At 42.9% G+C, this 72089-nt stretch overlaps 1 gene segment (V, D, J or C); it reads right to left on the reverse strand.

Moving 5' to 3' along the window:
- Window positions 1-9407: 9407 nt before the first annotated feature.
- On the reverse strand, window positions 9408-30800 carry LOC132806411 (Ig heavy chain C region, membrane-bound form-like). The segment is given in 9 exon segments: window positions 9408-9779; window positions 9919-10046; window positions 12875-13204; window positions 13652-13960; window positions 15922-16233; window positions 19339-19647; window positions 29817-29857; window positions 30221-30539; window positions 30670-30800. Coding segments are annotated over 9 exon segments (1806 nt in total).
- Between the last annotated feature and the right edge of the window lie 41289 nt (window positions 30801-72089).

A 72089-nucleotide genomic window follows, 5' to 3' on the forward strand; every position in this document is an offset into this window, starting at 1 on the left:
CCCTATTGAATCATAAATCTTATCATCAAAAGAAGTGGGCAACAGCGACCTCCTATCCCTTCCCTTTCTCCCGACTATCTGTTCTCACATTGGTGAGTTTCTGTATCCCATGAGGTAGATTCAATGCAGTCAGTAATGAGAAATAAAGCAGATCAAATATAATGTTGTTAATTATTATTAGGTCAATTAATAGGGATAACTATATGCTGTTCTATGAGCCTCAGGATTTAAAAGCCTTTTCAGTGGAGCCACTGCTGATTTACCCAACGGGCTATCCTGGTGAACTCACTGATACGGAAACCTCTATAATCTGGGACAATGATGAAATACAAACTGACTGGAACCGCAACTTAGCAGAAAAACTAGGGAACAGAGAGAGATTGGGGCCGAAGCTCAGAACACAGAGGCACTGCAAACCCACACACCCACTGACACAGCTTCTCGAGATGGGTTATGATGTGGTTCTGCACTATTCAGTTCTGATCTATGATCGGAACCAATGCTTCTCTGTCAAGCCGATGTGGTTTATGGATAAAAATAATGTCTGCTAAAAGGCAACTACAAAGCTCTCTTGCGATAATGTGACACAGAATCAAGTGAAATGTGGAGTATCTCCTTTTGGGGCTTCTTGCATCCTTTCAAGTGGCAGCTGAATTTGGTGATCAGGTATCAGTTACTATTGAATTGGATGAAATCTTGTTAGTGGTTCATTTATTTACATTTCCCTATCTCTGAGGTTTGCCCCATTTCTTTATTAAAGAGCCAATGTGTGTGAGATCTCTTTAGGGCTGTCCATAGGATAGCCGTACTCCTGCCACTGTGCAAATGCATATTGATATCTGCCTTTAAAAACAATCTGAATCTATGGTCACATACTGGTGTAGGAACTGAGTGGGGCCCAGAACAGAATGAGCAACTCTTCATCTGCTGCAAACCAATGTGGGCAGCTTTTCAAACTGTCATTATCACAAGGGTGTTTTTGGTGCCATATTCACTATTCAGAATAACAATTAATTTTCCTGTTCGTGCAGCATTTCTCTCTATTACTTTACATAACAGTGTGCTGTGTGTATGTGCATGTAGTTCGTTTCTATTTATTCCTGTTCCTCAATGGCTTTGAAATTGTTGCTGTATAGGATCAAAGGTAAAGTAATGTCTCCACAAGGATATTGTTGCTGGTTTCCCTCTGAGACCAGTGCAGAACTTTACCAGTTCATTGTCGGCCTGATACATTATAGTGAAGTTTCACCTCTGTCAGCTGGTACAACATGGACATTTGAGTATTGATGAAAATAAAGTGTTTTTTTATTGAAGTCTTTAGTATTGTACTTATCAGGACACTCTCAAGAATACCAATGGTAAGGGAGAAAGCATTTAATCTGTCTGGGTAATGAGTGCTGATTGGTAAAGGCATGGAGAATGGACCAGGTGATGATTGGCAGTTAACTGCCAATGCTTGTTGTGATTTGACTAAATTGGTGATGGCCATTCTCGGACTCATTTGGCAGGGCAATGCCTTGACCACTCAGGCAACCTGCCAATTGCAAACTTAACAAAGTTTAGCTGTTAACTGTCCGTCACCATCTGACCAGTCCATTTCCACTGGGGACATCTCGATCAATCATTGTGCACTTTCCAAAGCATCAGAACTTGTTCAGTGTAAAATGTTGTTTCCCTTAATATCAAAATCCTTGCAGCTATCCTGATGTATGCAAGACAAAAAAAAAGAGCATGTCCTATTTTATATCAATATCCAATTTCTATATTTGCAAACAACCGTTTGAATATGGGAACCTTTTGTTAATGGAGTATCCAACATCCAGTTGATATAATTAAAATGGAATCTAGTTTTCGAATTTGAAAAGATTTAACCCCCTGACAAGCCCACTTTGTACATGCAGATCCTTTTTGAATATTGTATCAGTCTGGCTGTTGAAAGACAGCTTTGGAAAGTTGTTTATTTCTGTCAACTTCTATTAAAGGAATTGCTGAAACGGTGGATAATGCATTCTATTGCATTTACAAAACTGAGATATCTTGTGAAATCAGGAGATGTGCACAGTGCCAATAAAAATCCCATTTAATGCTGGCCTGGACAAGACTGGTAAACTTAAACTTGTGCTTATAGAGAAAGGACTGAGATCTTAACTGGCTCATTATCATCGAATGTATTGAGTTTAAACTTATGTCTATCTCTAAATTCTTCAAGGCCTTGATCCACGCTGTCTCTTGTACCCCTTATATACACACTCTGTTCTTTGGTTCTCTGATTGCTTTATATCTTTTTGTCCATGAGTATGGTCAAGCCCCCTTAATTAGCTGTACTTTACTGATAAACTTCCTTACATGCCCTCTGGTACTCATTCTCACTCGAATGCTGAATATAGGGTTAAAGGCAGGATTCTTGGCGGTGTGGAGGAACAGAGGGATCTGGGTGTGCAAGTACATAGATCCCTCAAAGTTGCCACCCAAGTGGATAGGGTTGTGATGAAAGCATATGGTGTTTAGGCTTTCATTTACAGTGGAATCGAGTTTGAGAGCAGCGAGGTTTTGCTACAGCTCTACAAGTCCCTGGTGAGACCACACCTGGAATATTGTGTCCAGTTCTGGTCACCCTGCTATAAGAAATAGATAGAGGCTTTGGAGAGGGTGCAAAGAAGGTTTGCCAGGATGCTGCCTGAACTGGAGGGCTTGCCTTATGAAGAAAGGTTGAATAAGCTCAGACTTTTCTCTCTGGAGAAGAAAGAAGAGAGGAGACCTGATTGAGGTATACAAAATAATGAGAGGAATAGATAAAGTCAATAGCTAGAGACTTTTCCCCAGGGCAGGATTGACTGGTACGAGGGGGGGTCATAGTTTTAAGATATTAGGAGAAAGGTATAGAGGAGATATTAGAGTAGGTTCTTTACACAGAGAGTTGTGAATGCATGGAATACATTGCCAGCGGTGGTGGTGGAAGCAGAGTCATTAGGGACATTTAAGTGACTGCTGGACATGCACATGTTTAGCAGTGAGTTGAGGGGTGTGGAGGTTGTTATATTTTACATTAGGATTAGACCTCGGCACACTGTTGTGGGCCAAAGGGCCTGTTCTGTGTTGTATCTTTCTATGTTCTATGTTAAAGCATCTCATAAATGTGAGTATTAATATCCACTTTGGCAGATTTAATTGATTTTCATTGGAATGTATCTGCCAAACCTTTAGCAAAACTGAATCAGCAAACAGCTTCAAACTGTGCACACGTCCAACTCAAAACATTGCTGCTCCTCATTAACTTTTACAAATGCACTGCTCCATTCCAAATAGCGGACCACCCGTTCCCATTCATAGAAATGTGTTTCTGACGGATGGAAGTGGTTGTTTCTGTACTTCTGCCATTTTTATTGAACTCATCTCAAGTTACACTTTAGAATTTGATGGTCAGGCCAAGACTGTTTGTGTTAAGCTTTAACAATTTTGACCAGGTTGCCAGCTCTTCATGTTCTTGAATATTGGAATGGGACTGGTTCTATCAGCCCTCTAGGGACAGGCTGCAAGGTCATTAGGTGGATAATAGGGTGGAAGATGATAAGGGAAGGAAGGAGTTTCCACCTCCGTAGTATGTTATTGATCCCAAATTCGGGAAAGGATGACCACTCAGGTGGTCAATGTAGAGTGTGTTCCAGCCAATGCTGGCAGTTTATTAGCAGTAAGGTCCTCCATTGTGTGGGAGACCTCCCCTGCATCCTAGTGACACACCTGGAGGATGTCCCTCCTAATGAAGTACCTTGTGGCTCACAACAGGTATCCCATCTGCACACTGGAACAGTCTCCTGTCCATGGTGGCGATCACTACGGGAACTGGAAATCAGAGTAAGTGAGTGAAAGAAGCCGTGAGGGCTAGAGTGTTCACAACATTCCCAGGACCAGGTTGGCAGCTCCTACTGAGGCCATTAATAAGTCATTAAGATCCCCCAATTGGTGCAAGGACGATGGGTTAGTCCTACTCCTAGTAAGAGGACTGTGATTCCTGCTGTTTCAGTGCTATCAAGCAAATCGTGAAGTGTGGCCATGTGATAAAATCATTTACATTCAGTGCTGGATACTTGAGACTTTTTTGTGAGAAACTTTATAACTCTTCTAAATGTTCTTAATGCACTTTTTGTTTCATGCAATGGTGATTTTCTACATAGGATTACAGAGGAAAAACAGACCATTTGGCACAATCAGTTTATGCCAGTGCTTATGTTCTACTCAAGGTGTTTCACATCTTTCCTCAACTAAATCGCCTGTTGCAATTCTCTATTCCCATCCCTTCCTAGTGCTCGCCTAGTTTCCTTGAAATACATCTAAACTATTGATTTCAACTATTCCGTCTGGTCACATATTCCCCATTCTCATCATTCTTTCAGTGAAGAGGTTTCTTCTGAATTCCCTTTTGGACTTCTTGAGGTACCATCTTATATTGACAGCCTCGAGTTATATTCTATCCCACAGTGAAATGTTTTCTTTGTACCTTCTCTTTTCAAAACCTTTCTTAATTTTCGAACTGTCAGCCTTCTTTTCAAGAGAGAAGTGAACAGCACAACAATTCTTCCTTGATATACACAGCCAGAAACTTGTGGAGCATTCTCATAAATCATCTCTTTACTCTCTCTCAGGCATTCTATAATATGTCAACTCGAACTGCAAACAATACTCTTAATTATAGTCAACCAAATTTTTATAGTGACCCTACTTTCAAATCTATCCCTTTAGAGATAAAACTTGGTACTTTGTTTGCATTTTTATGGCCTTTGGAACCTTTGGTGAAATTGTTAGTGACTGATGTAATTGTCTGAAATCCCTTTGTTTGTCTCCCTCACTTAGACGTGCATCTTTGAATAAGTGACCTGCACATTATTCCAAGGCCCCAAGGGATCCTTCCATATCCACCACAAATTCACCTGCACCTCCACACACATCATCTATTGCATCCGCTGCACCCGATGTGGCCTCCTCTATATTGGGGAGACGGGCCACCTACTTGCGGAACATTTCAGAGAACACCTCTGGGACATCCGGACCAACCAACCCAACCACCCCGTGGCTCAACACTTTAACTCCCCCTCCCACTCCACCAAGGACATGCAGGTCCTTGGACTCCTCCATCGCCAGACCATAACAACACGACGGTTGGAGGAAGAGCACCTCATTTCCGCCTGGGAACCCTCCAACCACAAGGGATGAACTCAGATTTCTCCAGTTTCCTCATTTCCCCTCCCCCACTTTGTCTCAGTCGAATCCCTCAAACTCAGCACCCCCTTCCTAACCTGCAATCTTCTTCCTAACCTCTCCGCCCCCACCCCACTCCGGCCTATCACCCTCACCTTGACATCCTTCCACCTATCATATCTCCATCACCGCTCCCCCAAGTCCCTCCTTCCTACCTTTTATCTTAGCCTGCTGGATACACTTTCCTCATTCCTGATGAAGGGCTTATGCCCGAAACGTCGAATTTCCTGTTCCTTGGTTGCTGCCTGACCTGCTGCGCTTTTCCAGCAACACATTTTTTTCTCTGATACTCCAGCATCTGCAGATCTCACTTTCGCCTTGCACATTATTCCTACCAAGATGTAATACCTTACCTTTATCTGTGTGGATCTTCATTTGCTAATTATTTGAACATACCGTAAATTAATTAATGATCTCTTGCAACTTCTTGTAGTCCTCAGAATTGGCTACATTTCAACATTCCTTTCCAATTTCATGTCATTGTATTGCTAATTTTTTTTTGTCGTAATTAGATGCAATATTTAATTTGCAGTTTTACTTTATTTTGTTTTGAATTTTTAGAGAGGTGCAGTAATCCACACATTAACTACAACAACTAAATGTAGAATGACAGATAGATGAAAATTATTACAAACACAGGACTAATTAATAGACTCTATTAACTTCACGGTCAAAACAGGGAATTATTTTTTACACGAATGATATGGTGCACTATCTGTGGTACAATAACTTTTTGTCCATTTTTTTGTTGTAGTTTATTTTCCAGGTCTTTCCATACACACCATAAATTGAAAAGGCACCCATCCTCCATTTTAAACTAAATGATAATAAAAAAAACAACATTATATTAAATGCAACATGATTTATGAAGCCAATCCTCTAGGCTTATACATATTCACAGCCATGTAGAGTTATATAGGGAGAGGCTGAATAGGCTGGGGTTGATTTCTCTGGAGCGTTGGAAGCTGAGGGGTGACTTTATAAAGGCTTATAAAATCATCAGAGGCATGGATACCGTGAATAGGCAAGGTTTTTTCCCTGAGATGGGTGGAGTCTCATCTAAACCTACACTCATGAGTCTAGGTTTAGAGTGAGAGGGGGAAAAGTTGAAAGTACCTAAGGAGTAACTTTTTCATGCAGAGGGTGGTGTGTATGGAATGAACTGCCAGAGGAAGTGGTGGAGGCTGGTGCAATTTCAACATTTAAAAGGCATCTGAGTGTGTATAAGAATAGGAAGGGTTTAGAGAGATATGGGCCAAGTACTGGCAAATGGGACTAGATTAGTTTAGGATATCTGGTCAGCATGGGCAAGTGAGACTGAAAGATCTGTTTCCAAGTTGTACATCTCTATGACTCTGTGATCTACCCCTTTGCTCTTAATGTACTAGTCGAATCTCTTTGGATTATCTTGAACATTATCTGCCAAGGCTATCTCATTTTCCTTTCTTGCCCTCCTCATTTCCCTCTTTAGAATGTCCCTGCCCCTCTTTTACTCTTCGAGATTCACTGAATCTCACTTATCTATATCTAATATATGATTCATTCTTAATCTGAACCAGAGCCTCAATATCTTTATTCCTCCAGTGTTCCCTCCTCTTACCAGCCTTATCTTCACACTAACAGGAACATCATACCTCCGAACTCTCGTTATCTCACTTCTGAAAGCTTCACTCTTGCCGGCCGTCCCTTGAGCTGCAAACAGTCTACTCCAATCAACTCTTGAAAGTTTTTGTCTCATACTATCAAAATTTGCCCTAGTTCAATTAAGAACTTTAACTTACATATAATGCCAATCCTTTCCATAGATATTTTAAACTAATCGAAACATGACCCGGGCCCCAAAAAGCTCCCCTACTAACCATTCAGTCACTTGTCCTGCCTTATATCACAAGAGTAGGTCAGGTTTGCTCCTTCTGTGAGAGTTACATCTGCATATTAATGAAGAAAATTGACTTTAGCACTTACCAAATTCCACACCATCCAAGCTCTTAAGATCATGACTGTTCCACTTTATGTTAGGAAGGTTAAAATTTGCGATTATTGCAATCCTATTATTCTTACATATAAATAAGATCTCTCCACATATTCATTACTCAATTTCACTCTGACTACTGGGGGGACTATTACAATTGCATCAAAGTAACCATACCCTTCTTATTTATGAGTTCCATCCACATAGCTTCAGTGGACCATCCCTCAGAAATACCTTGTGTTAGAACAGCAGTAATGTATCACCACAAGAAAAAATGGCTCCAATCTCCTTCTAGCTCTTCCTACTTCTGCCGTACCTTTGATGGTGGGAGGGGCTTTGAACATAAATTATTCAATTTACTGGTGATGGTTAGTAGCAGAAAATAAAGAGACTGTGGGGGACTTGGGTGATGGGAAATAAAAGGTTACATTGTGTGGAAGAAAATTCTGGATATAAACAAGAATTTTAAAAAATGAACTCCACTCTGTCTGCCCAGCTCTTGCCTACACCTCTGTACCCCCAGAGTACTTTCCTTTTATTTTGATGAGTTCAAGTTAATCTCACCCGCTGTTTTGTACTTGCCAACCATTTGTTAACGGGTGTTTGCTGTTACAGAATGTAGGCTGCCTTACTGTGTACGTTCTCAGAGTTCAGTGTTTGGAGTCCTTGTTGTTTCAACCTGTGCTTTGGTCCATCATGCAAAATTACAGAAAAATATTAACAGCAATTTAAGGTAAAATGTTAGGATATTGGAAGAACAGCTAAGAGCATCAAGTTTGACAGAGGGGTTGTGGGAAAGGACATGGAAAGCAGCAGGGTTTCCAGAACTTCTGATCTTTGTCTTCTCTGATCGAAATCAACCTGTGATTGATCATTTTTGAGGATTGTTATTCATTAATATCGGTGTGTCAGATAGATCTCCGTCTCAGGGAGGGGTGACGTGCTTCTTTGTTTTGTGATGAACTCAGGGGAACATACAATAGTAAGGGGGTAAACCCAAAGGGGGTGAAGGAGCAGAGGATCCTCCATGTGTATGTGCACAAATCAGGGAATGTACCATGATACGTGGACAGAAGAGCAACTAATCCCTACTTCATCAATAACACCGTAGAGAACAAACACAAAGCAATTATGTTAATCTGAAATCAAACAGTCTCTTGTCTCACCTGGAATGTTGCATCTAGTTTCAGGAGCCACGTTTTTGAAAAAAGGCAAATTATGAGATTGGGTGTGTGACTGATTCACAACACTATTCCTGGGATGATACACCTCACCAACTCTGAGAAATTGAGAATGTTCTCCTCTGCTGATAGTTTCCAGACTCTGTGAACAGTTGCTATGATTGGTTCCCAACTCCGTCTTGCATCATATAGATCCCAATGGCTGAATATTTCAGGGACTCATGAGCTCTGACTTGCCTGATCAACATCGACCTCTGATTTATTATTTTTGAGGGTTGCTGTTCAGTAATATCCCTGTATCAGATAGATCCCAGTCTCATTCCCTGGGATTTGACAGGTGTGGTGTGTCAAATAGATCCCAGGAATAGTGCTCCATGAGATTTATGTGTGAGGAAAAACTCCAGTTCTGAGAATCTGCCCTTGGATTGTGCACGTGTTGTGTCTGACTACCTGACTGAACGTTGACATTTTTGGCTGATGAATGTTTCGTTGGGCGCTTTAGGTGGTGAGTTATGCATTACTAACCCAGGCTGTCCGGACATTGGGAGTACATGTAGTTTAGACGGTGTAGAGTAAACTTTCAAACTCCTTTGCCTGCCTTTTATAGGCTTCTGGTGGAGCAAAGCTCCTCATTTGTATCATTACGTGACCCGAGGCCGTGACCTTTGGTGCATAAGAGGAAATGTTCTCTAATCATTCTGCCTCTGGAGTGTTCCATCAGGCATATCGTGTGAAAGATGCATTTACATTAGTGGGCGGCATGGCAGCGCAACATTAAACTAAATGACTGGATGAAACACAACCAAACAGAACAAGTGAAAGTATTTGGCTGGGAAAGGAGTAGGATGTGGGAAAATGTTTGATTACTGGCTGGCCTTGAAGAAAGAATTAAGCAAACTCAAGGTTAGTGCATATTCATTCGAGATTTATTAACCATTTCAGAAAGCATTTTTATCCAAAAAGTTGATGTAAAAGCTAACAGAAGTGAATATAATGGCTGGATGCCACATTGAGATGAGAACACATGCGCTGTGAGGTGGGAATTTTCTGTACATCAGTAACAGAACATCAGTACATCAGGGAATACAAAGGCTCATCAGAAAGGGTAGGCAACCATTCTGAGTAAGGAACAAATAAAAACAAAACAAATGGGCTTCAAACAACAGGGAAGCTACAAATTCTTCCAACCACAACCATTTCAAAGATATAAAGTAAAAACGAAAATCCATCAATTATTGTCTCAGTTACACACTGATAAACTGAAGTGATCTCACTGTGAGAGTCAGCAACAGGACAGATTGTAGATTGGGAATTCAGAGACCTTGATAAGCAGATCAGGAACATCAAAGGGGTCCACAACTCATTCACTTAACCTGGAAAAGAGAGATAAAGCAATGACACAGATATTTATGATCAGGGACTTTCAGATTTAATGTTTATTCAATGGCACACTTAGAGATTTCACAAAACATATTGGGCTGTTTGGCATGAGAAAGATGTGATTATTCTCACCTTCACCAGAGTGACGGCAGCGCTGTAGAAAATACTCAGGAAGAACAAGGTGATGAACGTGGAAGCAGTTGTCCAGATGTTGCTGTTATCATCCTCATAGTCTTCAATCCAAGTGCGATCTATTGAATCTATGAATATAAAGCCGAGAGAACGCATTTAGATCGTTTATTGATCCAGATCGATCTATGTGTATCCAAGTCATGTAATTAGAGACCATTACATCTTCATAAAGCAGTCAGGTATTTCTCAAGTGTGACTCTTATCTGTATCCATCAGTGCATTATTGACTCTCAGCAAGAAATTACAAATACTGACTGCACATGTTCTTTCTTCATTGTCCATGTCAGAATGTTTTAAATTAATTTTCTTTTAATCTATTATTTAAAGATATTATTATTTGAGGAATGCTTATTACGAATGATTATTTTAATTATATCATTATATTTTAAATATAGGCTGTGACAGCACTTTAGTTGAAAATTGTGGCCATCACTGAATAAAAGTTCAAATGTGATTCTCACCTTTATGTATTAGTGACCAATTGCTTGGCAAATCGTGAATATAAGTGACATCACAGTCAGGACATTGCTTCATATTTTTGTTTGTAGGATCTGTATATTTAGGAATAAGTTTTTGTACGTGTCCCTTAATTTATTTGACCTACTGCTTGGTGTGTTTGGTTTCCCTTTAATGGTTGTGTATGTGGTTGAGTGCCTCTTACTTCACTCTTGCCCATGTTGGAGTCTGTGCATGAATAAACATATTCCTGTTCCTTTACTGCTAGTGTTCTCATGTGTTTGTGCACCGAAATTTTGGTCTTTTCACATTGTGTAAGCATCATTATGCGAATATGCCACTTCATTGTTGCCTATGCTTATCTTGAAATGTCTTTGTGAGTGTTCACTTTTCATTAGTGCTATCTAAAATGTGTGCTTATGTGTCTGTTTCAGGTCCTACCTAAACTAGGTTATTTTCATGTTATGCTTAATAAATGTTAGCATGCAACGTCATGTTTTGATGGATGTTTATATTTATATGATGATGTCTGCTTGTGTGGCAATCTTTCCCAAACCATCTCCTGAGAAGCTTGTTTGTGTTAGTGTTTGTGGATGCTTGCTGATGCTTGTGCTCATTATCCTTATTTAATAAACGCCCCTCTATTTATTGATCTATGCACTTGTGTGTCTGCATGTGAGACTCGGAATTTGTGTGTACGTGTGACATTGTATACATGCTGATCAATGTGGTTTAAAAATAACTAATTAAGCTGCCTCTGTCATCGTATGTTTGTGATTCTGAAAATGGGAAAATAATTATATTAATGTTTATCTCTGTGCACTTACGTGCCTGTATGAGTTGACATGTGGGAGGACATTTTTTGGAATTTGTATCTGTGTGTTCATGCGTGTATGTCTGTACGCATTGTGCTGTATGAATGTATATGTATTCATGCCCATTTGTGTGTTACCGTGTGTCTATATTTCTCATGGTTATGTGTGAGTACCCTGATCATTTGTTCAAATAATTTTCTTTTGGTGTATGTGAGTTTTTGTATGAGCTTAGGTGAGTGTTAAAGTACCACTTGCATGTGTGGCTCTGTGCGAGTATGCATGTGTGACATCTTATCTGTATGCACATTTGAGTGTGCACATCAATATGTGTCTTTAGGTGAGAGCCCATATATGTGTCATTCCGTGTGTATTTGCGATCATCTCTCTGTATCTGTTCTTATACCAGACTGCAATTTTTATTATTCTAATTTATTGTTCTAATTTTAATGGATTGCCTATAATTAGATTTGACCTTGGTGTTGTAGGAAACATTTCCCATCGTCGTGAAGAGATAAGCGTTTTATGAGCAACTCTTCTGTTGCAGTGATAGAATTTCTGTCTCTGAGAGAAAAGGCGTGAGTTCAAATCCCCACTGCCCCAGAGATAACATTTCTGAATATGTTTATTAGAAAATGTCTACTTGTGTTCTGTATGTGAAACAAAATGATATCAGGTATTCGAATACCAGAATTGATCCCATGTGCTCCAGAAAACTGAGACAAAACTACAGAATTCAAACCGGGACAATGCAAACACCAGTTTTGGATTAGGGGAATCAATGTTAATCATTTGTTAACAGAGCCCAAGCATGTCCAACATGTTTCAAAGGTATTATTTTGCATGGAAATGTTAAATCTTTGGACAGTAAGCAAGAAGCTGACTGTTCCTGTTAGTAACGGGGTTACATTACAGAGGACATCTACCATGAAAACTCTGCACAGGGAGCAAGAGGACAGACCATTCATCGTTCCCCTCCCCTCTGCTCCACGACAACTTATCTGTCGATTCTCTTTGGTGTGAAAGTGAAGCTACATTCTGTCAACTCATGCACTGGTGCAAGATCCCTGGCAGTTCCCCAGAAACAACGGTTACATTCAAACTGTTCTGCACTCTTTACGATTGGTATGTTCCAATCAAATTTAATTTTAAAGTGTCTTAAATTTACATTTCCAATTGGTGCAATGTGGCAGTTTAAAACTGACATGAATTTTATAAGAATGTCCAATCAGGGGAATCAAGAACACCAAGTTCAAAACTCATGCTCTACCCTGGACATAAAATGGACATTGTCAGATTTTGTCACAGAGGGATTTAGGATGGATAAGGTACTTGGCGGAATCCTGCAATGAGTGAGCTTTACTCTGTCTCTGACCCAGGGTGTATCTGAGCAGAGAACATTAACTGCACAAGACACTTATCCTAGACCTGTTAATAACCCACTTTAACTACACAGATGGAATGTAAGTCAGAGTGAGAAACAACTCATTCAGTATTTAACTCACAACTGGAGGAAAAAGAAACTTTATTACTTCTGTTGAATTATTAAATGCAACTTTGAGATTTTTATTGACATGAATTAACAGTGTCCATCAGTGCAAGTGAAATGTTTACGAAACTCGGTTTACCGCTGGATTTATCGACTGTTCTGTTGATGATCTTCAATGGAATCGCTTCATGTCCCACCACACAGGAGTAAGAAGCACCGCTGGCCCACTCCTCCGCTGTAATGGATAACAGGCTGTAGATGAAGAAGGAAGTGTTGTCACTCTCTGCCATCACCTCGGTGTTCTTGTAGTTACTGGGATTCACCGGCTTGTCATTGTTTGTCCACTTGACGAAGATCTCTCGGGGGGAGAAACCTCTCACTAAACAGGTGAGGGAGAGAAACCTCTGAGCGGAGATTTCTTCTGTTGGTGGCAGGAGGACCGACACTGATGGCTCCAGCGGATTAATCACTGCAGAATATTTGAGACAAATATAAATCAATCAAAAACATCCTGAACCAATATCACAATTTGACTCAATATTAAAATACGCCATTTTTAATTTGGGATTTATTCACTTTTGTTTTCTAAAAGAGTACACATTCTGTTCAGTAAAAAAAGTAAAGTTTAATGTGAAAGTTGCCTCCATGTTTCCAACCCACAACAAGGGCATTCTGTCCAATTGTCATTGCTGATGGTGACATCACAACCCAGGCTTCTTCCCACCTTATCTGATTTAATCAGAATACAATATCCTTTGGTCCATCTTTTTCTTAATCAGCTACTTAGTTATCCTGCCTTCAGATGCATCATAAATGCTCCCAACGGTGTTTGTTCATTACCAATCAAAGCCTGCCATTGATGTAACTGGATCTGGATTACACATGGGATGCTTTGTGTTTTAATCTCACCGCTCACCTTTCTCCTTGTGGATGGAGTCTCTCAGCGGAGTCGGTAGATTTTGATGGTTCACCACACATTCAAAAGTAACACCACTCAGCCAGGCTTCAGTAGAAATGTCTAATTTGCTGATCACGCTGTCGGGATTCTGTCCAGGCTGGTCAGCAATCTCTGAGCTCAGAGGCTTCTTATCTTGTTTCCAGGTCACGCTGACTCCAGGAAGAAAATTGGACACAACGCAGGTTAACGTCACCGTCGCTTCCAGTAAGACTTGTTCGATTGGCGGTGGGAGGATTTTAACGGTGTGAGGGTGGCACTCGGTATCTTCTATGAAACAAAAATCAAAGTCAATGAAAAATGCCCCTTTATGATACAAACACCTAATCTTCAGATTACTTCTTCACAGGGTGAAGACACCACCTTCAAAATGGCAACTCCAACCATTGCTGAAACAATGCTTACTCTTGTTGATGTATTTTGATTTGTGAAAGCATTTGTGATTACCTGTGACATACCCTGTGTAATTATTCCAAAAGAACACTGGCTTTGTAACAAGTGAAAGCTGTGAAAAAAGTAAAATCATCGAAGATACCATTATGTAACCCATGGAATTACCTTTCTTTCAGAGTTTGTCTCTCACTTAAGACCATCTATAGATACTTGTGACAAGAGTAATCTGAATATAATGAGTTCATTTCCATGTTCATAACCCTTAGGTGCAAGTGCTGCTGGTCACGCTGACTGCCAAATCACATCCCAAATTTTGGACAAATTATAAGAAATAATAATTATTCTCTTTGCAGAGTTCTAAAGTGCTACAGGAGCAGTGAATATCCATGGAAATTCTGTTCATTGTATTTAACGTGATCAAAAATACTTTGCGTTATTGGTGTGATGTCATTCTCTAATTTATGTCATTGTTCCTCGTGGGCTGAGTTTGGAGTAGATCTGAAAACAAGGCACTGAGTACAGCATTGGATATCGAGAAGGACACCCATCTCCTTAAGTCTTTCCCTCCATTCAGTTAGTTCATGACTGGTCTGTACTTTCACTTTATTTACCAAGCTGCATTTTTTAATTTCTTCATAGAGCAGGGGAGAAAAAAAACCAAACAAAAGTCTTAAATTAATCTACAAACGTGTTGGAAATGTGCACTAATTTTATAGACATCCACTACCCACTGTGTAAACATCGCCACCCCAAACCAGGCTAAATCAGCCTGTCTCGAGTTCCTCGTTCATTCATCCCTATTGTAGCATTCTTACCAGAATTTATTCTCCTGCCTCATCCACTAATTACAGAGAGCATCTTAAAGAGGCTCAGTGGGATCACGTTTATCCCAGTTCATCAAATGTGATACCCACTTGGTCTGTGGTCTGATCCCATAAATGAAATTAAAGAGCTCAGTACCAGATAAAAATCGATGTCGTACAATGTCCAAGGCCAACAGGTCATTCCTGAGCAGGGAGTGAAGCATTGAACGCATTTTGATTTATTTTCAAGTTAGGGTCACTGCATATTTTAACCACGTCATTTTGAGAGCACAACATCATAAGATAGAGGATCAGAATAAGGCTGTTCGGCCAATCCAGAGTTTAGATCAGAATGATGCTGGAAAAGCACAGCAGGTCAGGCAGCATCCGACGAGCAGGAAAATCGACATTTGGGCTCAAGCCATTCTATGGTCTTCTCCCCACAATAAACAAGAACCGATCCATCTCTGGCTTGAATATACACAGCCCTCTGCAGCAACAAGTTCCACAGATTCATCACCCTCTGGCTGAAGAAATTCCTCCCCATCTCAGTTCTAAACAGTGCCCCTTTGACCCTGAGACTGTGCCCTTGGATCCTAGTCTCGCCTACCAGTCAAAACATCTATTTACATTCACTCGACCTCAGTCTCTCAGTATTTTCTATGTTTCAATTAGATATCTCTCCAATATCCCCCCTCCACCCCCAAACTTATCCTTGAAGCCACTACCAGGCAAGGATTCATCACTCTGAATGCCTCTCCCAGCATGGTCAGGCAACAAACTATTTAACAAACTATTTAACAAAGCTCACTGTCTATATATCTACCTTCAACAGAGAGGAAACATGCTTTTCTGACTTGCCAAAATGTTGAATTATGAGCAATGCTAATGTAACATTCAAACTGAAATGAGATACGTGACATGCTGGGAAATGAGAAGCTGTACCGTGCTGTTTACTACGCCTGATAAATTAGTGTGTTTGATTCACATCAGAGTTCAGAGTGATTTGTAGCTCTCCCAGTATGTGTCTCTTACCCTGGAGTGCGGTGATGTTTTTACTTTGAATGTTCTCTTCGTGAGTGACCTGGCAGGTATAGACTGCGCTGTTGTACCATTCACCATAAGGGACCATCAGCCGACTCGTCACCGAGAAGTTCCCGTTCGCCTCACACACGGGAGACGTGATGAAGCCGGAATCCAAGCGTCGGCCATTTTTCAACCAAGTCACGTTGATTGCCTTCGGATGGAAATCGATGATTGAACAAACGACAGTTGCAAACTTGCTGCTTGCGATTTCTTCACTGGAGCTCACAGTTAGGAGAAGAGTTGGTGGGAGAGGACCTGTACCTTTAGGAAACACATCGCATAAATTATCTGATGAATTTCATAACAAATACAATCAGTTCTCATATATCAAGGTTTCTTGTGATTAATGGATACAAGAATCATAATTGTGCAGAGTGCTGGAGAAGCTGGGATCCACACAGAAAGATCATCAGGACAATGTGAAAGGCTAAAATTATAGGACACAGCAAGGGAGTCAAGGAGGCATAGAAACTATAGGCCAGTAACATCAGAAGGGAGATAGCAACATTGGATGGTATTCGTTTTAATGACAGAGTCTGATGATCAAGGCAGATGAATTACCGGCATAAATGAGGAAATGATGCTGTTGCTATCACGGAGACATATTGAGAGCGGGGCAGGAGTGGCTATTCAATTTTCCAGGATTTAGTGCCTTCAGGCGAGACAGGGAAAGATGGAAAAGGATGGGGGCAGGGTTTGCGGCACGGAATGTTGCTTCTGTCACAATTCTGACAAGAGTATTTTAGGCTGTAAAGAGAAATGAAATCATAGATACCTCCTCGAACAAAGGCAAATGGACAGTACTTCAAAACCAAAATACAGCAAACATAACTACTGGGAGAGCACGATAGGCCTTACTATAGATCCAAAAGACCAAGTGCAAATACATGGATAAATTTCAGAGATATGTAAATTAAATAGGGGAATGAGAAAAGAGGTTTTTAACTTCCTCAGCATAGGCTTGGATATTCATTTTGTCTAACGTTTAGAGGGAGCACAATTCTGAAAATGCCCCCAGGAGAATATTTAAACAAAGTATGTGTTAATACAGAGAATTTTAATCCAGACCTTGCAAGAGAGGGGTGAACCTGAACTTAACTTTTGGGAATGAAGTCGACCCAGTGGGTAAAACATCAATGGTGGTGCACTTTGCAGACAGTGATCGTAAATCAGTTGGATTTCAGATTGTACTGCAAAGGAATAGAAATTGGCCCAAAGTTCTGAAAAGGGGAAGGACAATTTTAGTAAGATCAGGTAATGACTTAACCAGAGTGGACTGGAAGCTGACACTTATTGGTAAATCTGAGTCAGAGCAGTGTGAAACATTTAAGAAAGAGACAGGAAAATCATAGGGAGGACATTTCCCAGGAAGCCACTGAATGGGACCAAGAATGTAACGTGCTCTGGATACCAAAGGGCATGGAGGGTGAGATAAGGAGAAACAAGGGAGGCTTCCTGTCTATACTGGAATCTCAAAACAATAGAAATTAGTATGGAGTACAGAACGCGCAAGGGGGAGTTTGAAAGACAAAGGAATTAGAAGAGCAAAAGGGACCATGAGAAAATAATAGGAGTCAAAATAAAGGAAAATATTTTTAAAAGTTACAGGCTCATTCATAATAAAAGAATTATTCGGGAAACAGTAATGCCCATTAAGTGTTATTATTGGAGTGGAGCCGGAGGATTAGGTTGTGGTCAAAACGAATGTGTTGTGTCAGTGTTCACTAGTAAGAGGGACAATGTGGGGACAGAAATCATGGAGCGGGGTTGTGATGTACTTTCAGAAATTAGGGCACATGACGTAATGTTCTGTGTTGTCTTGCTAAATGAAAAGTGGTTATATTTCCAGGGCAGATGAAAAGTATACCAAGCGGTTGAGCGATGCAAAGGACGAAATAGTTGGGTCGCTAACAATAATTTAGAATTACTGTCTGGCCACAGCAGTTGTGCCAAGTGAGTGTAGATCAGCCAACGTTGCACTGTTACGCAGGACAAAGGAAGGGATAAATAATGAAAACACAGATCTGTCAAGCTAGTCTCAGTGGTAGGGAAACTATTGAAAAGTGAAATTAGTCTTCATTTGGAAGATAAATCAACAATTTTCAGCATAGTTTTATTGAGAGAAAGTCATGTGTAACAATTTGATAGTAGTTTTCAGAGAGATAACTCGATGTCCAGATGATAGCAATAATCAGAGCCAATGGGATCCGAGTTAATTTGACAGATTGGATCGAGAACTGGCTGAGTGATGGGAGCAGGGGATAATAGTCATCGGGTGTCTGGGTGACTGGGAATCTATGTCTCCTGGTGTTCTGTAGGGATTGGGGTTGATTTCCACGTTATTTCTCTTACATACCAATGATTGAGACTCAAATTTAGGAGAATTAACCAGTGAATTCACAGATGAAATGAAAACTGTCATGTTGGTAAGTCATGAGCATTATGGCTTTAGATTGCAGGAGGATAGAAAAGGGTTGGTTGTATGTGAAGAGAAGTTGCAAATGGAAATTATTCTGGATAAATGTAAGGTAATGTAATTCGGCAGAAGAATCTGTGAGGTATGACATTTTGAATGGTGGAACCCTGGAAAGGCCTGAGGATCTTTGGTGCATGTACCCACCGATCCCCTATAGTACTGTGTCGTCTGGATAAAGAGACTAAGGAGGTGGGAGGATATTTGCTTTTATTAGCCTAGACATTGACAATGAAGAATCGGGAGATGATACTGGAACTGGATAGAACACTGGTTAGGCCATACTGAAGCGTTGTGTGCATGTTATCGAAGGAATGTGATTACACTGAAGGCAGTATTGATGAGATTTGCCAGGATCTTGCCTGGGTTGGAGGGTTTTAGTTATGAAACTAGATGAGATAGACAGGAGTTTTCCTTGGAGCAGAGGAGAATGAGGGAGAAGATTATCATGATGTCTAGAATTATTTTAGGCATAGACTGGGTAAACTGGATGAAACCTTTCCCCTTGATGGAGAGATCAATGCCTCAGGGGCACAGGGTGAAGGTAAGGCCAGGAGGTTCCAAGTGGATCTCAGGGGAAAACAAAATCAAACAGAGGGTGGTGTTAGCCTGGAGCTCAGCACCTATAAGTCATGTAGAGACTGAGCCCCTCATAATAAGTATGAAGTATTGAGATGCATCCTTGCAAGGGCAAGTCACACAAGGCAATGGATCATGTGCTGGCACATGAGACTGGAATAGTTAGGTGGCTGTTATTGATAGGCGTAAACTGGATGGATCAAAGGGCCTTTTTCCTGTACTGTATAAGGTGATTCTGTGAAAATGGTTATAAATAATGCCTTATTCATATTAATGCCAGATGCTCTGTTTATCTCAGTTCCCACAATACGTACCTGGACATGGCATTTCTTTGCTCTTGTGTGACCCGCTGTGTTGAACCTCACAGTAGATTTTGCTGGGGCAATCTACCGCTGACCCGGGCAGGGTTAACTGGCTGCTCAGGGTGTAGGTTCCCTTCTTGTTTCTCACTGATGGGTAAGTCTTCAATCCACCATTCGTGATTAGCACCCCACCTTTCTTCCAGGTTACCTTGGTGACGTCTGGGGAATAGTCCATCACCAAACAACCAAAGATTGTCGAACCGGTGCTGTGCTCCTCACAGGAGGAGACCAGGCCATAAAGCGTAGGGGGAGATGGTGTCTCTACAATAGAATGACCAATTGAGCATGTTAGTTTCTGTTAATTTGACCTTATCAGTTACTCAAATGTATCCTCAGCTGTAACCGTTTGCCAGTATGCTCCCGCTGAAGTCTACAGCATAACTGGAGTTTATTTTTGTTTCCTACCAGTTGCTGATCATGATCATTGGTTCCATCTTGAGAAACATGCCCTCGACCTTGACCATTGCCATATAATTTAGGAAGAAGAACATCCTGATCCCACCCCAGTAACTGTTTGAAGATCTCACCAATTGACACTTTCATTGGATTGCTGTGAAGAGCAGAGAAGTTTCACAAAATACAAACCAAGGAAATGCAGGTTCATTGAAATTCTCCAGTGTGTGCAAACAGGCCATTTGGCCCAACAAGTCCACACCCACCCTCTGAAAAGAAACGCATCCAGACCCATTCCTCTACCCTATTATGCTACGGTTAACCCTGACTAATGCATCTAACCTCCCAATCACTGAACACAACATTCGCAATTTCCCCAGCTTGTACAGATTTGGACTGTGGGAGGAAATGCACACAGATATGGGGAGAAAGTGCCAACTCCACACAGACAGTTACCCGAGGCTGGAATGGAGCCAGAGTCCCTAGCACTGTGAGGCAGCAGCGCTAACCATGGAACCAGCGTGCCGCCCCACTAGGTACCGTGCTGCTGGAAATACCCAACAGCTGGCAGTACCCCTGGAGAGAAATCAGAGTGAATCATAGAACATAGAACATCACAGTGCAGTGCAGGCCCTTCGGCCCTCGATGTTGCGCTGCCCTGACATACTAATATGAAGCCCATCCCACCTACACTATTCCATGTACATGCATAGGCCTGTCCAATGACAACTTAAATGTACTTAAACTTGGCGAATCTACACCATTGCAGGCAAAGCACTCCATACCCTTACTACTCAATGAGCAAAGAAACTACCTCTGCTATCTGTCTTATACCTATCTCTCCTCACTTTAAAGTTGTGTCCCCTCGTGTTTGCCATCCCCATACTTGGAAATCAGGTCCAGTGAGCCTTCCTCACTTCTCAATGCAAGACAAAATGTTCTCTCTGGGAGGAAGGTCACTGCAGCAGCAGCAGCAGCAGCACAGGCAGGAGCTGAGCACTGGGACGGGGAGGATGGCTGTCACGGCTGAACTCAGGCCAATTGTCTGGTAGTTGAAACATCTAATTTACAATGATCTGAATTCTGGAGGCCTCTGAAAAATGGAGGACCATTAAAGTTCAGAGACTTTGGAGTGTTACAGCTAAGTATTTATGTAAATATGATTTGAGAAATGAACAAGTAATCTTTAACTTTAATAACTATCAAACTGATACGCAGTTCACCACCAAACCTCATCTCTCAGACTAACCACTGCACTTACTCTGCCTAGACCTAAATTTCCACTCACATTGACAAACCCCACCCTGCTATACACCCATTCATGCCCGGAACACACAACCCCCTATCACACAAAACACATCCAAGGCAATCCATATTGACAGTGTAGCTGAGCAGAGAGATCTCGGTGCCCATGTACACAGATCCCTAAAAGTTGCCAGCCAGTTTGATAGAGTTGTTAAGAAGGCATACTTTGTGCTGGCTTTCATCGATAGAGGGACTGGGTTTCAGAACCACGAGGTTAGGTTGCAGCTGTACAAAACTCTGGTGTGGCTGCACTTGGAGTATTGTGTACTGTTCTGGTCGCCACATTATAGAGAGAATGTGGAAGCTTTGGAAGAGTTCAGAGGAGGTTTACCAGGATGCTGTTTGGTATGGCGGGAAGGTTTAATGAGGAAAGGATGAGGGTCTTGAGGCTGTTTTTGTTTGAGAGAAGAAGGTTGACTTAATTGAGACATAAAAGATAAACAGAGGGTGGACAGTGAAAGTCTTTTTCCTTGAATAGTGATGGCTAGCAGGAGAGGACATAGATGACAGATGTCAGAGGTTGTTTCTTAACTCAGAGAGTGGTAGGGGCATGGAACGCACTGCCTGCAACAATAGTACACTCGCCCACTTTAAGGGCATTTAAAAGGTCATTGGATAAACATATGGATGAAAATGGAATAGTGTAGGATAGATAGGCTTCAGATTTTTACACTGACCTGTGGAATCATCGAGGGCTGAAGGGCCTGTACTGCACAGTAATGTTCTATATTCTATATTCCAGATGGACATATGATCTCAATTCCTTTCAGTCATTTACACTCCTGCCGCCCTGTACCTGGTCCATGGTGAACCTGGCCCTGACTGGACCTGACACCATCATTTCCACAACCTCTGACAAAAGCCCACTACCCAAGACATGACCTCAGCCCTTGATCACTGACCTCTCATCTTACCCAAGACAACCTGTGCACATTGCATCCTAGCTCCTTTGGCATCTGTGCTTTACAACCTACCATTTTGCCAGACTCTGAGCTTTGCATTTTGACAACACGTCCACCTGTCACTTCATTACAGTGACCTTCCACCCCCTGAAACATCCTGGCACCCTGCCCATCTCTACACTAACCAGCCTGGCATCCTGCCCACCTCTCCATAAACCAGCCTGGCAAAGACAGACCTCCTGCATTTCAGCTCAAACTACCCCTCACCTACCAAGCACAATTCGACCAAATTATCCTGTGACCATTACCATTTCCCTTGATGCCACCTTGCCAGACAGAGTGCACGCAAGCTTACCCAGCAGCCAGCCTACCAGCCCAAACTCTCCCACATGCCCAATCTAGCCCCTCACTTGCTCACCACCTTCCAACTTTGAGCCTATCCACCATAAAGTCAGTGGGACATAAAGTCGTAGAGCACCGAAACAGTTCCCTTGGTCCAGCCCATCCATGCTGACCAGAGTTCCCAAATTAAACTCATTCCACTTGCCTGCCTTTGGCCCATATCCATCCAGACCTATCCAGTTCCTGTAGCTGTTCAAATGGCTTCTCAATGTGGGACCTAGCTCTGCATTTACCACTTCCTCTGGCAGCTCATTCCAATGTTTTGGACAATTACAACATGAAGCCCTAACTCCTGCACTCAGTGCTCTGACCAATGAAGGTATGTGCGCCAAACACCTTCAACACACGAGGTACTTGAGACAACGCTTTCAAGAATCTATGAGTCTTGAATCTATGAATTTCTGTGGTGGAGAATTCCAAACGAATTCACCATTCTTGTGTTGAACAGTAAACAATCAGGTTCAATGTTATCAGTGTGTTGGGAAGATTGATGAGCAGCAAGATTAATGATGATCCCATGAATGGAATAGCCTTCTAGAGAGGCCGAGATGCCTTCTTCAGCTTCCATTTTGCATGCTGACATGTCCCTTCGGCAGCATATTCCAAAATTGTGATCCTTGAGGATAAGGGCACACATGCATGTGAAGCTTTCCTCCATATCAGACTTCAACTTAACTCTCAACTATTTCCCTGCCCGTTTCCTCTTCCTCAATCACAGCCATGGGACTCACTTCCTAACAGCGCTGTGAATATGCTAATACCATACAAACTTCAGCAATTCAAATAGACTGATGACAACTTGTTTCTCAAGGCGATATAAAAAGTCTGACACTTCCACACCTGTCTCGAGATTCAAACAACCACTAGAAGAATTGAAAATTATTTGAGGCACTTGTGTGTCTACACAAGATGACATGATTTCCTTTTTTTAAAAATCACACAACACCAAGTTATAGTCCAACAGGTTTAATTGGAAGAAAACTAGCTTTCGGAGTGACGCTCCACTATCACCTGATAAAGGAGCGTCACTCCAAAAGCTAGTGTGCTTCCAATTAAACCTGTTGGACTATAACCTGGGGTTGTGTGATTTTTAACTTTGTACACCCCAGTCCAACACCAGCATCTCCAAATCATGGTTTCCTTTTGAGTGATTTGACTGTGTTTTCACTGAATGAACAGAGCTATTTCTTAATCATATAATAGGAATGAAGCTTCCCTCATTTTTAGCAACTGCTGAAAATGTATTGCTGGAAAAGCGCAGCAGGTCAGGCAGCATCCAAGGAGCAGGCAGCATCCAAGGAGCCCTTCCTGAAGAAGGGCTCATGCCCGACACGTCGATTCTCCTGCTCCTTGGATGCTGCCTGACCTGCTGTGCTTTTCCAGCAACACATTTTCAGCTCTGATCTCCAGCATCTGCAGTCCTCACTTTCTCCTCATTTTTAGCAAGGCAATCACACATTATATTTCTTGATTCCAGGGAAGTATAGTGTTAAATTAATGAAATATGATGATTGGGATGTTTCAATTGGAAATTGTCAGATATTTAAAGTTTACTTTCATGAGCAATTAATCCCAGCCTCATTGTGTCACAGTACTCACAGGAATGTCTTTCAGAAATGGTGTCTCCCTTTGTTATGGGCAGTCGAATCAGTAAATCTGGGATAGTTTTTGCTTGTTAAACAAAGGTGTTAAAGAGCTTTAGCCAAAGGGAGACCTGTGGATTGAGCTCACAGATGCACCATGATCTAAGTAAGTGGGGGAACAACTAGAGGGGCTGAGTGCCCTCCTCTTGTTCCTACCTTCCTATCATTGTGTCATTCATTAAGCTAGCACTGGCCGTGAATACTTTTGATTAAAATATTTCGATAAATTAATTGTTTCACACATGCTTTAAAAAAAACTTCTGTTGATTATTTTGAACGGGATCACTGACATTCTCTATTTGAGTGATCAAAATAACTTCCACCCAATTACAGCAGCCACTGCACTCTGCAGTGTGTTGTTACTTCATAATAGTTTCTTGTGAAACTACAGCTCGAGATCAGGGCACTCAAATTCAATAACATCTCTGAACATTTGCAATTTGTTCAAATGCATCCTTTCTCTGAAGAACGTGTTTAATCGAACAGAACGTTTTTCAATGAAACAACAAACTTTAAATGCTAGAAAACCAAAATAAAGACAGAAACTTCTGAAGAAACTCAGCAGGTCTAGCAGCTCCTGTGGAGAGAAGGCAAGATTAACCTTTCCCATCCAGAGACCCCCTCTTCACCAAATTGTTTTCATGTTTTTGGCACAAGAGCTCACACCCGTTGAGATAAACAGTGATTCCGTTGGCTTGACTCCTGTTGGAAAAAGGATTCTTAGCAGAGGTACTGGATGGTCTGAGATAGCAATGGAAGACCAACTGAAAAGCTATCACCATCTGCTGCAAGTGTTGGATTCAACGGAAACCCCCACAGTACTGAACAATCAAATTCAGCTACAGCACTGGTTTAATATAAAGTAAAACAGCCTAAGCAAAATCTCATCAAATATACTTTGAAAATGTTTCATTCGGGATTATTTATAAATGATATTGTTAGAACAGCAAGTCAAAAGCTGGGATTTCTTTGAGCACTTACTCCATTAACCCCATCTAGCGATGCCCAAAAGCTTGTGAACAAATATTGATCTGGAAAAAGCTGCTAACCACCAAAATTCTGTTTAATGTCTAAGAGACACAAGTCAGGACAGCGATTGAATAGATTTCACTGGCCTCTGTGAGTGGAATTCCAACAAACACCCAAACATCTCAATCTGCTTTCTTGTACTGAAGTAACCTGATAAGAGATGGTGTTACATACCTCTCTAACAGGTTGTAAGTGAACACAGGCCACCTGGCACAGAATCAGGGACCCTACCACAACATCACAACAGACCTGAACACAATGAGCTCGACACTATCACGGAGAACACAGCTCACCTGTTTTGACAGTTTATAAACCATGTTAGTTATTAACACCTTCCAACAACCAGGGATTGTTCCAGAATGTTTGTACAATGAAAGTAACATTTCAACATTTATCCAAGAATACTTTGACAGCTGGTCCAAATTGTTCAAACTCGATGGGAACTACAGAGCAATAAAACTAGGAATTGCATTGCCATCAATTCACTGTCACTAGATTCCAACCTCGAACTCCCTTCCTCTTTCCCCTGTGAATGTTGCTGCACCAGACGGTCTACTTAGTTTGAAAAAGATTAAAATGTTTTGAAGTGTAATAAGACCATTGCCAGTAACATTAAAAGCTGATAATTAGTTTTCAAATAATAAGATGCAAAAAAAATTCTGATTTTACATTGTGCCACGAAACATCTCCTGCATAACTGAGGCACAAAGAAAATATGCAGCATATTTCCCTCTGCCTCGCTCAATCAAATATCTCTTGTTGTCAACAACCAATTTCAAAACTCTTGCTATCTGCCTTTTGTTCCTGAAACGTTCGTTCTGATTGGAACAACTTAGTCAGGGCTCTCAATTCTGAGGCACCTAATCAAATATTGTATTTCTGGCAGATAAAAGTGGTTTTGAAGCGCGAGATAAAATTGAACTGTCAGAGACTCAGGTATCCGAACTGGACAATTTATAAATGGTCAGGACCGTGGACAAGTTAGTCAGAGATAGCACTGAAACAAACTATACAACAGACTTAATCCCAGAGGATACATTGCTCAACTCCTCACGTCAAATATATTCACTGTAATTGAATATTCATCAGAGGAACTAACCAGTGGATTAATGTGAACGAGAATGTATTCACAATAAATATAAATAACCACTGAGTTCATAAACTTAATAAGTCATTGTATTTAACAAAATTATTGAGGTGGGAAATATCGCCAATTAAAGCACAGATCTGGAGGAAATGGATTATTCTCTAAATTATTTTTACATATTCTTAAAACGTTCCTCGAATTGTGGAGACTTTGCATGCACTGCATAAACAATACTGCATTCCAGTGTGGAAAGCATTTCTGTTGAAGGAATTAGGGCAAGGTTATTTTCTTGTTAACTGCTTGTAATGAACGAAAATGTTGAAAAAGGTATGAATTGAAAACATGCTTCTGTCTGGAGTTGCCCACTTTAACGGATGTCTAAGTAAATATGGCACTGCTGCCTCACAGATCCAGGTACCCAGGCTCGGTTCCAGCCTCGGGTGACGGCCTATGTGGAGTTTACACAATCTCCCCTGTGTCTGTGTGGATTTCCTCCCAAAATCCAAAGATGTGCAAGTCAGGTGAACTGGTCATGCTATATTGTCTATAGTGTTAGGTGCATCAGTCAGGGGTAAATATAGGGTAGGGGAATGGGTCTGGGTGGGTTCCTCTTCAGAGGGTCGGTGTGGACTTGTTGGGCCAAATGGCCTGATACATACTGCAGGAAATCTAATCTAAATGATTGTCACACTGGACTAATGTGAGCAGATTCCTTCAGATCGCTACATTGCAATAAATCGATCAAGTATATTAGTTAAAATAAATATGACTCTATTTTCAGTGTTTGAATAAACAATGTGCTCTGTTATCCTCTAGTTCATGTCTTCTGCAAATTTGTGAACTCTGCATACGCCTGAACACATCGATGTAAAATGAATTTTCTGCGTTTGCAGCAAGTACTCCCATGGTTTTAAGAGGAGAGTTCCTACAGTATGGAAACAGGCCATTTGGCCCAACAATTCCACACTGACCCTCTGAACAGTAAGTAGCCCACCCAGACCCATTCCCCCTAATTTATATTTGTCCTTGACTAATGCACCCTAACCTAGACATCCCTGAACACTAGGGCTGTGCTAAACTGCACAATCACCTGACCTGCACATCTTTTGGACTGTGGTAGGAAACCACAGCGCCCGAAGGAAACCCACACAGACACAGGGAGAATGTGCAAACTCCACACAGGCAGTCACCCGAGGGTGGAATCAAATTTGGGACCCTGGCGCTGTGAGGCAGCAATGCCAATCACTGAGCCACCATGCTGCCCTGGAGTTCATGAGTGGATTACTTTAATTAATTCGAAATTTGGTTGGTCACATAATTCACTATAGCAGTTGTTTCCCGAAGAATGACTCTTCAGTTGATATTTTGTTGTAAAATGTAACTATTTATTTAAAATGCACAGATTGGGAACACCTAAAGCACTGTGCAGGTTAAATAATTCAGTTAATGTTTTATTTTTATCCTGCAAATCCAGTTTAATCAGGGACATAACAATTAATTAACTCAAGTTATATGTGAAACTGATCAAAGCAGTGAAACTGATCTGTTCTTCATAGAATTGAGCAGAATTTCCAAATGGTCTTTGCCAATGATCTTTTCCAGCCAGGAAAATATGTATGTAGTGTACAGCGGAATTGAAAGGTGTTTCTTGATCAATTATAGCACAGTCATGGCAGTGCAAGAGCAAGAACAATTAGAACATTAGACTTTTGAAATTCTATTTATATTTCTCTATGACTTGTAAACTGCTTAAAGACAGACCTTGTGATTGAACTAGATAGTTGAGTTTCGAATTTGGATTGTTAAGCATGGATTAGATTAATCCTTAATTACTTATTTTAAGTGAAAATAGCACCTGAAGGTATCTGTTTTCCCTTCATTTCTAAAACCTGTGCGATTTGCCTTTCACTTTATAGTAGACTTTATGAAATTTTAACTCGCATGCTGATTGCATTGAATGAGGAAAGAGCAGTTCACTGTCACCAACCGTGTTAACATTGCAAAAACAATGTAGAAACCAGAAACGGTTTCCCAAATATAACACATTTAATGTTACCCAAGCACAGTCCCTCCTCAACAGATCAACGATCACCAGATCACAACACGGTGTGTTTGCAGCAGAACTAGCTCTGCAAACATTTTCAACAGAACCAAGAACATGATGTCACCTCACAAATAAAACCAAATTGAAGTCTAACAAAGCTGCTCAGAATCAAGCAAACTAATGATTAAACTGAATAGAAATAACAGGTCATAATAGCAACCTTGTTTGTGAGGGGACTTAACACTTAAAGCTGTAACGTTTCTGGCAATAGTTCAATTTATTTCTAACCTGCACACCCTTCCTGATCATGACAATCTTGTGCAGCGCACAGTAGAGTGGGGTTGAAGGCATATATTGATTAATCACCTCATGGTCAAAACAAAATTACTGAATGGACAAATATTACCACATTATAATTTTAAGTTAGTTTCAATTACGTGATCTGATCAATTCTGCAGTTTCAGATTTAGGTCCCAAATTTTATTTTGAATGAGGCTACTCAAAACAAAATTCAGTTCGTTTACAATTAGAACGGAGTTTTTTTTAAAAAGTCAATCCATTAAAAACTCGTTTTTTTTTCATTTCTCACACATCTGGGTTTCTGCCTTAAGTTGTTTTTCAGACCGTTACAAATGGATGTCCTGTTTTCAATCAAGCAGAGAAAAACGTGTCATATAAGTTTAACAAATGCAGAAATGATTCATGAAAAACAAAAGAACTTCACAAATATTGATAATGAAAAGTATTCCAGAGAGTCAATCTCCTCACCAGAAAGAAAACATCGATTCAGAAAGCATGAAAACGCAGATCAATTTCACAAACTGAATAAGAATCCAATCAACTCAATTCAACAGAATCAAGGAAAATAAAATCAGAATCCAATCAACTCAAAACAACAGATTTGAATGAAACATAATCAGAATCCAACCAATTCAATTCAACAGAATCAAATAAAACCATTTCAAAAGTCAATCAACACAATTCAACAAAACCAAGTAAAAACAAAGTCAGAATCCAATCAACACAGTTCAACCCGAATCAACTAAAACAAAGCCAAAATCCAATCAACTCAATTCAACAGTAAAACAAACTCCGAATCTAATCAACAGAATGCAATATAGCACCGCAAGAAACTTTGATGACAGTTTCTAACCTGCTTGTCATCAACAAAATTAACAAAATAAATGAGAAAATATAATCATGGTAAGAACATATATTCAAGAAATGAATAATGATATTTTAGCATATTTTAGTCATGTTTGGTAATATCTTGAACATCTTTGAATTCGTAGCATTTGTTGTTGATAATAAAACTCACAGTCAGGGTGTCACTGACATTAAACATTATTTATAGCTGACTGATTAAGAGACATTAGGTGTTTCAAGTAACCCAGCCACATAGAATGTCCATCTGATCAAAAAAAAGAGATACACTGAGCAAATGACTCCATCATCACCATTTTAACTATTTGCTGAGCCTTAACTGAAGTCTATAATCAGTCTGAACAAAAATCAATCCGAACCAAACCAAACTCAGCACAGAATCTGAGTTTCATTTAATTCAGAAATTAGTCACATGAATAGAAAGTTTTTAAAAAGTCACTAAGAATGTTCAAAGTTCTTACCTGAAGTCACTGTCACCATGGTCCCTTGGCCCCAAATATCACTGTGAGACACGTTGTGTCAAATACTATGACAGACTGTAAACTGTAAAATGCAAATAATTTCTTCACTTCCTAGAAAGCAGTGATTCAGACTCCTCGAAAAATGATTTGGTGCATTATTTCAGCTTTTACTATTCATTGTATTTTGAAAGCTTGGAATACTTTTCCAGGTTTGGTCTGCATTTAACTTGACAATCAACACGAAGAAGGTAGAAAACAATTCTACATTTGTACAAACTAGCACGACTGGATTGTGTTTAAATTGCATCTCACATTATTTCTCGCTCCTGCCACGGTAGAAATCACCAATTTGAGATAAATCCTTGTCAGTGGTTATTGTATGAGGATGTCGCTGTGCACAGCACTGTGACCCACTGTAGTATCTTGCACAGTAATAGATGGCGGTGTCTTCGATCTTCAGGTTAGTCATCTCCAACGCGAAAATGATGTTTGAAGTGTCTTTGGACGCACTAAATCGACCCTTAATCGCTGGTGCATAGTTATTGTCGGATGAACTATAGTAGCTAACCAGCCACTCCAGACCCTGGCCGGGAACCTGGCGGACCCAGTGCATGTAGTAGCTGCTGAGATCGAACCCGCTGGTTTTACAGGTCAGTGTCAGGCTGCCTGAGGGACGGCCAGTCTCTGCCTCTGGCTGGGTCAAAACAACCTCCGACTGGACACCTTTAAAAAAAGACAAGAAATAAACCATGAGCGTTAATGCTGATGAAAGGATGGCTGTGCCTTTTACATTCCTGAGGTAGACTAACATTGAGACAGCAACAAAGACAGACTTAAACAAAAAAACACTCACATGATAAGAAAGTCAGTAATAAACTGAGAAAAATTGTCGACACAATCATTCTGATAACTTCTGGGAAGCGGTTCTGTCAAGATCTTTCTAAACAAAGCCGACCCAGGCGTGTTGAATTACGGTCCAGTGCCTAGGATTTATATGGCTATCGGAAAGGGCAGGCTCACAGCTTCCGCCTGTTGGTTTCCTGCTGGAGACTGAGACTGGATCCTGGTCTCAGCTTGCACAGCCCCAACACATGGGCTCATGTCTTTACGAGGTTATGCTTAAACATGGATATATACACATCTTGGGATATTTATTTTGCTGAATAGCTTCTTTGGGAGTTTTTTTTTAATGGTGGAAGTAAAATTGAGTACCTTCAGGTCTATTTCACATGATAGTTGCAAGTATTTTGTTTTAAAATAAATTCATTCGGAAGTTAGCTCCCTTTATTTCTACATTCACAAACAGATAAAACTAAAATCGAAGTTCAAACGTATTACTAGCTAGTAAAACAATTGAGTTTTTTTTCCCAGGACACTGCCAGTCTCTGTCCCACTACAAAATAACATGTAATTCATACTAAACATTTCAAAATTCAATTTAGGCAACTGAATACAGAGCGTGTCCAAAGTGATTATATTCAGAATATTCAATTAGAAGTTAACTCCCTTTAATTCTACATTCCACCACAAGCAGATAAAGCTAAAAAGAACTTCAATCATATTATTAACCAACAAAATGAGTGACTTTATTTTTGCTGTCACTCAACGTCTCTCTCACTTTACAAAATAACATCCCATTTCTAATCTGCGTTTCTAAATTCCATTTAGGCAACCTAATATGGAGCAGGACTAAAGTGATTATGTTCAGAATGTGAGTGGATATCACGAACCAGTTTGGACCCGGAGATTAGAAGCACCTCCTTACATTGCAGAATGTCTCTCCTTGCATCTTTTTTTTCAAATTTTTTAAAATGCATAGTAAAGGAAAGCTGTGTGCCTGAGAAACAAAAAGTGAGTTGGCAGTGATACATAACACCTAGGTAAACTTTTGAAAGAGCATCTAATGAACTAAAACAGGACAGTCCATACTTTTTTTTAAAAATCCTCAACATCTAAACCATTGCAGGTAACTGTCTGGGTACATCAGGAGTGTTTGGTTAAATTAGAGAGTATTACAATAATCATTACCACGAATGTAGGTTATAAACAGTACATTTCTCTGCTCACTGATAGCTCTGACAGGGGCAGTTAACTCATAAAAATAAGCAGAAATTCGCTGTTACACGACACCAGTGTTAACCATGTATAAAGGGCCCACTCAGTTTTAATGAGATAAATGAATCAGAGAATGGTGTACCAAGTGATGTGAGTTTGAACCAATTCAAGTTTGTTAATTTACTTTGAGATGATAACAAATGTTACTGCAATGTGGGATTTTGGATCCATTAACTTCATATTCAGGAGCTTTAAAGATACTCAATAAACAGGCTGAACTAACCAGAATGTCACTGCATTCAATGTCCTGTTTCTGATAGTCATACAGTGAATGCTGTATCCAGTGACTCCTTTTTAAAGAAGAAATGCCAAGTGAAATGTATCCATTGTGAGTAAATGGGAAAATATAGTTTGTTTGGCATGATTTTACTTTAGTTGATTCATTTTCCCTTTAATCGGCCAGATACAATAGTTGGCAGCAATTAAGCTGACAGCAGAAAAGGTCCTTGAGTTTCCAGGTTCATTGACTGGAAGCAGGTGGAGTTTCTGCAGGGGATCAAAGATATTTTGTCTCACTGTTGACCAGTTGGTGGAAAACAAACTGCAGACCATAACCACTGCCTCTGCAGAAACAAATCTACTCAGCAACAATACTGGAGAAAAGTTTATTTTTCAGTTGTGAAACTTGGAGAACTAGTCACTCCTCTCATTGAAGGAAATATTCGCAGAGTCTCAGACACAACCTAAACATCAACAGTTCATTCGAGGATCACTACAGCACTGTTTAATGTTGAGAAAAATTGATAAATAGTCATAGAGTCATGGAGTGATACAGCATGGAAACAGACACTTCAGTCCAACCAGTCCATGCCAGTCATAATTGTTTTTGTATTCACTAAAATTGTATGCAAGAATGAAACGTGACTGCAAAACAATGGTAGATATTACAGACGAATAGATAAGATGCTGTGAGGGGAGGGAGTTAAGCTAGATACGCCTGTACAAACAATAGGTATAAACATTAGATATTCATTTACTTATCCAAATGTCTTCTATAGGTTGTAAGTATCCACCACCAGATCATCCCAGACACAAACCATTCTCTGTGTAAAAAGTTGTCTCTGATATCATTTTAAAAATTTTTCTCCTCTCATTGTAAAACATGTTCCCTATTGTTGAAATCCCCCACCATAGGGAAAATACAACAATGTCTGGGTCAAAAATTGAAAACAATCCCAGCTCCAAACATTTACAAAATATTACTATGGATCTTCCTTGAGTCCAAAAAAGATTGTCCCCTTTGATCAATGATTTGTAAAATTTATTCGCGTATCTAATGTGATGGACGTTTTCAATTAACTTCTGAAATGCAAGTGGTTCACATCAATCGTATTAAAGTGACATTTCGTGTGTGACCCCACACACAAAAAAAACAAGTTTGTTGACATGAGTTGCTCTGAGGAAGTCTACGATGAATTCTTTTATCAAACAAAATCATTTCCAGTGTTGTGAGGGCTTGTCTATCTTCTGTGCAATGGTCTGAATTTTGAAGTTGTGTCTGACTGCAGATGAAACTGGCTGCTCTGGGTAAAAGTACAGTTTGCGCCTTTCACATTGTTAATGTATATTGCTGACTTTAGTTGAATAAAGGGATGTTGCCCCAGGCATCGTCTGGCACCATTAATTAGACCATTAATTTCCACATCACTCGCCAGAGGATCAGGTGGAGTTTATTGATATGTGATATTTTTGAAACGAAAGTTTCGCACATTTCCAGGATGAATCATGTAAATTAGAGCCATTCACCTTTCCGCTCATGGCTTTATAAACTTATATGAGGTCACCCCCCGAACTCTCACCCTCCAGTGAAACAAGTTCCAGTCTATCTGGATTTCCAACGGTAACTTTGTTCCCTCACATTCTGCTGTTAAAGATCCTCCTGCCACCCCAGGTCCACAGAGAGTGTCCCTTGATACTAGTTCAAAGAAATGAAAGGAACTTGTCCCAGCATATTGTTCAATTTTATTTGGCTTCAAACACCATAAAAAATAAATGTTCATGTCATTGCTGATTTATGGGAGAATTCCGTTTACACAGTATCTGCTGAAATACCTGCGGTACCATCCTGAATCTGGTTCGCAGGTTCACCTGTTGCTCACAAATGCAACCAGACATCAGGGAACAGTGTGTGGGATATAGGTAAAGTAGTGTTACTTCTGCATTTTTAATTACTTATACAAAGTAAATGAACTCACACCAGTGTGTAATTGTTTCAGCCAAGAGCTGAGTCAACAAGAATGGAAATGATGTGGAGGAAATACATAATTGTTTTTGTATTCACTAAAATTGTATGCAAGAATGAAACGTGACTGCAAAACAATGGTAGATATTACAGACGAATAGATAAGATGCTGTGAGGGGAGGGAGTTAAGCTAGATACGCCTGTACAAACAATAGGTATAAACATCTGTTTCCCACTTTTACTGAAACACAGGAACAAACCCCAATTAAAAGGGTCATAAGGGTCAGTATGGTAGGGGAAGGCACAGATGGAGGGAATAGATAATAGTGAAGAAAGGATATGCCTAACAATGACCCACAGCGGGATGAGGTCAAACAGCCTTGTGAGGCCAGAAATAAGCATTTTGTCACAGACAAGGCTGGATAAGGCAAGAGATAAACAGGAGTAATGGGTACCGGTCTTAGGGAAGTGGAAGATGTAAACAGGGGAGGAGCAATGAAATAAAAAAATAGAAACCAAATTACATAAATATTGTGTATTAGTTGAATTCAGTGTGTGTGTCCCTGCCTTGTGGACATGGACATCACACCATCTTGCAAGAGTAAAGTAAAGGGCACCACTGATTCAGATTTTGTCTCGGACTGAAATTATTGAAGTGTGTGAGCTTTGTTTCTCACAAGTGAACATCGTCCACACCCACCCCTCCACCCTTCCCTTCTGTACTTTTCACTTTGTGAAATCCGTGTTGCCAATAATCAGTTAAAAGAAAGATTTTTAAAAACTTTCTTAATTCATCTTGCTGATCTTGACTCAGTAAAGGTATGTTGCTGTCAGCATTTCTGGGGAACACGTCTGCATTTTTTTCATGTCAGTTAACAATGATATTAAGTCAAGAATTGTCAAAACGTCCTGAGAAACAACGTTTAGAAATGGGCGTTCTGCCCCTACTTTTTTCCCCATAAGCCAGGATTTACAGCATTGGAGATCATATCTATGTTGATAATGGATTAGACCCTACACAATGTTCCTGAATGTTTACTTCAAGTGCTATCACCTGCAGGGTTATGGACAACATGCTATAAAGTGGGTGTTGGCTGGAAGGTTCTGTTTTCACATGATACAGGTGTGATGGGCGAAGTGATCTCTCTCTGTCGTGAAAACTTCATCTTTCCTCAATTCATCTTTCCTACTTTGTCTCATTCAGAGGCTCTAATTCACATGATTCATACCGGAAATATTCCAAGCCTTCGGTTCAATGATATTAATAAACTCCACCTGACTCTCCAGCTAGCAATGTGGAAATTAATGGTCTAATTAATGGTGCCAGGCGATGCCTGGGACAACATCACTTTATTCAACTAAAGTCAGCAATATACATTAACAATGTGAAAGGCACAAACTGTACTTTTACCCAGAGCAGCCAGTTACATCTGCATTCAGATACAAAATTCAGACCATTGCACAGAAGATAGACGAGCCCCCACAACGTTGAAAATGATTTTGTTTGATAAAACAGTCCATCCTAGACTTGCTTAGAACAACTCGTGATAACAAAATTGCTTGATTTTTTTTTTGTGTGGGGTAACACATGAAATGTTACTGTATTCCGACTGATGTGAACCATTTGCACTTCAAGTTATTTGAAAACGTCCTTCAAAAAAAGATATGGGAACAAATTTTAGAAATCATTGATCAAAGGGATTTTTTTTGGACTCAAGGAAGATCCATAGTGATATTTTGTAAATGTTTGGAGTTGTGATTGCTTCAAATTTTTAACTAAGACATTGGCATACAGTGGACGACATCACAATTTGCTGTAACATGAAACTCGCAACCACTGTGAACCATCGCCTGATGGTTCAGAATTTAACAAGGACCTAGCAAGGTTCGTGGAATGGACCGACGAGTGATACATGAAAATTAACAAAGGCATTTCTGAAATGATTAATTTAGCTAGGAAGAATGTAGAGACTTCACATCTCTGTTTGCATTTCAATATACTATAAATTACTTTTCTATTATATCCTAAAATACTCGAGTCTTTGTTCATATTTAATACACTCTATCTTGTTCCGGGGTTAAGATAGTTTCTTTATTTATTTCACTCAAGACTGGATGCTGTACTTTTGCCTCAGTATTGACCAAACTCGGTTTGGTGCCAGCTTATATCACTTGAGCTGCTTTTTCAGGAAGTGAATCTCTCCACCTGTTAAGTCAAAATAATCTGTTCATGCTTAGATTGAAATAAATCCTATTAATATCATCCCAAATTCAGACTCGGTTATTTTGTATTTATTCATTGGAATTGAACAGGAATATGACCGGCTGTTCTTGGTGGAGTGGGAGGGGGAGTTAAAGTGTTCAGCCACGGGGCCGTGGGGTTGGTTGGCACGGGTGTCCCAGAGATTTTCTCTGAAATGATCCGCATGAGTGTCCTGTCTCCCTGATGCAGAGGAGACCACATCGGGTGGAACAGACACAGTGGATGACATTTGTGGAAGTATAGATAAGTTTCTGTGGGATGTGGAAGGATCATTTGGGGCCTTGTTGGAGGTGAGGGGGAGGTGTGGGCACAGGTTTTGCACTTCCTGTGGTGACAGGGGAAGGTGACAGGGGTGGGGAGTGGGCTGGTGGGGGGCATGGACCTGACGAGGGAGTCGTGGAGGGAATGGTGTCTCCGGAATGCAGATAGGTGTAGGGAGGGAAATATACCCCGAGTGATGGGGTCTGTTTACAGTGGTGGAAGCAGCAGAGGATGATATGATGTATGCAAGGTTGGTGCGGTGGAAGATGAGGACCAGGAGGGGTCCCCGTTGCGATTGGAGGGATGGGGTTCAAGGGCATCATCGACCACGTGGGAGGGGAAATTGCATTCTTTGATAAAGGATCTGGGATGTTTTATGGTGGAACTGGACCTCCTGGGAGCAGATGCGGTGGAGGCAAAGGAATTGAGAATAAAGGATGGCATTTTTACCTGAGGTCGGGTGGGAGGAGGTGTAGTCCAGGTAGCTGTGGGAGTCAGTGGGCTTGTAGTAAATGTTTAGTTGGTCACTGGAGATAGAGATGGAGAGGTCTAGGAAAGGGAGGGAGGTGTCCGAGATGGTCCCTGTAAGGTTTAGGTCAGGGTGGAAGGTTTTCATAAAGTTGATGAACTGTTCAACCTCCTAGTGGTTGCATGAGGTGGCATTGATACAGTCATCAATGTAGCGGTGGTAAAGGTGGGCAATGATACCGGTGTAGCTGTGGAAGATTGACTGTTCCACATATCTGACAAAGAGGCAGGCATAGCTGGGGTCCATGGCTACCCCTTTGGTTTGGAGGAAGTGGGAGGACTGAAAGGAAATGTAGTTGAGGTTGAGCATGTACTGCTTGGGTTGGTGTGACAGGAAGAAACTGAGGGCTTCGAGGCCTCCATCATGGTGTTTGGATGTGTACAGGGCCTGGACATTCTGTTCATTCTGGGGCTTATCAATAGCTTGCAGTTATTATGGAACTGCAAGGGCAGTGGCTGGGAACTCGGAGAAACCAATGGTTCAGTCTTCTGCTTGAAGCAAATTTTGACCAGAACATTTAAACACCACAAAGCTCACTGTAGGAAATGCCAGTGCTGCAACTTTTAATAATATTTGAAACTTGGTTAAAAATAGGGATTTTTAGTTATAGTTTCTGAAATAATCAAGACAAGAATTAACTGTTAGAACAAGCTCTATCAAAGAGAGAAGATTTGCAAAGTTTGAAACCACACAGTGCTGTGGTTTATTTGAATTCAATGTTGGTCAGATTTAGATACAGCCAAGGTGATCTCTCCATATATTGATTCTGTTAATCGGACACACCAACATACCTGTCTGTACTAAACTGTATTATTTGTTTAGTTGATCAAAATTTAGGAAACAGATCAAACAGAATGTATTCGGCTGGGAAGGTGATGGATACAGAAGACAGAATCAAAAGCTGGGAACATTAAATCTGAAGAGAGAGTAACAAGTAGTACACGATCAAAGACATGAAAAGGTGCATGTCAATGTGTTCCAGACATTAGTGAATCGAATGAGCTTGTTAGGTAGTCGAGAGACTCGTCCAACGACATCCTGGAATCAGACCGTGAAATAGAGATCGAAAGGTCGATTTGCAAATGTCACTTCAATGTGATCACTTCACACTCTGTGTCCTGATCTAGGCCACATTGGCAGGTGTTTCTGCCAGATTGTATCCCCTAGGTTTATTTTCTGATCAGAAGTGAGATGTGTGGCTTGCTGCTGGCACATAGAAACAGGAAGTTGCGCGCCAGCTGAGAATGATACACCAGGCGCTACTTTCTGTATTATCAGCACAGACAGTCTTCCTACCTCTGAGGGTGAACACACTGACAGTGTCAAGAACAAACAGACAGTTTGCTGTTGGTCTCAACATTGTATTCAATTCCATTCCCATTTTCCAGAATGAAGCAGAAGAGATTATTTCAGCTAGAGTAAATTATCTGTCAGAGAGATAAGAAGAGATATCATCGGGTGAAAGGAGCGAAATGACAATATGTAGTTTCGCTCATAAACCTATGTTTAAGAGTAGAAAGCTTGAGGGAAGGTAATAAATAAATCTAAGAGACAGCATTCATTAAAAGTTGGAATTGTAAGGTTTAAGCAATAAAATTCAGCAGGGCTTTGGTGGAAGTGAGACCATCTGGGAAGTGGTTGATTCTGTTTTCCGCAGAGGCAATGAGATGTGCCATCGGGTGTAAAAAGTGGATGTGATGCTTCTTGACTTCAATCAGGTTTTTGACCAGATCTTGCATCTTCAATATGGTAAGGGTTCATGGGATCTGGTGCAGTTTGGCAAATGCATCGAAGGTTTATTTGTTGGCAGAAGGTAATGGTCGAAGGTAGTCATTGTGAAGACATCTTGTGTCCAGTGGCTTACTATACGACTTGGTGATGGATCCTTTGCTGTTTGCAGCGTATATAAACGATCTAGTCAAGAATGTAGCAATTTTGATCAGTAAGTTCAAAGATGAGGTGAAAAACGTTTGGTTTTGCAATTAATGAGGAGGAAAGCCAGTGTGACATCGATGACCTTGCCTGTTGGAGAGAAGAATTGAAAACAGAACATTATATCCTAAAGTCTGTGAAGTAAAGCATTTTCAAGACTAACAAATGAAGTGAATATACGATGCATTGTTGGAATCTACAAATACAATGGATAAGCGATCTTCTGTTGTGCATATCCACATCATGGAGTGTGGGTTGGAGTTATAGTCTGGAGATATTGTGGCTAGACCATTACTTTAGGAAACTGGGGTCTGAGCCTGCAGTGCTGCCACATCAAGTCATGAACTAAAGTTGATAATTAAACAACTCATTGAAAGAATAAGCTCCACAGATATCCCCTTGCTCTGCTTTGGAGAGCACAACACATCAGCGCAAAAGTTAAGGTTGAAGCATTCACAGCAATCGTCAGCCAGAAGTGCCAATTGTCTGATCCATCTCGGCATCTTCTATAGATCACCAATATTACAGATACCTGTCTTCAGGGAATTCGCTTCTCTCCATGTGAAATCAAGGCACTGTTGGGCGGGGGGCACTGGTTACTGCAAATGCTATGGAGCCTGACAAAATTCTGGCAATAATACTGCTGACTTGTGCTAGCCAAGCACTCCGAGTACAGCTACAATACTGGCATGGACAATGTGGAAAATAGGCCAGGCATGTCCTGTGCACAGAAAATAGGTCAAACCACCGTGGCGAATTACTGCTCCATCAGTCCATGCTCAATCATGAGTTAGGTGTAGGAAGGTGCTTTCAACAGTGCTATCAAGCAGCACTAGCTCAGTAATAACCTGCTCAGTGACATAAAATGTGGGTTACGCAAGGCCTACTCAGCTCATGACTGAATTACAGACTTGATTTAAACATGGCTTAAAAATGTGTTGCTGGAAAAGCGCAGCAGGTCAGGCAGCATCAAAGGAGCAGGAGAATCGACGTTTTGTGCATAAGCTCTTCTGAAGCCTGATTCCTGAAGAAGGGCTTATGCCCGAAACTTTGATTCTCCTGCTCCTTTGATGCTGCCTGACCTGCTGCGCTTTTCCAGCAACACATTTTTAAGCTCTGATCTCCAGCATCTGCGGTCTCACTTTCTCCGAGTTGATTTAAACATGGACAAAGAACTGAATTCCAGAAATGAGGGAAGAGTGACAGCCCTTCACATTAAGGTCACATTTGACAGAGTGTGATATTATGGAGTCCTAGCAAAACTGGATTCAAATGGTATCAGGTGACAACCTCCCTGCTGCCTGCAGTCAGACCTCACACATTGGAAGGTGGCTCTGCTTGTTAGAGGGCAGTCGTCTCAGCCAAAGCAAATCTCTGTTGGAGTTCCTAAAGAAAGTGTCCTTGGCCCAATCATGTTCAGCTGCTTCAGCAATGACTTTCCCTCCCTCAGAAGGTCAGAAGTGAAATCTGCATTGATCTCGCATTTTTTTTGTGACTGCTCAGTCCACATTCAAACGCAACAAAATCTGGACAATTTCCAGACTTGAGCTGACAAGTGGCAAATAGCATTCACACCACAAACCTGCGAGACAATGACCATTGACAATAAGAGACAATCTAACCAAAACCCCTTGACATTCAATAGTGTTACCATCACGGAATCCCTCACCATCGACATCCTGGGTTTTATTGTTCATTAGAAATTGAGCTGGACACTCCATATAAATACAGTGGTTGTAAGAGCAGGCCAGAGGCTAGGAATACTGCAGCGAGTAACTCACCCTCCTGACTTGCAAAGCCAACTGACTGTCTAAGAGACAGAAGTCAGGAGGGTAATAGCACAGCTCGCCCTTTGACTGGACAGGAGCACCTTCAACTGCACTCAAGAAGCTAGGCATTGTCCAGGACAAAGCATCCCACTTGATCAGCAGCACATCCACAAGCGTCCATTGCCTCCAAATCTGATGCTTAGTACCTGCCATTTGCTGAAAAATGTGTTGCTAGAAAAGCGCAGCAGGTCAGGCAGCATCCAAGGAGCAGGAGAATCGATGTTTCGGGCATAAGCCCTTCTTCAGGCATACCTGCCGTATGCACTATCTAAAATACTGCACTGCAGTAACTTAGCCACTTCCTTACACAGTACCTTCCCACTACCACTTGCATCTCGATGGATAAGAACAGCAGATACATGGGAACAGCACCATTGTAAACTCCTCTCTAAACTACTCAGCATCCTGACATGGAAATATATCATCGATCTTTTACTGTAACTGGGTCAAAATCTGGAATTCCCTTCCTCAGGTCATTTTGGAACATGTTATTTCAGAAAGGCAGCTTTCTGCCATCTTCTGAAGGACACCTACCAACAACTAAAAGCAACCACCGTGTTCCATGAGTCAATAAAAAAATCATTGAGGCTAACATGACAGTTTGAGAAAGTGGTTAAGGAGGCATTATGAGCATGTAATAAGCAATCAAAAGGTTTGGAGTAAAGTTCCAGAATCAAACTATACCATAGTAGCTTCAATTAATGAAAGAGTATGAAATGAAACTGCTGAAGTAACGAATGATAATCACAGACCTACCAAAGTTTTGAAGCATGTTACATGGTTCAGTATTATCCTTCAGAGGAGGATGTGCGACCTTCCTACCTGGCCTTCCCTACCTGTTCAACAAAAAGGCGATGGTTCCTTTCCTGTGCCGAACCTGACTAAGAAACCCATCAGGAGAAAGTGAGGACTGCAGGTGCTGGAGATCTGAGTTGAGAGTGTAGTGCTGGAAAAGCACAGCAGGTCAGGCAGCATCCAAGGGGCAGGAGAATCAATGTTCCAGGCATAACAACTACATCAGGTATCTTAATAAAGGCTTTATGCCCAAAACGTCGATTCTCCTGCTCCTCGGACGCTGCCTGACCTGCTGTACTTTTCCAGCAACACAGTCTCAACTGAGAAGCCATTTGGTTGTAATAAAGCTTCTTAAGAAAGATCAACCATAATTAGCCGAGCAAGATGGCAGGCCTCAAAAAGGGAGCTGATGACCATCTTCTTGGGATATGTGACTAACGCTTTCATAATTCAGTGAAGAAGTCAACAAATGCAAATGACGGTGAGTCAGGCTCTTCAGACAGATTTTAGATTGGTGATTGGATGCAATGTGATGTTGCTGTGAACAGCAAGAGAGTTCTTGCCAGTATTCCGCTCCAATATTTGTTCATGATGTAAAGTGTCAGATTTCTTGCATTTCTGTGCTTTCTGCGCATTTCCAACATTAGGATCACAGTGATGATATCATGAGACCAGTATTCTCGAACTCCAGTTTGATGTTGAATGGCCAGGGTTTGGAATATCATCGTTTTGCATTTGAGTGAAATTTGAATTTAAAGAAATCCTGGAATCAGAAAGGAAGGCAAATGATGACCATGTAACCCGAGTCAATGGAAAAATACAAAAACAGCTGGTTCACGAATGACAAGGCATCTGTCACATCTACATGGTCTGGCCGACATGAGATTCCAGACCCACTGGGAAGTAATTGACTGTGTTCTGAAGTGGCTTTAGCAAGCTATTCAATGGGCAGTTGGGGATAGGGACTCATTGCTGACCCTTACCATTAAGTAATACGTGTAACGAAACCTCGTAACAACTATATCAATTAAATGTAATTGTTGCGGCAGTTCCTGTATTTCACGTGAATATTCTAAATTTGCAGAATTTTCAGCACTGAATTGTTAACCTAAATAAAAGTTTTAAATTATTTATCTTTCAGAAATAAATAATATCTGTTGCAATTCGGCTTCATAAATTTTTATTCACTTCTGCAAATGGTCAACATTCTTAAAATAAACTTGTTTCGATTTGAAACTTACCAACAAATCACTTCATTCACCTGGCTTTGCTGCCATCATCACTTCCTTGAAGCCAATTAAGCATTTATGTAAATAAACACAGAAATAGAATTCTCAGAATAGATTACAGAACCACAAAACCCTCATTTATATTTCCCTACAAGCACAGCACACGAATTGTGGAAAAAATGCAAATAACTCAATGGATTCCAATACTAATTGATGTTAGGACTTTTTTATACATAAGTTGTATGATTGTTGAATGACAGAGGTATCAATTGTCATGTTTAGTCAAAAAACTATAATTAAGAGATACATTGGCACAGCTAATATTTCTGTGTCTCTTTTTCTCTCTTCCCCTCCTGCCTTCCCCCTTTTTTCTTTATCTCTGATGCCTTGTTTTGCCTCTCCACAATCGGACAATGTTTTCCCCAATAACATGAAGCCAACACCTCACCAACATTGCCTCTCAGCCAAATTCATCCATTTCTTTCGAGAGATTTGAGTTAGGACAGCAAGATTTTCTCATAAATCTGTCTGAGCATTGAGTGATCTGGAAACGCTTGATAGGAATGAGGCTGCAAGACTTTACTGTGTTAGTGTTTTCATTGTATCTCTGCACTATTATTCTTGTCTGAGGAATGTTTAATGGTTCAATGTAATGCATATTTATAATTAACCTTACGCTGCACATCTCATGGAAGGTTTAATATTATAGAGGTCAATTTATTCTGTATCACTCTGGGAGGATGTCTTTTAGGGAATCCTGGATGCAGCTCTACTCTGTGTCTAAACGAAAATATATTTGACATGATTGCATTGGACAACACAATATAGAGGGAGATTTACCCAGCACATTACATGAGCTGTACAATCACAGAAAACATTTGATGTAGCCGTGTAAAGGGGTTTGAAGTCCTACCCACTGTCTTTCTGATTTTGAAATGCTTGACACCAGAATAAATGGGAACAACACTATGCATCGAAACTTTGTTATACAAGTAGACTATCATTTACAGGCACAGACATACGCACACACATAAGCAAATCATCTCTGAACAACCCTTGCAGTGTTTAATGGATGAGTACTGAGAGAGCTTTAATATGCAATGTGTGTGTATTCCATGCAACACATGCTGACAGTGTGCTTGATATGGTAGTTTAAATGTAGTTTTGATCTGTCTTTAACCTTTTCTGTGACAGATGTGGTTGTGTTTGACAAATATTTAACAGAACTGAAGGACTATAAATGTAGTCACTGCATTAGAGGCAGAATGCAATGCCACCAAACAGTGAGAAAGATGACCCCTGTCTTTTTTCATGATGAGGGGGGATTGAAGCAGCTGGGCTTCAAACATGGAGGTTAATTTAGATGAGACCTATATAATTCTGAAAAGACTAACTTAGAGCAAAGGTCAATGAGAGGGAACCAGAAGCGGTCTGTTCAGCCAATGGGGTTTGGGCTTCCAAACAATGACATCACAGCTGAGCTGATAATCCTCACCTCCATTTTTTCAGCGTTTAACTGTAAGCATTGGTTCAATTCCCAAATCAAAACCTGCCCATTTCAGCCTTCAAAATACTGAATGACCCAGCCTCGACAGTGTTCTATGGAAACAAATTCCACAGATTCACTACATTCTGGGAGACAAAATTCTGTTCTGCCTGACATTTGTGACCTCTAATTCAGAGAGTTTACTCACTGGCCCGAAACTCTCCCACAAGGGGAAACTACATTTCTGCATTTACACCATCAAGTTTCCTGAAAATAATAGATGTTTCAGAATGTCACCACTGAATCTTCTATGTTCTAATGAGTATAGGCCCAAACGACTCAGTCTCTACTCTCAAGACAGTCCCTCCATCCTCAGGATCAGTCGACTAAACCTCGTGTGGATTGTCTCACAGTCCAGTGTACCTTTTCTTTGTGAGATGAGTCCCAAGAACAGTCCACAGTATTCCAGCTGTGGTAAAAATAGAGCTTCTTTTCAGTTTTAACAAACATTATAGTCATACAGATATCAGGCACAGAAACAGACCCTTCGGTCCAACTGCACTGCCCAGATATCCCAACCTGACTGAGTACCATTTGCCAAACATTTGGCCTATCTTTCTCTAAATGTTCCCTGTTCATACACCCATCCAGGTGCCTTTTAAATGCAGTAATTGAACCCACCTCCACCACTATCACTGGCAACTGTTTCCAGTCACACACGTGAAAAGGTTACCCCTCAGGTTCTTTTCAAACGTTTCTCCTCTCACCTTAATCTGCTGTCCTCTAGTTTTGGACTCTCCCACTCGAGGAAAAAGGCCTTGGCTATTCACCATATCAATGCCCTGCATGATTTTATAGGGTCTTGTTCAGGCCACTCCTCAGCCTCCTTTCCTCTCACTGTAGGGAAAAGAAAAGCCCCAGCCTATTCAGCTTCACCTGAAACCTTAAGCACTCCAGTTCCAGCATCATTCTTGGAAATCTTTTCTACATCCCCTCAAGTTTCACAAAATCCTTCATAGAAATGGTCAGCCAGATTTGTCTGTAATAATTCTAAACGTGGCCTCACAAATGTTCTGTACAGCTGAGAGATGACATCTCGACTCCTACACTTAATGTTATGACCAATGAAGGAAAGCATGCCAAACACCTTCTTCCCCACCCTGTCTACCTGCAACTCCACTTTCAAAGAATGATGCATCTGCTCCCTTTGGTTTCTTTGCTCAGCAACACTCCCCAAGGCCCAGCCATTAATTGTATAAGTCTTGCGCTGGTTTGCCTTACAAAAATGCAGCACCTCACATTTACTTAATAAAGTTTGGGTTCGTGAAAGGCAGGTCATGTTTAACTGATTAATTGGAATTCTTTGAGGTCATAATGAGTGTGGTAGACAATGGGGAACTGGTGAACGTGGTGGATCTGGATTTCCAAATGGCATTCAGCAAGGTGCTGCACAAAAGAGGCGGCACGGTGGCACAGTGGTTAGCACTGCTGCCTCACAGCGACAGGGACCTGGGTTCGATTCCCGCCTCAGGCGACTGACTGTGTGGAGTTTGCACGTTCTCCCCGTGTCTGCGTGGGTTTCCTCCGGGTGCTCCGGTTTCCTCCCACAGTCCAAAGAGGGTCAGGTGAATTGGCCATGCTAAATTGCATAGTGTTAGGTAAGGGGTATATGTTGGGGTATGGGTGGGTTGCGCTTCGGCGGGTCAGTGTGGACTTGTTGGGCCGAAGGGCCTGTTTCCACACTGTAAGTAATCTAAAAAAAAAGGCTGCTGCATAAGATAAAGATGCACAGTGTTACAGGCAATGCATTAGCATGGACAGAAAACTGGCTAACTAACAGAATGCAAAACATGGGGATAAATGGGTGTTTTTCTGGTTGGCAATCAGTGGCGAGTGGTGTGTTTCAGGGATGAGTGTTGGGACTGCAATTGTTTACAATTCAGGTCGATTGCTTCGAGTTAGAGATCCAAGTGTAGTGTGTTGTAGTTCGCAGAAGGCACTTAAATGAGTGATAGAGCAAAGTGTGCAGGAGGATATAGACAGGTTAAGTGAGTGGGCAAGAGTCTGGCAGATGGAGTACAATGTTAGTAAACGTGAGGTCATCCATTTTGGGAGGAATAATAACAAACAGAATGCTGCTGTGCAGGGGGACTTGGCTGTTCTTGTGCATGAAACACAAAAGTATGGTTTGCAAGTACAGTAGCTAATTAGGAAGACAAATGGAATAGTGTCCTTCATTGGCAGTGGATAGAGTTTAAAATTAGGACTTTCTGCTGCAGCTGTATAGGGCGCTGGTGTGACCATGCCTGGAGTACTCTGTACACTTTTCATCACCTTACATGAGATGGCATTGGGGTGGGGTTTGCTGAGGAGGTTGATTATGTTGATTGTGGAAATGAGGGGGTTGGCTTGTGAGGAGAGATTGAGCAGACTGGGATTATACTCATTGGAATTCAGAACAATGTGGGAGGGGGGTTGTAAAATTATAAATGGGATAGATAAGACAGAAGCAGGGAGGCTATTTCCACTGGTGGGTGAAATTAGAATGACGGGGCATAACCTCAAAATAAGGACAACAGATTTAGGACTGAGTTGAGGATCAACATCTTCACCCAAAGGGTTGTGAAGCTGTGGAATCCCCTGCCTAGTGAAGCAGCTGAGGCCAACCTGTTGAATGGTTTAAAGGTAAAATAGATTTTTTAACAGTAAAGGAATGGAGGGTTATAGTGAGCGGGTGCGTAAGTGGAATCTTAGTCCATTGAAAGATGATCCATGATGATATTGAAAGGCAGAGCAGACTCGTGGGGTCAGATGGCCTACTCCTGATCGTATTTCTAATGTTTGGATGTTGTTATGTTCTAACAGGCCTCCAATCCAAAACGTAATGCTCTCTGACTACTATGTAAAAACTGAAAGAGCAGTGGATGCTGTGTATCAGAAACAAAAACGGAAACTGCTGGAAATGTTCAGAAGGTCTGGCAGCATCTCTGGCGTGAAAGGCTCACCAGTTTATGGTTCCCTGGCTTTTCCACACAACTTTCTTCAATAATGCTGCCACATTAGTCACTCTCCAGTCTTCTGGCATCTCATCTATGATTATCGATGATACAAATATCTCAGCAAGGGGTCCACGAATCTCTTCCCTAGCTTCCCACAAAGTTCTGAGAAATACCTAATCAGCTCTCCAGGATTTATTTCCATTTTTTACTTTAAGACCCCCAACACCTCCTCTTCTGTAAGATGAACTCATTTGATCTTTAAGGGCTGTATTCTCTTCTTAGTTATTCTTTTAACCTTAAAATAATTTTAGAATCTTTTCGGATTCTCCTTAATTCTATTTGCCATGCAATTTCATGCCCCCTTTTTTCCCTCATGATTTCCTGGTGAAGTATACTCCGACTGCCCTTACACCCTTCTCAGGATTCACTCAATCCCAGCTGTCTATATCTGATGAATGCCCCCTTCGTTTTCTGGACAGGAGTTGCAATTTCCCTCATCATTGAGCTTTTCCCATGCCTTGCCCTTCACACAAACAGAAACATACCATCACTGAACTCTCATTGTCTCATTCTTAAAGGCCTCCCACTTGTCAGTCGTCCCTTTACCTGTGAATAACCTCCCCCAACCAACTTCTCAAAGTCTTATACCATCAAAACTGGCCACACTCCAATTTGAAACTTTCATTTTTAAATCAATTCTATCCTTTCTCATCATTATTATCAAACCAATAGAATTATGATCACTTTCCCTGAAGCATGCCCCTACAGACACCTCAGTCACTTGTCCTGCCTTGATTCCCAACAGAAGGTCAAGTATTGCGAACTGTCCAGTAGGTCCATCCACATATTGAATAACAATATTTTCTTGTACAGACTTAACCAATTTCTCCACATTCCAAGATCTTAACACTACCCCAAACTCTGGTTGGAAAGTTAAAATTCCCTACCATTATCCTCTTTCCTTACAGATAGCAGAATCGCTTGTAATTTTCCCACTGACTATTAGGAGGCCCATTTTACAATCCCAGCAAGGTCATCACCTCTTTCTTATTTTTAAGTTTCATCCATATAACTTCACTGGGCAGTCTCCAAGAAATATCCTCTCTACATCCAGCTGTAATGTTCTTTCTAACCAAGAACACTCCTCCATCTCCTCTCTTGCTCCTCTGTCTATCCATTCTATAACATCTGTATCCTGGAACATTAAGTTGTCAGTCCTGTTCATCCCTGAGCCACATTTCTGTAATGGTAATGTTATCCTTGTCCCACATTCCCATCTATGCCCTATGTTCATCTGTCTCACATGTCAGGCCTCTTCCATCGAAGTAAATGCAGTTTAACGTTCTTACTTTGCTCTTGCCAAACTGTTGTCTGCCTTGACCCCGAGAATTGCTCACAGCATCTCACCTCAAACACTTCTCTTTTCTCACTATCTTGTTAGTTCCCACCATCCACCTTACTAATTTAAAACCTTCAGCATACTGCTAGCAAATTTCCCCACAAGAATATCGGTCCCCTTCCAAGTCAGGTCCCTCTTATATAGGTCATTTCTATCCCTGAAGAGATCCCAGTGATTGAAAAATGGGAATCCTAACCCCTGCAGCAGTTCCTCAGCTACACATTCGCTGCTCTATCTGACTGTTCCTAATCTCAATATTCCATTAGTTTTTAAACAAACCCCAACATGACATTTGCCATCTTTATTGACAGTTGAAATTAAAAGCTAACTTTTTGTGGTTCGGAGATGCAGACTCCCTGTAGATTTCTGAATTCAATCTCTACCTTGCCTGTTAAAATGCACAAGTCCACTGTTTATGTCTGTTCTCATTTATTTAATCCACATTACATTAATGTGCAAAACTCCTTGTTCACTCCCATCCTATCTGTATCGCTCCGCAAACTTCTTTTTGTGTCATACTCACCACTTGTCTCCGCTCCAATTTTTGTGTCATTCGCAAACTTGCCTACAATATACTCACTTTCCTCATCTAAGTCATCAAAATACTTTGTAAATTTTTTTTGTCCTCCAGAACAGATTTATGTGGTCCTCCATACTTTGACATCCTGTAAAATAAAACACTTAATCAAACTCTTCGGATTGGGATTTCAAAAATCCTCTCTCCACGTTAATACAGTCCCTCCAAAGCCAAGGCTCCTTTCTTATTCAGTAATCTTATGCATGGGTGCTATCAAACACCTTCAGAAAATCAAAACATATTACAATCACCGTTTCCTCCATTTTCTCCAAGAATTCCAATATATTTATCAGGCAAGATTTCCATTTTGTAAAGCCATTCCCAGTTTTCTGCTGGAACATCCTTTTTTAAAGACTCCACCATTTTTTTCAATAAATGATGTTAAACTAAGTAGCCTCAGTCAATCTTTTGTGTGCCTTAACTTTTTATGAGTGAAGGTGTTGGTTGAAGGATCTACTATCAGCCGTCACTTCCACCTGCTGGAGAAGCACTGTCATCTACTGTGAAAAACTCAACAAATTGTGTCTATGTTCATTTACTGAGAAAGCAATTCCACAAATGTTCTAGCTCATCACCTTCTGCTGGTGGTCCCAGATTTTACGAAGCTATTCATTGAAAGTCGACAAGGCTAATTAACATCAAATCAAGATCAATAATTGAGCAGAAATATCTCAATTCCTGGTCACGTATATTTGTTCATCTCTTTTTAGGACATTAGCTTTGACAATGTGGAGACTGTATGGGTGGAGCTGTGAAATACCAAGGGACAAAAAACATTAGTGGGTGTCATAGACAGACCCCTAGACTGCAGTGGTCGTATCGGAATAGTATTAAACAGGAAATTAGCCAAGCATGTGATATGGAGACATCTGTGACCATGGGTGATTTTAATCTGCATCTAGATTGGACAAATCAAATTAGCCACAATGTCTTAGAGTAAAAATTCTTGGAGTACATACAGGATGGTTTTCTTAACCAATATGTGGATGAACCAACTAGAGAGCAGGCCATCTTAGACTGGGTACTGTGTAATGAGAAGGGAATCATTGCCAATCTAGCTGCGTGAGACTCCTTGGGGATGAGTGACCATGACATGATACAACTTTTTTTATCAAGATGGAGAGTGAGCCAGCTGATTTGGAGATGAGGGTGCTGAATTTTAATAAAGGAAACTATGAAGATATATAAGGCATGAGTTGGCGTTGATAGATCAGTGGAAGTTGCTTAAAGGAGTGACAGTAGATAGGCATTGGCAAATATTCAAGGAAATCATGGGGGAACTGCAACAGCTATTTATTCCTGTCTGGTACAAAAGCAAAATGGGTGACAGGGCCAATCCGTGGCTTATAAAGGAAATTAGATAGCATCCAATTGAAGGAAATGGGCCAAAAAAAATAACAGGTCTGATATTTGAGAGCAGTTTCGAATTCAGCAAAGAAGGACCAAGGGATTGATTAAGATGGGGAAAACACAGTACAAAAGAAAGTAAGCTTGCAGGGAACATGAAGACTGATGCTACAAGGTTCTACAGTACATGAAGAGAAAGAGATTGATGAAGACAAATGTTAGGTCCCTATAGATGGAAATTGGGGAAATGTACAACAAAGGACAACGAACAGCTGAGCAATTGTATACATCCTTTAGTTCTGTCTTCACAAAAACCGACAGGTATACAGGAGGTGGGTGAGGCTGCAGTTGGAACATGTGTTCTGTTTTGGTCACCTTGCTCAGGGAAGGATGTTATTAAACTGGAAAGAGTGCAGAAGAAATTTATAAGGATGTTGCTCGCACTCAGTGTTATAAGGAGAGGCTGAACAAGCTTTTTCTTTTCTTGGCAGTCTAGGAGACTGAGAGGGGATCTTATAGAACTGTACAAAATTATGAGAGGCAGACACTCAGTCTTTTTTGTCTTGAAGAAGTTTTCCTCCTCTGTCTTTCCAATCTGCAGGCTCCCTGCCTCTATTCCTGATGAAGGGTTTTTGCCCGACACGTCGATTTTCCTGCTCCTCGGATGCTGCCTGACCTGCTGTGCTTTTCCAGCACCACTCTCATCTAGACTCTGGTTTCCAGCATCTGCAGTCCTTTTAACGAGTTGGTTTATATCAGACAGGCAGAGATTGGCGTCAGTGACTGTGGGGCTGGTTTATATCAGACAGGCAGAGATTGGCGTCAGTGACTGTGGGGCTGGTTTATATCAGACGCGGGAGATTGGTGTTAGTGACTGTGGGGCTGGTTTATATCAGACTGGAGGAAACTGTTGTCACTGTCTGTGGGACAGGGTGAAATCAGACATGGGGAGACTTGTGTCTGTGGGGTGGTTTATATTCGACAGGGGGTGATTGGTGTCAGTGAGCGAGGGGCTGGTTTATATCTGACAGGAGGAGTTTGGTGAGGATGTTATAAAGCCAGAAAAGGATCACTTCATGTTTTAATTCTCTTTCAAGGCATACTGGGCACTCAAGGGTTAAACACTACACTGTGAACAGACTCACTCCAGGATCAATTACAGAATAGACAGAACATCTCAGTAGGATAACTGAATCTTCGAGAAGGAATCCATTGCAGCCACACATGTGGATTCCTCTGCAGCCTCAAGCAACGGTATTTGTCCTCCCCAGCCAAGACTGATAGCCTTGGCCGCAACCCTGTTCAACTGCCTCCTGCTCCTATTATCTTGCTTCTCTTCGTATTAGCATTGGGATGTGAATTCCCCATTGAAAACAGGCAAAACCCTTCAGTTTTAATCTCTTCCCATTGACACATGATCATGAAGAATACGATAATCAGTTGTTATCGCAGGACATCAACATTCACCGGACCTTGTAAAATTATAATTGCCCATCTTAAACAATGTAACGACAGTCAACCATGTGGATTATAGACCTTTTGTATCACCACAAGTAGATACACAACTACTTTCAGGGACATGGAGAATCTCACGCTGCACTCCGATAATAAAGCATCTGCTGTTGTACTCAAACTTGTGTCGTCTGGATTTGTGGAACAAAATATAGATTAACAGCCTCACAATTCTATGTTTGATTTTTCATTTTCAATCAGGAAGTGTCTGCTTCACCTTCCCATATCTAACAAACCATCAGATTTCATCTCTGCAGCCTCAGCTCCTCTCTGTAACCACAAATAAACACTGAGTGCCGAAGATATTTAGCAGGTGCAGAAGCATCTGCAGACAGCGAGAACAGAGTTCAAACCCAGGTCTGACAGTGTGTCAGAATAAAGCTCAATCTTGTGGTACTGCCACATTGACAATTGTTAGGGCCAACACCTCAGTCAAAGTCTCTTCATTGTCCTGTTTTTTATCGAATGGCAGTGGTCTACAGTGCAGAACGAGTCCCTTCAGCCCATTGATTCTGTGCCAGTCAAAAACAACCATCAAACTATGGTAACTTCATTTCTCAGCCCTCGGCCCATCACCTTGTATCAGGTAAAAACAATGACTGCAGATGCTGGAAACCAGAGTCTAGATTAGAGTGGTGCTGGAAAAGCCCAGCAAGTCAGGCAGCATCCAAGGAGCAGGAAAATTGACGTTTCGGGCAAACAGTACAGACTACAGATTCAAAAACACCAGCAACGGTTCTCCTTCAAGACCCATCACCTTGTATGTCTTGGCATTGCAAGTGCACATCTGAATACTTCTTCAATGATTTGAGAGCTTCTGTCTGTAATGCCCTTCCGGCAGTGAATTCAGTTTCTCACCACCCTCTGGGTGAAAGCCTTTTTCCTTCATTACACAGACCATGAGTATAGGAGTTAGGACATCATGTTGAGGTTGTACAGGCCTCTTTTAGAATACTGTGTCCAATTCTGGTCTCCCTGTTATAGGAGGGGTATTGTTAAACTGTTCAGAAAATATTTACAAGGATGTTGCCAGCACTGGAGGGTTTGAGTTCGATGGAAAGGAGCTTGAAGGTTGAGGGGTGACCTTACAGAGGTGTATAATATAATAAGGAGCATATATAAGGTGAATGTCAGATGTCTTTTCCCTCGGGTGATAGACTTCAGGGTTTGTATATGAAGAGGAAGTGATTAGCGAGATATGGAACAAGTACAGGTAAATGGGACTAGGGTAAATTAGGATATCTGGTCAGCATGGATAAGTTGGGCCGAAGGATCCGTTTCTGTGCTGAAAGTCTCTATTACTCAATGACATGGTTGAGATGGATAAAATAATGAGGGGTGTTCATAAGGGAGACAGTGAGGAAATTTTCCCCTTGGACTAGGGAGCTTATTCCCCCCTAGACTTCAGCACTAGGGGACATACTTTTAAAGTGAGAGGAGAAAGATTTAAAAGGGAAATGAGGGTCAGCTTTTTCTACACAGAGAGTGGTTCGTGAGGAATTAATGGATGCGGGTACAGTTCCAATGTTTAAAAGGTATTTGGACAAACAGGAAAGTATTGAAGGGATATGGGCCAGGAGCAGGTGGTGGGACTAGTTTTGTTTGGGATTATGGGTAGCATGGACTTTGGGGGGAACCAAAAGGTCTGTTTCCATGCTGTATGACTTTATCACTGACATTCCCCTTAAGTCTCCTGCCCCTTACCTTAAATATCTGCACTGCCTTCCAGTCTTCACAACATTTGTCTTAATTGGTTCCTCCATCAAGGGGAATATTTCCTTACTGTCTACCCAATCAACACCGCTCATTATTTTGTACATCTCAGTGATGCCATAGAGTCAAACAGATGTACAACACAGAAACAGATCCTTCAACCCAACTCGTCCATGCCAACCTGATATCCAAAATTAACCTCGAGCCATTTACCAGCACTTGGCCCTCTAATCCCTTCCAGTTCAAATTAACAATCACCCAACACCAGGTTATAATCCAACAGGTTTATTTGGAACGACTAGCTTTCCGAACACTGCTCCTTCATCAGGTGGTTGTGGAGTTTTCTTCTACCCCTCCCGATGTCTTTTATATGTTACTAGCCTTGTACTGGCCTGCACTTCCTCTTGCATACATGCACTGCCTGTTGCATGAAAACGTTGCCCCTTAGGACCCTTGTAAGTCTTTCCCCTCTCACCCTAAACCTATGCCCTCTAGTTCTGGACTCCCCCACCCCAGGGAAAAGACCTTGTCTATTTACCCTATCCATGCATCCATGACTTTATAAACCTCTAGAAGGTCACTCCTCAACCTTCGACACTCCAGGGAAACCAGTTCCAGCCTATTCAGCCTTTCCTGTAGTTCAAACCCTCCAACCCTGGCAACATCCTTGTAAATCTTTTCTGAACCCTTTCAAATTTCACAACATCCTTTCTATAGGAATCAGAGCAGAATTGCACACAATACTCCAAAGGTGGCCTAACCAATGTTCTCATACCGCCACAACATGACCTCCAAACTTCTTTACTCAATGCTCTGACTAATAAGGGAAAGTATATCAAATGCCTTCTTCACTATCCTATCTACCTGTGACTCCCCTCTCAATCTCTCTGGTCTCAGGAAAACGAACCAATCTTTCCAGTCGCTCTTCATAACTGAAACTCTCCAGCTCAGACAATATCTTTCCAAGTCTTGAGTGCTAACACATCCCTCCTTAAATGGGGATTCCAGAAATGCAGACAACAAGCTAGCTGTCCCCTAGCCAATGTTTTCGATAGTTCTAACAGAACTTCCCAGCTCAAACTCGGTGCTCAACAAGGAAAGGCGAGTTTATCACCTGAGCTGGTGTTTAAGTGACTGGGGGACATGCACAACAAGGTCCCTCTGATCTTCAGTGCTTCCCAGGGCCCTATAATGCATCACGTATTCCCTTACCATGATTGCCCTCCTATGATCTAAGCCCATCTTCCTCACTGTTTGCCATCACACTGGTTTTCATATCATCCGTGAACTCACTGATCAATCCTCCAACTTTCAAGTGAAAGTTATTTCAATAAACCTAGAAACTGCGAGGTCCCAATACTGGCCTCTGCAAGATCCCACTGGGAGAAAGTGAGGACTGCAGGTGCTGGAGATCAGAGCTGAAAATCTGTTGCTGGAAAAGCGCAGTAGGTCAGGCAGTATCCAAGGAGCAGGAGAGTCGACGTTTCGGGCATGAGCCCTTCTTCAGGAATGAGGAAAGTGTGTCCATCAGGCTAAGATAAAAGATAGGGAGGAGGGACTTGGGGGAGGTGCGTTGGAAATGCGATAGATGGAAGGAGGTCAAGGTGAGGGTGTTAGGCCAGAGTGGGGTGGGGGCGGAGAGGTCAGGAAGAAGATTGCAGATTAGGAGGCGGTGCTGAGTTCAAGGGATTTGACTGAGACAAGGTGGGGGGAGGGGAAATGAGGAAACTGGAGAAATCTAAGTTCATCCCTTGTGGTTGGAGTGTTCCTAGGAGGAAGATTAGGCGCTCTTCCTCCAGCCGTCATGTTGCTATGGTCTGGCGACAGAGGAGTCCAAGGACCTGCATGTCCTTGGTGGAGTGGGAGGGGGAGTTGAAGCGTTGAGCCACGGGGTGGTTGGGTTGTTTGGTCCGGGTGTTCCAGAGGTGTTCTCTGAAACGTTCCGCAAGTAGGCAGCCTGTCTTCCTAATATAGAGGAGGCCCCATCAGGTGCAGCGGATGCAATAAATGATGTGTGTGGAGGTGCAGGTGAATTTGTGGTGGATATGGAAGGCTCCCTTGGGCCTTGGAAGGAAGTAAGGGGGGAGGCAATTTTGCATCTCTTGCAGTTGCAGGGGAAGGTGCCGGGAGTGGAGGTTGGGTTGGTGGGGGGTGTGGACCTGACGAGGGAGTCACGGAGGGAATGGTCTTTTTAGAATGCTGATAGGGGAGGGGAGGGAAATATATCTCTGGTGGTGGGGTCTGTTTGGAGGTGGTGGAAATGACGACGGATGATACGATGTATATGGAGGTTAGTGGGGTGGTAGGTGAGGACCAGTGGGGTTCTGTCCTGGTGGCGATTGGAGGGGCGGGGCTCAAGGGCAGAGGAGCGGGAAGTGGAGGAGATGGGGTGGAGGTCATATTCGATCACGTCTGGGGAGATATTGCAGTCTTTGAAGAAGGAGGCCATCTGGGCTGTACGGTATTGGAACTGGTCCTCCTGGGAACAGATGCGGCGGAGACGAAGGAATTGGGAATATGGGATGGCGTTTTTACAGGGGGCAGGGTGGGAGGAGGCGTAGTCTAGGTAGTTGTGGGAGTCGGTCGGTTTATAGTAAATGTCCGCATTGATTCGGTTGCCTGAGATAGAAAGGGAAAGGTCTAGGAAGGGGAGGGAGGTGTCTGAGATGGTCCAGGTAAATTTGAGGTCGGTTGGTAAAGTGGATGAACTGTTCAACCTGCCTCCACGAGGCAGCGCCGATACAGTAATCAATGTAGCGGAGGAAAAGGTGGGAGGTGGTGCCAGTGTAGTTGTGGAAGATGGACTGTTCCACATATCCTACGAAGAGGCAGGCTTGGCTGGGGCCCATTCGGGTGCCCATGGCAACTCCTTTGGTTTGGAGAAAGTGGGAGTGTTGGAAAGAGAAGTTGTTCAGGGTGAGGACCAGTTCAGTCAGTCGAAGGAGGGTGTCAGTGGAAGGGTACTGGTTGGTACGGCGGGAAAGGAAGAAGCGGAGGGCTTTGAGGCCTTCATGATGGAAGATGGAGGTGTACAGGGACTGGATGTCCATGGTGAAGATAAGGCGTTGGGGACCGGGGAAGCGAAAATCATAGAGGAGGTGGAGGGCGTGGGTGGTGTCCCAAACGTAGGTACGGAGTTCTTGGACTAAGGGGGACAGGACCATGTCGAGGTATGCAGAGATGAGTTCTCTGGGGCAGGAGCAGGCTGAGACAATGGGTCGGCCGGGGCAGTCAGGTTTGTGGATTTTGGGCAGGAGGTAGAAACGGGCGGTGCGGGGTTGTGGGACTCTGAGTTTGGAGACGGTGGATGGGAGATCCCCTGAGGTGATGAGGTTATGGATGGTCTGGGAGATGATGGTTTGGTGGTTGGAGATGGGGTCATGGTCAAGGGGGCAGTAGGAGGAGGTGTCCACAAGCTGGTGTTTAACCTCAGCGGTGTAAAGGTCGGTGCGCCAAACTACTACCGCGCCTCCCTTGTCTGCCGGTTTGATGGTGAGGTTGGGGTTGGAGTGGAGGGAGTGGAGGGCTGCACGTTCTGAGGGTGAGAGGTTGGAGTGGGTGAGAGGGATGGAGAGGTTGAGGTGGTTAATGTCGCGGCGGCAGTTGGCTATGAAGTGATTGAGGGCAGGTAAGAGGCCAGCACAGGGTGTCCAGGTGGATGGGGTGTGTTGGAGGCGGGAGAAGGGGTTGTCAGAGGGTGGGCGAGAATCCTGGTTGAAGAAGTAGGCACGGAGGCGAAGTGGCAGAAGAATTGTTCGATGTCTCGCCGCGTGTTGAACTCGTTAATCCGAAAGCGTAGGGGAATGAAGGTGAGGCCTTGTACAGCTTGGGGAAGGTAGAAAGGGACAGTGGTAGCGTCTTTACCTCTGAGCTAGGAGATTCAGTTTCAAGTCCCACCTGGTCTAGAGGAATACCGTACCATCACTGAACAGGTTGGTTGAGAAACTATCTCCAAGGTGTTTTCTCCTCTCCTGAAATCCTGAATAGACATTCCAACAACACCTCTGCACCTGAATGGCACTGTCTCTTCTCAATCTAATCTTTCTTCCTTCCATCCGAACCTCTTTTAGGAGATTTACAGCATTCACTTTACCCCAGGGAAGTGAGTTTTGCAGCTTTTAAAAACTTTTACGTTTGTGTCTTCGCTGAAACAGCAGCAGGAATTTATCTTCTTGGATAATACACACACACACACACACACACACACACACACACCAGGACTGAACCCTGATCTCGGATGATGACCTCTGCAGGGAGACAGACATCAACTGTAAATAACCTCTTGGATCTTCCTGTACATCGACAGCATTGGTCTGTTTGGGTGCCTGCTTTTCTAAACCGTGTCTAAGCAACAAATGATGATAGATTCATAACAGTTTTCCTCCAATCCATGTTTAAGGCATGTGTTTGTGTTATTTTTCACTGAGTGTTGATATAATCTTCTAAAATGGGGAGTGGCCTCCATCTCAGATGACCACACCAGCGTGCCTTGGGGACACTGAGGAAATGATTAGGGAAGTGTATCTGTACCATTCCACCTTCTGCACCCTGTACTGCCAGATAGTGCTCCCTCAGTATCTCAGAAAGCACCTCCTCTGTATGTTTATCCCCAAAGCACCTTGACAGAACATTCATGCCCTCAACACCTCAGAAAACAAACCTGTTACCCCCTTGGACCGTGTTCATCCCCAAACCTGTTCTCACTGTGGTGACCCACAGCCACCCCCAAGATTGGAGCCCTTATTTGGGTCCCTGGATTGATTATAGAATGTGGAAGCAGGCCATTCGGCCTATCAGGTTCACACTGACCCTCGGCAGAGCATCCCATCCCCCCCACTCTATCCCTGGATCCCTTCATTTCCACTGGCTAATCCACCGAGCCTGCACAGCCTTGGACAGTGGGAGGGAACTGAAGCACCCAGAGGCTGACACGGGGAGAATGTGCAAACTCCACACAGACAGTCGCTCGAGGCTGGAATTGAACCTGGGTGGGGTGAGGCAACAGAGCTAACCACAGAGCCCCTGTGACAATCCCACTATCTCCTCCCTGTTGATGACCGTTTGATGTGTATACCCGGGGAGTATCTAACTTGTCTAGCGTTTATTTAAGAAAGATTAGGGAAAAGGACAATGCCTCCACAAGCTCAAGATGCTTGGTCCCCCTCTAAAAAATATTTGCATTAGTTTCAAACAGAGACTTTATTCACAAAAAAATGATGTACAAACGTGGTAACTAAAGTTAGGTTCTGTACAGTCTTTACAACAAGTCTTTATGATGACATAAATACTTCTCTTGGCTGATTAACTGAAATGTTAGATCTGAGCTGTTCCTTCTTAATTAACATCATAAAGTTACATTGATAAGGATTTTTGTGAAGTGCCGTAAATCTTTATCTGTTCCCCCATGCACCCCGCCCTCCAAATACAATGCCTTACAAAGGCTTAAACCTGAGCAGAAAATGTGTTGCTGGAAAAGTGCAGCAGGTCAGGCAGCATCCAAGGAGCAGGAGAATTGACGGAAACATCGATTCTCAAGCTCCTTGGATGCTGCCTGACCTGCTGCGCTTTTCCAGCAACACATTTTCAGCTTGATCTCCAACATCTGCAGTCCTCATTTTCTCCTAAAAGCCTTAAACCTGTTTGTCAACTTTCAACAGAAGCAACCTCAGGGCATGAACACAGACTGAGTTGCTCAGTCACACATGATTGATTGGGTCAGATCAAATTCTCAAGCAAACACCCGCACAGATTGCTGGGGAAATTCAGCAGATCAGACAGCAACGGTGAAGAGAGAGAGGAACAATTCACATTTCAAGTGATCCTTCCTCAAAACGGTCTGTTCTGAAGGAACTTTTCCGCAGAAATGACTGGATTGAAAGGTGAACTCTCTCTCTCTCTCCCTTCACAGATGCTGCCGGACATGCTTAGCTTCTTCAGCAATCTCTGCATTGATGGTTCAGGTTTCCAGCGCGTCTGTACAAGTTGATTTTAGTGTCGAATTCCCAAGCTTGCTCTATTATAGGGATTGGATTCCTCTGCTACAAAGGGGGGTCTCAGGTACCTCAGCTAACTGGTTCGTGATGCCAACATTGTTGGCTCAATTTCTATCATGTCTGAAATTACCATCAAGGTCCCAACTTCTCCACCTCGCCCCTCCCCTGAGGTGTGTAACCCACCAGTCCTCTCTCTCTGACAAGAAAGCAGCTCTCGGGTCCTCCTGGTCTACAATAACTTCCCAACTTTAAAAAGGCACTCCAGTAAGAGAGCTCTTTACATGATTCAGATCAAAATCCTGGAGTTCACTCCCTAACATCAACGTGGGACACCAAGGGCTATAGCAGGAGAATACAGCTCACCCCCACCCTCCAGGCAACTGGATGGTGTGGTAATCTCATGCAAGTGAAATTTGCAAGTAACCTTTATCACAAGGTCACGGTGGATGGTCACTAAGACTGTTTCTTTACCTCTGTTCAAATCAGCGGAACGGAGAACCAAAGGATGGGGTGAAAATGACAGTGATAGCATTTCGTAGGTTGGTGTCTGTTTGAGGTTGCATCATCTCTATGAATGTTTGAACACTTATTCAAGGGCATGCAGTTAGCTGCCAGGGGATATGGTGGGGGCTGGTACAATTGCAACATTTAAAAGGCATCAGGATGAGTATGTGAATAGGAAGGGTTTAGAGGGATATCAGCCAAGTGCTAGCAAATGGAACTAAATTAAGTTGGATATCTGGTTGGCATGAATAAGTTGGGCCGAAGGGCCTGTTTCCATGCTGTGCATCTCTCTGAATAGACTGTTGCAGAGTTTCAGACAGGGCTTGGATTGTGTGTCTCTCTCATACTTTCTCAGAATCTGCAAACGCAATGTCTCCATATTTCCACAAAACATTAAGAAAGAGAAAAAAAAGGTCAGTACTGAGGGAGTGCCACACTGTTGGAGGGTCAGTGATACGTTAGTGTTGCACTATCAGAGGATCTGTACTGAAGAAAAGCTGCACTGTCAGATTGTCAATACTGAAGGATTGCTGGACTGTCAGAGGGTCAGTTAGGATGGAGTGCTGCACTGTCAGAGGGTCAGTACTGAGGGAGTGCTGCACTGTCAGAGAATCAGTATTGAGGGAGTGCTGCACTGTCTGAGTGTCAGTCCCAAGGAAAGGCCACACTGTCAGAGGTCAGTAACGAGGGAGGACCGCACTGTCAGTGGGTCATTACTGAGTGAGTGCTGTACTGTCAGAGGGTCAGTACTGAGTGAGTGCTGTACTGTCAGAGGGTCTGTACTGATGGAGTGCCGCACTGTCAGAGGATCAGTCCTGAGGGTGCGCTACACTGTCAGAGGGTCAGTACAAAACGAGCACTGCACTGTCAGAGGGTCAGTACTGAGGGAGTGCTTCACTGTCAAAGATTCAGCATAGATGGAGTGCTGCACTGTCAGAGGGTCAGTACTGAGGGAGTGCTGCACTGTCAGAGGGTCAGTACTGAGGGAAAATTGCACTGTCAGAGGGTCAGTACTGAGGGAAAGTTGCACTGTCAGAATGTCAGTACCGAGGGAGTGCTGTACTGTCAGGGAGTGAGTGCTTAGGCAGTGCTGCACTGTGAGAGGGTCTGTAATGAGGGAGTGTTGCACTGGCAGAAGGTCATCATGCAGTGAGCACTCCACTGTCAGAGGGTCATTGCTGAGGGAGTGCCACTCTGTGGAGAGTGAGTACTAAGTTAATGTTGCAGTCGGAGGATCAGTAAATAGGCAAACCTGCACTATCAGAGGATCAGTACTGGGGGGCGCAACACTGCCGGACCTTCAGTACTGAGGGAGTGCTGCACTGTCAACGGGTCAGAGCAAAATGAGCGCTGCACTGTTGCAAGGTCATTACTGTGGGAGCACAACATTATCGGAGCATAAGTACTAAGGGAGCACTAAATTGTCAGAAGAACAGTATTGAGAGAATTCCACCCTGTCAGAGGTGCTGTAGTGAGGAAGTGCTGCATTATCAGAGGGTCAGTATTGAGGGAGCACTATTGAGGGAATGCCACCCTGTCAGAGGTTCTGTAGTGAGGGAGTGCGACACTGTCAAAGGGTCAGTACAGAGGGAGTGCAATACTGTCAAGGGTCAGTGCTGAGGAGGCGCTGCACTGTCAGAGGGTCAGTACTGAGTGAGTGCTGCACTGTTAGAGGGTCAGTACTGTGGGTCCATTGGAATGTCAGAGGGTGAGAATGGATGGAATACCGCACTGTCAGAGTTTCATTACAGTGCAGTGCCACACTGTCAGAGAGTCACTACTGGGGGAGTGCTTCACTGTCAGAGGGGCAGTACCGAGAGAGTGTCACACTGTTGGAAGGTCAGTACTGAGGGAGTGGCACACTGTCAGGGAGTGAGTAATGAGGGAGTGCCACACTGTTGGTTGGTCAGTACTGTGGGTGTATCGGAATGTCGGAGGGTCAGAAGGGAGGGAATACCGCACTGTCAGAGTTTCATTACAGTGCAGTGCCAAACTGTTACTACGGGGGGGAGTGCTTCTCTGACAGAGGGGCAGTACTGAGAGAGTGTCACACTGTCAGAGGGTCAGTACGAATGGAGTGCTGCACTCTCGGAGTGTCAGAAGTGAGGGAACTCCACGCTGTCAGAGTGTCAGCATAGACAGAGTGCTGCACTGTCAGAGGATCAGTACTGAGTGTGTGCTGCACTGTTAGAAGGTCAGTACTGGGGGAGTGCAGCACTGTCAGAGGTTCAGTATGTGGGAGTGCAACACAATTAAAGTGTCAGTACTGAGGGAGTGCTGCATTGGCAGAGGGTCAGAACTGACAAAACACCGCACTGTCAGAGGGTCAGTACTGAGGGCGTTCTGCACTGTCAGAATGTCAGTACTAAGGGAATGCCGCACTGTCGGAAGGTCAGCACCGAGGGAGGTCCACATTGTCTGAGGGTCTTCACTGAATGAGTACTGCAATGTCAGTGGGTCAGTACTCAGGAAAAGCTGCACTGTCAGAGGTTCTTTAATGGAAGAGTGCTGCACTGTCAGAGGGTCAATACCAAGGGAGTGCTGCAATGTCAGAGGGTCAGTACTGACGGAGTGCTGCAACATGAGAGGATCAGTACTGAGGAGCACTCCACTGTCAGAGGGTCTGTACTGAGGGAGCACTATACTGTGAAAGAGTCAGTACCGAGGGAATGCTGCACTGTCAAAGGGTCAGTACCAAGGGAGTGCTGCACTGTCAGAGGGTCAGTACTGAGGGAGTGCTGCACTGTCAGAGAATCAGTATTGAGGGAGTGCTGCACTGTCTGAGTGTCAGTCCCAAGGAAAGGCCACACTGTCAGAGGTCAGTAACGAGGGAGGACCGCACTGTCAGTGGGTCATTACTGAGTGAGTGCTGTACTGTCAGAGGGTCTGTACTGATGGAGTGCCGCACTGTCAGAGGATCAGTCCTGAGGGTGCGCTACACTGTCAGAGGGTCAGTACAAAACGAGCACTGCACTGTCAGAGGGTCAGTACTGAGGGAGTGCTTCACTGTCAGAGATTCAGCATAGATGGAGTGCTGCACTGTCAGAGGGTCAGTACTGAGTGTGTGCTGCACTGTCAAAGGGTCAGTGCCAAGGGAGTGCTGCAGTGTCAGAGCGTTAGTACTGAGGGAGTGCTGCACTGTCAGAGGGTCAGTACTGAGGGAGTGCTGCATTGCCAGAGGGTCAGTGTCAAAGGCACACCGCACTGTCAGAGGTTCAGTACTGAGGGAGTGCTTCACTGTCAGGGATTCAGCATAGATAGAGTGCTGCACTATCAGAGGGTCAGTACTGAGTGTGTGCTGCACTGTTGAAGGGTCAGTACTGAGGGAGTGCTGCACTGTCAGAGGGTCAGTGCCAAAGACACACCGCATTGTCGGAGGTTCAGAACTGAGGGAGTGCTCACTCTGCGAGAGCAATGATGAGGGAGGGCCACATTGTCAGCCGGTCAGTACTGAGGGAGTTCTGCACTGTCAGAGGGTCAGTACTGAGGGAGTTCTGCACTATCAGAGGGTCAGTACTGAGGTAACGTCGCACTGTCCGAAGTTCAGTCTGGAGGGAGTGCCGCACTGTCAGAGGCTCAGTGCTGAGGGACTGTTGCACTGTCAGAGGGTCGGTATGGAGTGAGTGCTATGCTGTCAGAGGGTCTGTACCAAAGGAGTGTCACAATGTCACAGGATCAGTCCTGGGGGAGTGCCACACTGTCGGAGGGTCTGTACTGATGGAGCACTGTACTGTCAGAACATCAGTACTGAGTGTGCACGATATTGTCAGAGGGTCAGGACTGAGGGAAAGCTGCACTGTCAGAGGAGCAGTACTAATAGATTGCTACACTGTCAGCGGGTCAGCACCAAGTGAGCGCTGCATCGTAAGAGGGTCTGTATTGAGAGAGTGCTGCGCTGTCAGAGGGTCTGGACAGAGGGAGCGCTATACTGTCAGAGGGTCGGTACTGAGGGAGTGCTGCACTGTCTGAGTGTCAGTCCAGGGGAAGGCCACACTGTCAGAGCGTCAGTAATGTGGGAGAACCGCGCAGTCGGTAGGTCGGTAATGAGGGAGTATCGCATCGTCAGAAGATCAGTCCTGAGGGCATGCTACACTGAGAGAGAGTCAGCACAAAACGAGCACTGCACTTTTGGAGGGTCATTACTCAGGGAGAAAACACTGTCAGAGAGTCAGTGCAGAAGGAGTGCTGCACTGTCAGAGGGTCAGTACTGAGGGAGCACTGCACCGTCAAAGGTCAGTACTGAGGATGTGCTGCATTGTCAGAGGGTCAGTACTGAGGGAGCGCTGCACCGTCAAAGGTCAGTACTGAGGGAGTGCTGTACTGTCAGAGGGTCAGTACTGAGGGAGCACTGCACCGTCAAAGGTCAGTACTGAGGATGTGCTGCACTGTCAGAGGTTCAGTACTGAGGGAGCGGTGCACTGTCAGAGGGTCAGTACTGAGAGTGTGGCACACTATTGGAGAGTCAATACTCAGGGAGCACCACGCAATCAAGGGGTCAGTACGGAGACAGTGCCTCACTGTTGGAGTGTCAGTACTGAGAGAATTCCTCACTGTCAGAGGGTCAGTGTGGGGCAGTGCCGCATTGTCACTGACTTTCCAAAATGTGGCACACCCTCAGTACTGATCCTCTGACAGATCGCCATACACACAGTGCTGAGGGAGTGCCACACTTTTGGAAAGACAGTATTGAGGGAGTGGTGCACTGCCAGAGGGTCAGTCCAAAGGATGTGCCAAACTATCGGAGGAGAGTACTGAGGGAGCACTGCACTGTCAAAGGGTGAGAAGTGAAGGAATGCACACTGTCAGTGGGTCAGTACTGAGGGAGTACCGCATTGCCAGAGGATCAGTATTGAGGGAGTGTTACACTGTCAGAGGTCAGTACTGAGGGAGTGCTGCACTGTCAGAGAGTCAGCACAGAGGGAGTGCTGCACTGTCAGAGGGTCAGCACAGAGGGAGTGCTGCATTGTCAGAGTGCCGTACAGAGGAAGTGCTGCTGTCGGAGGGTCACACAGAGGTCTGTACTGAGGGAGTGTCACACTGTCAGAGGTTAAGTCCTCAATGAATGCCACCTTGCCAGAGGGTCAGTACTGAGGGAGTATTGCACCATCAGAGGGTCAGTACTGAGGGACCGCTACATTGCCAGAGTGATAGTACTGAGGGAGTACTGTACTGTCAAAGGTTCAGGACTGAGGGAGTGCTGCACTGTCAGAGGTGCAGGACAGAGGGTGTTGTCGCACTGTCGGTGTCAGTACTGATAGAATGCCGCACTGTTGGAGTGTCATCACTGACGAAGGGCCGCACTGTCAGGAGTTTAGTACTGAGGGAGGGCCGCACTGTCAGGAGTTTAGTTCTGAGGGAGGGCCGCACTGTCAGGAGTTTAGTACTGAGGGAGGGCTGCACTGTCAGGAGTTTAGTTCTGAGGGAAGGCCGCACTGTCAGGAGTTTAGTTCTGAGGGAGGGCCGCACTGTCAGGAGTTTAGTACTGAGGGAGTGCCGCACTGTCAGGAGTTTAATACTGAGGGAGGGCTGCACTGTCGGAAGGACAGCACTCAGGTAGTGCAGCACTATCAAAGGGTCAGTACTGAGTGAGTGGTGCACTATCAGAGGGTCAGTACTGTAGGTGTGTTGCAATGTCAGCAGTTTATTACTGTGGGAGTTCCACACTGTCAGAGGATCAATGGTGACGGAGCTCCGTACTGTCAGTGGGTCAGTACTGAGGGAGTGCTGCACTGTCATAGGGTCAGTACTGAGTGAGCACTACTGTTTCAATTAGTCAGTACTGAGAGAGTGTCAGTACTGAGGGAGTGCCTCACTGTTGGAGGGTCAGTACTGCTGGAGCACTGCACTGTCAGAAGATCAGGACTGAATGTGCGCTCCATTGTCAGAGGATCAGTATTGAGGGAGCATTGCACTGCCAGAGGTTAGGACTGACAGAATGCACCAATGCCAGAGGGTCAGTACTGAGGGAACGCTGCAATGTCATCTGACATCTGTCCTATATCTATCATCCCTAAAGTTAAAGCTATGCCCCCTCATACTCGCCATCACCATACTTGGATAAAGGTTCTCCCTTCCACTCTGCCTAACCCTCTGATTATCTTATATGTCTCTATTAAGTCACCTCTCAACCTTCTTCTCTCTAACGAAAACAGCATCACGTCCCTCAGCCTTTCCTCGAAAGACCTTCCCTCCATACTAGGCAACACCCTCGTGAATCCCCTCTGCACCCTTTCCAAAGCTTCCACATCCGTCTTATAATGTGGTGACCAGAACTGTACACAATATTCCAAGTGCAGCCGCACCAGAGCTTTGTACAGCTGTAGTATAACCTCATGGTTCCGGAACTCGATCCCTCTATTAATAAAAGCTAAAACACTGTATGCCTCCTTAACAACCCTGTCAACCTGGGTGGCAACTTTCAAGGACCTGTGTACCTGGACACCGAGGTGTCTCTGCTCATCTACACTGCCAAGAATCTTACCATAAGTCCAGTACTTTGCATTCCGGTTACTCTGACCAAAGTGAATCACCTCAGACTTGTCCGCAATAAACTCCACTTGCCACCTCTCTGCCCAGCTCTGCAGCTTATCTATGTCTCTCTGTAACAACAACATCCTTCGTCCCTATCCACAACTCCACCGACCTTAGTGTCATCTGCAAATTTACTAACCCACCCTTCTACACCCTCATCCAGGTCGTTTATAAAAAAGACGAACAGCAGTGGACCCAACACCGACCCTTGCAGTACATGACTGGTAACTGGACTCTAGGATGAACATTTCCCATCAACCATCACCCTCTGTCTTCTTTCAGCAAGCCAATTACTGATCCAAACTGCTAAATCTCCCACAATCCCATTCCTCTGCATTTTGTACAATAGCCTACAGTGGGGAACCTTATCAAACGCCTTGCTGAAATCAATATACGCCACGTCAACCAATTTAATCTCATCTACCTGTTTGGTCACCTTCTCAAAGAACTCAATAATGTTTGTGAGGCACGACCTACCCTTCACAAAACCGTGCAGACTATCCGTAATCAAATTATTCTTTTCTAGATGATTATACATCTTATCTCTTATAACCTTTTCCAACAACTGAAGTAAGACTCACTGGTCTATAATTACCAGGGTTGACTCTACTCCCTTTCTTGAACAGGGGAACCACATTTGCTATCCTCCAGTCCTCAGGCACTATTCCTATAGACAATGATGATTTGAAGATCAATGCCAAAGGCTCAACAATCTCCTCCCTGGCTTCCCAGAGAATCCTAGGATAAATCCCATCATCAGGCCCAGTAGACTTATCTATTTTCACATTCTGCAGGATTTCCAATACCTCTTCCTTGTGAACCTCAATCTCACCTAGTCAAGTAGCCTGTATCTCAGTAATCTCCTCGATAACACTGTCTTTTTCTAGAGTGAATACTGTCGAAAAATATTCATTTAGTGCTTCCCCTATCTCATCTGACTCCACACACAACTTCCCACTATTATCCTTGATTGGCCCTAATCTTACTCTTGTCATTCTTTTATTCCTTAAATACCTATAGAAAGCCTTAGGGTTTACCGTGATCCTATCCTCCAACAACTTCTCATGTCTCCACCTGGCTCTGCCGAGCTCTCTCTTTAGGTCTTCCCTGTCTACCATGTAACCCTCAAGTGCCCTGCCTGAGCGTTCACATCTCATCATAACTTAAGCCTTCTCCTTCCTCTTGACCAGAGATTCCACTTCCTTCGTAAACCACGGCTCTTGCGCTCTACAGCTTCCTCCCTGCCTGACAGGTACATACTTATCTAGGACACACAGGAGCCTTTCCTTGAACAAGCTCCACATTTCTAATGTGCCCATCCCCTGCAGTTTCCTTCCCCATCCTATGCTTCCTAAACCTTGCCTAATCGCATTGTAATTGCCTTTCCCCCAGCTGTAACTCTTGCCCAGTGGTATACACCTATCCCTTTCTATCACTAAAATAAACACAACAGAATTGTGATCGCTATCACCAAAGTGCTCACCTCCTTCCAAGTCTAACACCTGGCTGGGCTCATTACCCAGGACCAAATCTAATATGGCTTCGCCCCTTACTGGCCTGTCTACTGTGTCAGGAAGCCCTCCTGCACACACTGGACAAAAACTGACCCATCTATAGGACTGGTACTGTAGTGTTTCCAGCCAATATTTGGAAAGTTGAAGTCCCCCGTGACAACTACCCTGTCTCTCTCACTCCTATCGAGAATCATCTTTGCTATCCTTCCCTCTACAACTCTGGAACTATTCAGAGGGATGGGCTATCAAAGCTGGCCAAGCCAGTGACACTCACATCACAGAAAATGAATATTAAAAAAAAGAATGCCTGCAAGATTAAAACAGCTCCACACTGTCCGAACTGCCATCTCTGCCTCTTCTTATTGAGGAAGACAAAAGAATCTCACCTTGCCTTTCCCATGCTCACCTTTCTCACCAAAGCCCAATATTCACCCCGGCCCTCACTTATACCAACCAGCAGCACTGCCACCACCAACACAGCAGCCCCTCTCAAAATGTCTTGTCAGTAAATTTTTATTAACTGGTTACTTCAATTACAATGCAATCTCTACAATCAGACTCAGTACCATTTAGGTGACAACCAATTTTCTAACAGATTTTCTCGATCTCTCTCCTTTTTTGGTTAGAGGGAGGGAGGGAGGGAGGTGGAAACACGACAGTGATGTAAGATATATGTACAACAGTGAGACAGGAAAGCTAGTATGGCTCATGTTGACTCTCAGACACCGCAGAGTGAAGCAACACATTTACTGCATAATAAACATAACATTTCATCCCAATCACATCCAGTGTGACAGAAATAAAATGTGGATCGGTTGGACAGGCTGGGTTTGTTTCAGCTGGAGTTTGGGAGAGTGAGGGGTGACATCACTGAAGTGTCTAAGATCCTGAATGGTTTGATAAGGAGGATGTGGAAAGGAAGTTCCCTCTTGTGGGCCATTCCTGAACGAGAGGGAACTGCTTTAAAATTGTGTTCACCCTCTCAGGACAGAGATGAGGAGACTTGTTTCCAATCAGAGGGCAGTGCAACTTTGGAACTCTCTGCCCCAGAAGGTGGGCTCACTGAGTATTTTAAGACACAGGTTGATAGATTCTTGTTCAGGGATGTTGGGGGGAGATGGAATACAAATCACAAACAGATCAGACCTGGTCTTATTGAACGATGGAGAAGGCTCGAGGGGCCGAATGGTCACCATCTGCTTCTTTCCCACATGATCCAAGGACTGAGCGCTTTGTTCAAAATTCATTCACTGGGATGTAGGTGCCACTGGCTGTGGGCAGCATTTATTACCCAGAGGGCAGGTAAGAGCCAACCACATTGGTGTGGGTCAGGAGTCACATGTAGGCCAGATCAAGTAAGGATGGCAGCTTCCTTCCCTAAAGGGCATCAGTGACTCTGATGGGTTTTTCCTGACAATTAAGAATAATTTCATCAATAGGCTTATAATTCTAGATTTGTATTGAATTCGAATTCCACATCTGTCGTGATGGGATTCGAATCAGGGTCCCCAGAACATTACCTGGAGCTCTGGATTAACAGTTCAGCAATGATACCACGGGACAGTTACCGATCTACAAAGAGACAGTTTTAATGGTGGAAACCAAAACCTTGATCAAACAGGTAGAAATTAAGGAGAGCCTATAGAATGGAGGAGAATTGAAGGGAATGGGGGAAGAGAATGACCAAGTTTAGGTTCAAGGCAGCTGAAACTAAAGCCATCAACAGGGAGGAGAATAAAATAAGAAACTGTCATGCAGCTGGAATTGGATAAGTGCAGATCCCTCAGGGAGGTGTGGAACTACGCAGGGAGGACAGGGTGAAGGCACGGGTAGGTTTAAAAGCAGTGAACCAAATTTTGAAATTTTCTTCATGAACATAATATAGATCAGGATAAAACTGAAATAGGTGTCTAACACAACTTGCTGCAAGGACACAGTGAATAGAATCTGAGGTGATCATGAGAATATGGAGGTAGAATGTGGGAGACAAGCTGGGACTGTATTGGATTCGTCATGGTGAGAGGGAACAAATGCTGGATACAGGGTTTCAGCAGCTGATGGACTGACACTGAGGTGAGTCATCGGAAACTGAGCAAGTGACCACCATCTAATAGGACAGAGAAACTGATCCATCAGCCTGAAGCTAACTGACCACGTGGCTGTCAGTGACTCCAACACAAGTGAATGGAAACATTGCTCAGAGCCTGTTTCTGTAACATTCAACACAACCAGGAAATAAAAGTGAATAATTAGCTGCAAACAAGGCCAGTGCTCTGTTAGAGTCAAAATCACTCAATGTTCAGTTAGTGACCATTATTGACTCACAGAATATTCTAACCCGCAGAATCACAGTAAAAGGGGAAAGTAAACAACATTCTTGGCAAAGACATAATGAACCAACTGCTTGTATAAAAACAGCTCAGAACAAAGGGGCTGAATCCTCCACAAACTGACAAACACAGATACCATCAGATTTATAGATAGAGATTGGAATTCTTTAGAAAAACCCTTCCCTGTTGATGGTGTGTGGGAGAAACCATTCTCAGTGAGAACTGCCACTTAATTTCCTTTGAAAAGAATCTCTGTTTCCCCTCAGAAAGGCAGGTGTGTCGCTCACTTACAGACTGACTTACAGACAAAGGAAACCTGAACTGAGACTCGTAGGTTAATTAAGCTATCAGTGACAGTCCATTGCACACAACAAAAGCTTAGACCACAACAGATTCTAGTGAAACCAACAATGCAACGAAAAAGGTGAATTAGTCTTTATAATCATGCAGCCTCTCTCAATCAAATAATATCAGTCAACTTCCAAACATTTCAAAACTATTAATACCAATGTATACATATTTATTTCCATTCCTAATTTACTCCAAAAAATATACCTGGTTATTCTCTTTAAAATATATTTTAAATGGTCAGTTCATAATCACAATTCATTTCCAATTATTCTTAGTGCAAAGAAATTTGCAAACTAAAATAGTTCTCAAGTCAATAATGACACTGGAAACATTGTTATGTAGTTCAACCATATTTCGAAATATTGTTTTGGTTCATTATTGCAGTGAAGCTAAAATTAAAATCTATTTATTTTCTCTGATATCCTTCCATTACTTTATTCCCTAATAATAATGCATGACATAATGGGTGACAAGCATTAAAATGATGTTGAGGAGGATCCAAGATGGCGGCGACCCAGCAAGTCTGAGTCTATAGTGCTCTTCCCAAGACTTGGGTAAAGTGGGTCACCCACCCCTACCACACTCACCAAATCATTCATAATAGCTGTTAACTTTAAATAGTTGCTTAGTATTATATTTAAATAGTCTAATATTTAGTAAAAATGACCAAAGGGAAGGGAGCCCGCAGCTCTCAACAAGCAGGACCCCCTCCCCCACCCTCTCCCTCGTCAGCTGCAGCAGAGGCGTCCACAGCCGCCCCGGGGGACTTACCGACGGTAACAAGCCTTGTGGAGAATTACCAAGCTGGACGCGAAGATGGATGCCTTCATCGAGGAGTCCCGACATCACTGGGAATCACTCTCGGCCGAGCTGCAGAAGCAC

The sequence above is a fragment of the Hemiscyllium ocellatum genome (genome assembly GCF_020745735.1).
Source record: "Hemiscyllium ocellatum isolate sHemOce1 chromosome 15 unlocalized genomic scaffold, sHemOce1.pat.X.cur. SUPER_15_unloc_18, whole genome shotgun sequence".
NCBI lineage: Eukaryota > Metazoa > Chordata > Chondrichthyes > Orectolobiformes > Hemiscylliidae > Hemiscyllium > Hemiscyllium ocellatum.